Source organism: Tiliqua scincoides, chromosome 3 (genome assembly GCF_035046505.1).
Source record: "Tiliqua scincoides isolate rTilSci1 chromosome 3, rTilSci1.hap2, whole genome shotgun sequence".
In the NCBI taxonomy this organism is placed as follows: Eukaryota; Metazoa; Chordata; class Lepidosauria; order Squamata; family Scincidae; genus Tiliqua; species Tiliqua scincoides.
In genome coordinates this window covers 237,690,886-237,762,123 of record NC_089823.1, presented here as the reverse complement: position 1 = coordinate 237,762,123, position 71,238 = coordinate 237,690,886, and the positions used below count along the sequence as shown (strand labels likewise).

Sequence of the window (71,238 nt, the reverse complement as noted above, 5' to 3'; positions counted from 1 at the left end):
ACAACAACAACAACAACAACAACAACAACAACAACAACAACTTTATTTTTACCCCGCCTTTCTCCCCGAAGGGACTCAAGGCGACTTACAACAGATTAAAAACATAATTTAAAAACAAATAAAAACATATTAACACATCATAAAAAACAGGAGTCAGAATAAAAAATAGGTAAAAAGAGCATAGAGCAGCAGCAAGTCATAAAAGAATCAGGCCTATAAAAAATATTAAAAGATGTTAAAAAGATGTTAAAAAGGCCGAGAACTCAGAAGGCTTGTTTAAACAGAAGGGTCTTCAGGCCTTGCCGGAAGGTCTCAAGAGAGGGAGCCATTCTCAAGTCAAGGGGAAGGGAGTTCCATAGCATTGGTGCCACTACTGAGAAGGCCCTCTTTCTTGCCGCCGCCCCACGTACCTCCCTAGGCGGCGGCACTTGTAAAAAGGCCTTCTCTGATGACCTAAGAGGACGAGCTAGATTGTTCTAACTCTCCCAACACTCAATTTAAGTGGATGTCCCCTTGTTCTGGTGTTATGTGAGAGTGTAAAGAGCATCTCCCTATCCTCTCTGTCCATCCCCTGCATAATTTTGTATGTCTCAATCATGTCCCCCCTCAAGCGTCTCTTTTCTAGGCTGAAGAGGCCCAAACGCCGTAGCCTTTCCTCATAAGGAAGGTGCCCCAGCCCCGTAATCATCTTAGTCGCTCTCTTTTGCACACTTCAATCGCCACATCAATGTTTGTTAGTTTCAAGTGCAATACAAGAAGTAGCTTGAGATTTTGTAAATAAAGACAGAAATAAAAACAGTAGTAAATAATACACAAATATTTTGTTCCAGATGTAGTTTTATTTTTTGCTTGATAGCAATGGTAGCGAGGGCAGGGAGAATTGGAAGACGCTTCTGAGCTGGAATACTGTATCTTGTCATTTACAGTTTGAGTTTCTAGGCAGGAACTTCCTGCTTGATGACATCACTTCCGGCTATGGCATCACAGTGATGTCACTTTCTGTTTGATGATGTCATTTCTGGCGATGACATCACTTCCAGGTTGCTGGCATCACTTCCGGTGGGCCCCAGACAGATTGTCATTCTCAGAACCACTGCTCTACGGGAAACAAACACACATTGTGAATGATGTTCCACATCCCAATGTATGCTCCCCATAACTGAGACATGCCATGGCAAAGGGATCCCCTGGATGAATTATCTCTGCTTGAGCAGGAGAGAGTAGCCAATGTGTGGCAATAAGAAGTTTCTTGGGATCAGGGTCTGTCCACCTGCAAACTGCATGTCTTCAGTCTTGGAGACTTGTTGGTCACCTCCTGGCTTGGTTCTATGGCTCATCAAAATCTCCACACTGCTGTTCTGGGGTGAAGCTCATGGTGTGGATATGTCCCTGCAAACTCATTCTAGTGTCCACTTGTGGCCAGGACCATGGAGAGCTCACTGTGGCGTTGGATGCCAGGTGAACCAGGAAGCAGCAACATCCGAAGTGCTGCGTTAGCTGTGAGTTCAAGTAGTCCTGTGGCAAGCTCCACCTCCTCAAAAGAACCCTGCTGGGGCTTAATGAGCCACATCTGTCCCAAAGGGTTTTGGGGGGGGGGGACTGATGGACGGACTGGGAACCTCTTACTGTCCTTGAACACAGCATGAGGATGCCCTCCTGATGCAGCAGATACTTCTCAGGACAAACCCTCAGGTGCAGGCCAGGCTGCCTTAGAGGATGGAAGCATCTCTTTGCCCTCTGCCTCCTCCCCTGGGAGGGGAGTCTCTGGCAGTTTGGTGACTTTAGAGGTGATTTCTGACTATGGCACCTGCCCAGTGTTCTCTCAACTCCATGCACTTCTGCTTCACATTCTCCATTCTGTCTTATTATAAACCTGCTCCTTAATCCATGGGAGGTCCTGTCTGTGTGATTTGTCTAAGTTGCCACTTGTCCCCACAGTTGATGGAGAGATCACAAACAGCCCCATTGCTATTCCCACCTAGCATGAAGCAAGTTTGATGAAGAAATTCTGCCTGGAAGAAGCTCTTTTATCTGTCAGAGGGAGATTTTTCTTGTCCTCCTGCTGGCCTCTCACGACAATCTGCTAGACCTTCTGTCACTTTACCCTAACATAGAAGCGAGAGGGAAATTGCTTCTTTTCAGCATCAGTGTTTATTTTCATGTCATTGTGCAGATTTATTCAAGGACAGGCTGCTAAAAGTAAGCCAGAAACAATGACAAATGAGTTGTTTTGGCTGACAGTAGGAGGGAAACTTCCAAATAAATTGGTTTTTTAACCCTAAGAATTACGCACAAATCAGGATACCAATTCTTCTCTTTGCTGGAGGTCTTGATGAAAAGCCAGGGATAAGCACAAGAGTGGATCTTTCAACTCCTAGCCATGACTACGCAGGAGGAGGAGGAGAAGGAAGGGAACAAAAGCAACAGATGCTTTTAAAAGGGGATTGGACAGATTTCTGGAGGAAAAGTCCACTACAGGATACAAGCCATGCTGGGTCTGTGCAGCTTCCTGGTTTTAGGAGTGGGCTACCTCAGAATGCCTGATGCAAGGGAGGGCACCAGGATGTAGGTCTCTTGTTGCGTTGGGTGCTCCTGAAGTATCTGGGCCCCTGTGAGATACAGGAAGCTGGACTAGATAGGCCCTTGGCCTGATCGAGCAGGGCTGCTGTTCAAATACTTTGCTGTTAGAAGACCTTCCAGTCAGTGTGCAATCCCCAAATAGCACTGGACTTGAACTGGCAAGGTCTGAATTCAAGTTTCCTACTCAGCTATGAAGCTCAGTGGGTCATTTTAGGCAACTCCCTCTCTCTCAGCCTAAGCTACCTTGGAGGGTTGTTGTGAGGATATATGACCTCAGTCAGAACATTGATCCCTCCAGCCCAGTGTTGTCTGCTCTGACAACAGCAACTTTTCAAGGTGTCCAACTGTGGGATCTTTTTGCCCGGTGATGCCAGGAGTTAGACCTGAGGTTGCCTGAATGCAAAGCTTGGGCTCTGCCTTTGAGCAGGGGAAGGAAGACAAAGACAAGACTGCTGAATCCTTTTCCCTCAGACCATTTCTCAGCTTCAAACATCTCTCCTCAGATAGCTCTTTTATTTACCCAGGAGGATACCATATCCATGTTTCTTCGCAGGTGAAAGAGCAGCTTGGGGAAGGAGAATTAAGCACAGAAAAGTCTCAAGGGCAAAGACTGAAGCAGCTTCACAGGACCTGCTCCTTTTCCACTCAGGGTTGGAGCCTGCCCATTCCTGCTTTAGGTCAAGGACAGTGGAGTGCAATTTACAAGTTTACGGGTTACAAGTCATAGTAGCTATGTGCAAGCTCTTGGTTTTAGAGGCAGGCTGCCTCTGATTGCCAGATGCAGGGGAGGGCATCGGGACGCAGGTTGTGTCTGTTGTCTTGTGTGCTCCCTGGGGCATTTGGTGGGCCATTGCGAAATACAGGAAGCTGGACTGGATGGGCCTTTGGCCTGATCCAGCGGGGCTCTTCTTACGTTCTTATGAGTAGCTACAGGGGAGGTGGTACGGCAAGTACTGCAAGCGCCACAACATGCCGTGTAAGCAACCCCTTTTGCTCGCTGTTGGAGCCGTTCTGGGCAGTGACGGCAAGTGGGAGGGGCTGCTTACATGGCACATTGCAGCTCTTGCAGTACTTACTGTACCACTCCCCTGTAGCTATGCCACTGGTCAAGGTGACATACAGAGAAAAGCATCACAGAACCTTGTCTTGCCTGTTGCTGAAGCCTTTCTCACATATTGGAGTCACTTACTGATGGGAGCAAAGCCACCATACTCATTTCCCAGATGAATGGGAACTCTTGCAATGTTGCAAAAGACGACACTGTTTTTTATAGCCAGAGGAACAGAAACAGAACCCTGCTCAACAGTGATTGGGGGAAATTGCTGCTGTCTTTCCTCAGAGAGAGGAGCCTGGTAAGGTGAGGGGTGAATCTCCTGAAGAGCAATGTCAGGTGATTAAAGATGAAAGGAAGTAATGGCTTCTCAGGAGCCCACAGAAGGAAGCAAGGCCAAATGGGAACCGGCGCTAAGACGCCAAGCGCTCTTCTCATTACTTACCTGCTGCTCAGCGAAAGCACTGAAGTGGCAGGACACGGGAGCGGCAATCGCTGCTTAAAGTGCTCAGACCTCTCCATGACTCATGGCAGTGGAGAGGCTTAAATTGCCAGTTCCACAGCTCTCTCCATTTCTGGCCATGAAACAGAATTTTCCGTGGCTGGGTTTGAACTACCCATTGCTTGCTGACAACTCACAATAAAGTTACAAACATAATGAAACAGCCTTTGAGCAAGAAAGGTTTCTATCCCTTTGGAAAATGTTTCCTGCACTTCAGAGCACTTGGGCACCCCAGAGGGATGGGGCCCTGCTCGTCTAGCCACTAGACGCATCCGTACAAGAAATCTCTTTGGAGCTTTGTTCTGTGAGATAGTGCATGCTGGGGAGCTCAGTCCAGAGGATCAGGCATAAAGAGTTTCTGTACCTCCACAATTGTCCTGGTAAGAATCAGCTCCCTGCACATGCTATTACATCAGGGACGTGCAGTGAGTGGGGAGGCAGGTGAAGCAGTGCCTCCCCGCCAGAGTTCTTCACAAAGCGCTGCCACCATGTGAGGTGCTCAAGTTTGGACCGAGAACAGTTTGGACCGTGTGAACACCTCACATGGTGGCAGTGCTTTTTGAAGGACTCTGATGGGGAGACACGGCCTCACCCGCCTCCCCACCCACCGCACGTCCCTCTATTACGTACACAAAAGTCAAGCACACAACAGCACTGCATCAACTTATGGAAAATCTGACCCTAAGGTTCTGTTTACATCCTAAGACTCCATCTCGGAAGCATCTCCTGCCTGGTCCAGAAGGCTGTCGCAATGGCTTATCCAGCCCAGTCGACTTGAATCACTCTGAAACCCCATCTGCTCAGTGGCACCTTCCTGTAGGAATCCATCCAAGTCCTCTTGCTCATAGACCCAAAGTAGGCACCTCCCTGAGGACCTTTTGGGATTCTGGGCCTTCTCACACTGCCCCATAACATTCCATACACACCCAATTGGCACCCAATGATTAGGATGCGGTAAAAGATGACCCTGGAAACACGGCTTTGTTCTCGCAATATGGTTATAAGGAGCTGCATCATCAAGACAGTCCATTCTGCAGACTGGTAGTTAAGCTGTGCTTTAACTCCTGGAGAAGTGACAGTCCTGTCCACATGCCTAAGTATTGAATGCTTTGGCGATCTCTCAATAAGGACACCCTGCCTTATCTGTATGATGCTGAACTGACAGTGACTAACTAGATAAGTGTTCTTGTGGCTGCATTCCATCAAAACATCAATTCAGTGTGCAGCAGTTGTGAAAAAGGCAAATTTCACGGTAGGGAAGTCTGGGAAAGGGATTGAACCATAAACCCCTTATACAAATCTAAGGTGCAGCCGCTTTTGGAATACATATACAGTTCTGGTTGCTCTGTTTCAGAAATAGTTCTCTGTCTCTCAGACTGAGGTGTCACTTGGGTTTCCATCACTCAGTGCGAGAGCTCATTGTGTCACCCCCATGATGGACCTCCTCCCGCACCAGACCATACAGAATAAATGGCAATATCATACGCACAACCTAAACACAGTGGCATCACTAGGGTGGGTGTCACTCCATTAACTTTATTTATTTATTTTAATATATCACAGTTCAGGTCACCCAACAAACCCATTAACCCACCAGAAACCACAACTGAATAAGAGTTCTAGTATTAGCTTAGAGACATAGAAATGAGAATTGGCTCATACGAACACCTTATTGGTTTCCTGCCATGTCATAATAACACTTCATTGGCTCTTGGAACACTCAGTCTCATTGGTCAGCTTTTAAGTTAAAGAAATCCACTCTTTGTTACATAAGGCAGTTGTGTTCCCCTTTTCTGGCTTTTTGGTTAAAACCTTTGATAGAATACAGATATTTCAACATGATTTGTTTCATTGCATTTTGCATTAAATTATGCATCAAATGTTATATAACAAGATGGTAGCATTCGAAAATACCAAGATTTTCACAATTTTGGCCAGTGTTGACAACACCTCCCGTGCCCCCTAGTGACACCACTGCTCTCAGAATACTGGAGTTTAGGTTCATCCATCAATTCGAATCCATCAATTGACAGGAGAACCAGGACAGAAGAAAGTACAGAATTAACAAAATATAGTGATGGCAGTAGATAGTCTCTAGATCAGAGGTTCCAAAACTGTGGGTGAGGACCCACTGGTGGGTCGGTGGAGGGTCACAAAAGGGTGATGAAAATGCCCATGTCTAAATGCCTTCGCCCTGAAGCTATTCAGCATCAGATACTATGTAGCTGCTAGCTGTCCTGAAAGGAGCTGACCTTCTGCAGTTTGTAAGCATGTGTAAATATACAAAGATAAATGTTTGTAGGTCTTTCTTTCAGGTTATTATTACTAATAAATAAATAAATAAATAAATAAAATATTTCTTTCTAGAGCTCCTTTTTCAAAAGTCTGGTAAACCTAGGTGGGTCCCGATAGAATGTTGTTTTCAAAAGTGGGCCCTGATGCTAAACAGTTTGGGAGCCACTGCTCAAGATGCAATGAATTCACAAAGGGTATGTCAATCAGTGGCCTTCCTCTCTCAGAAATTCCTTTCCATCTCACCACCCCCAATTTCTGACATTTATCAGACATTGGGCATCTATTTACCAGCATATTTTTTTGAAACCTTAAGGTCTAGCCACTTGCTTTTTCTAAAATGAAAGCCAAGGAAGGATGTGGATTTTTTTCATCTGACATCAAATGCCAAGTTGCACAAAGCAATTACCGAACTGTAGGGTACTTCCAGGACACCCTCAGTATTTCAGAATCTTTTAGCACCTGACAACAAAACACTGAACTGACTCTAGAGTGAGAAGGGACAGTAATAAGAACTGCAGCAGCCTTGAGGCAAAGAGACCCAAGCAAGGTAATTGCCAGCTTAACACGAGAAAAAAAAGAACGTTTAGGGTGTCTCTCATTTCCAAAAGAACAACAGAATCAAGACTTCTGGTGTCCTTCCTCTTCAGAGTTATTTTTCTCTTGTTTAACCCCCTGATGATGTTTGTGAAGGATCCTCTCTTTTCTTCTTCCTTGGCCTGATAGTATAGGCTTGGGTAAGGCTCACAGTGCCGGCAAAGTAGCCAACATTGCTATCCAGATAAGAGAACTCATTTCGTTCTGCTGTTTTCCTCCATCCTGAGCGGTTTTTCCCCCCTGAGGTTGTGGTTATCGTTCACTTCCATCCATTGCTGATCTTCTGGTAGCCAACAAAGCACATGGCCACTGGTTTCAGTAGTGTAGCTATGGGGGGGCAAGTATACCAGGCATCGCAATGCACCATGTAAGTGACCCCTCCCACTTGCTGTCAAAGCCATTCTGGGCAGTGACAACAACGCAGCCTGCTTATACCAGGGGTGTCAAACATAAGGCCTGGGGGCCAAATGTGGCCCGTGGAAGCTTTTTATCTGGCCCTCAGGCTCTCAGCTGCTGAGCAGTGCTGACATGTTACTGCTGTAAGGGCAGCCCACATGAAAATTGGGCTTGCCCATATCTTGAAATATGATCAAGATTTGTGTATTTTCTCTTCTGTCATTTGCAGCTAATGAGTTCCTAAGTGAGAAAAAGTGCTAACTTTATGACCTATTTAATGACATCACTTCCTGCCTAATGTTGCCACTTCCAGCCCCCAGCAGGCATCATGAATGCTATTTGGCCTTCAGTATGAAACCAGTTTGACCTTCCTTGCTTATACGGTGCATTATGGTGCCTGCAATACTTCCCCCCTATAGCTACGCTACTGACTAGCTCCTGTCTAGGGGGAAATTCCTTTGCAGAAGAAAAGGGGCCCTAGAAGGGGTCTTGATTCTGTTCCTCTTTCAGAGATATTCTTATCTGCACACTCTCCTTCCAGACACCACTCATTTTCAAGCCTTCTTTTTTTAAGCCTAGGAGGGTTAGAAAGGAATTTGTTTTAAAAAGAAAAAAAATGAAAGCAACCATTCTCAGGTGGAGGAATCACAGTGTACACACCCAGAGCAGCTCCCCCTAAGGTCATGTTTTGCATGAGCTTCTAACTGCAAGCTTTCTTTCCAAGGAGCCCAGTTGATCGCAATCCTGGCTCAAGAGAGGATTTTTGTTTGTTCAAAGCACCCATTGCAGTTTTGGGGGTGCTGTTGGTTTCATCCAGCGGCAACTATATCCTAGGCACTCGAGAAAGAAGAAACACGTAATAGTAGATGAGTGGGCAACCTTCAGTCTCGAAAGACTCTGGTATCGCGCTCTGAAAGGTGGTTCTGGCACAGCGTCTAGTGTGGCTGAAAAGGCCGATTCGGGAGTGACAATCCCTTCCACACTGGGAGCAAGTGCAGTCTGTCCCTGGTCTGCCTCCCTGGCTATGGGCCTTCCTTCTTTGCCTCTTTGTCTCAGACTGTTGGCCAAGTCCAAGCGGGCCGCTCAGAGGCCAGGGTTTCCCACTTGTTGAGGTCCACTCCTAAGGCCTTCAGATCCCTCTTGCAGATGTCCTTGTATCGCAGCTGTGGACTACCTGTAGGGCACTTTCCTTGCATGAGTTCTCCATAGAGGAGATCCTTTGGGATCCGGCCATCGTCCATTCTCATGACATGACTGAGCCAACGCAGGCGTCTTTGTTTCAGCAGTGCAAACATGCTAGGGATTCCAGCTCGTTCCAAGACTGTGTTGTTTGGAACTTTGTCCTGCCAGGTGATGCCGAGGATGCGTCGGAGGCAGCATATGTGGAAAGCGTTCTGTTTCCTCTCCTGTTTTGAGCGAAGTGTCCATGACTCACTGCAGTACAGAAGTGTGCTCAGGACGCAAGCTCTGTAGACCTGGATCTTGGTATGTTCCGTCAGCTTCTTGTTGGACCAGACTCTCTTTGTGAGTCTGGAAAAGGTGGTAGCTGCTTTACCGATGCGCTTGTTTAGCTCGGTATCGAGAGAAAGAGTGTTGGAGATCGTAATACATAGTATGTACATAGTACATAATAGTGCTGGCTGGTGATTAAAACACACATCCACTGTGCAGACCAGCAGTAGATGAACAGGTGGGTCTTTTAGCAGCCATTGCTTTGTTGGGGGATGAGGCAGAACCCAGTGGTAGAACCTGACCCCATGTCGAAAGCAGCAAAAAGGTTTCTGCCAGGTGACTAGCAGCAAATTTGCCAGCAGCATACATTATATTATAAAGTGCACCAAGAAACGCTGACATTTCACTGACATTTCAAAAAACAGCATCTGAAATAATACCTGTCATAATTTGGTAAGCCAGAGAACAGTAGAGTTAATTGAACAGGAGATGCCTGCTTGCTAAGCCCCCCTGTGTGTGTTTGTGTGTGTGGCATCCAAAGAACCACACCAAAGAATTAAGGAATGCCCACAAAGTGTACCTTGAGGGTCTTCACCCTGGAGTGTTGCAAATTTGGACTGCTGCCATTCCTGGGTAAAGTTCTCGTCTTGGAACCTGAGTGCCCGGAGTCCGACCCTTGCCCAGACTTGAGAGTGCCTGGATGAGAGACCACCTGGGGACCACATGTGTGCTGCCTTCAGCTCCAGTGGGATAAAAGTGTCATATTATACACACAGCCCATCGCGGCTGCCCCCAGAATTTCCCCCCACTTAGGAGAAGTGGAAAACTGTACCCAGGCAAAAGGACATGGCCCGTATAGATCTGTATGTGCCAGACTGATGCACTCTGGCTTGCTTTCAGCAGTCATTACTGTCTGAAGGGGATCCCCTGGCATTCAATTTGCAGTTGTGTCAATTCTTTCTAGTATCAGGGATTTGCCCTAAATCTTCTCCTTTGAAGGCTTCTTGAAGATGCCAGCAGGACTAAGCACCATAAGCCTCCAGTCCCCGTCCGTCCGTCCCTGTCCCCCTGGGCACGTTCTCTCAGTCCTTTCTTTACCAGCAGTTAGACTCAGGTCAAAGCAAGCCCCAGAGCTGCAGGTGAACTCAGAAGCTTTAGGCCAGCCTGAATACCTTCCTCTTGACTGCCAACAACATTTGTATCTTTTTAGATTGTGAGCCCTTTTGGGACAGGGAGCCATTTAGTTATTTGATTTTCTCTGTAAACCGTTTTGTGAACTTTTAGTTGAAAAGCGGGATATAAATACTGTTAATAATAATTAATAATAATAACAATATTACTGTTAAATAACGATGATAATTGCGTGAGGGAGCATCTGCTTTGCATACAGAAGGTCCCAGCTTCAGTCCCTGGCATGTCCAAATAGGGCTGGGAAGGACCCTGCAGAGGTGGTTCAGATAATACTCTTGAGCAGCAGCAACACCCAGAAAAGTCCAGAAGTTCTTGTGTTCAGTGCTGTTGGGAGGGCAGGTCCTGAGTGACATCGCAACATTTCCTTATCAAGTCCAGCCTGCACGTGGGAAAACCGTGCAAATCCCCAGCAACTGGCTGGCTCTCAGGAGGTGGGCGACTGTTGCTTCTTGCGCTGCTGCTGGCGGAGTGTCCGCCTGGGGAATGTGAGGCTCTTGCCTGCGGTGTGTCCTGCTAAGTGGGTTCTATGCAGGCTTGCACAACTACAACTAGTGGCATCCACAGGGTTGGTGACACCCAGTATGGCGCAGGGGAGGGTGGCAACAAAGGCAGGAGGAATGGGAGGGGAATGGAGCAGTGACAGCCTGAATAGTTCCCAGAGCCCAGGTCTACCAGGCTTCCTCATGCAGGGCCCAAGTGGAGGAAGAGTCAAGCTTTTCATTACTACAGCCCTAGAAACAGAGCTGCAAAACCCAGAACAGTTTCCAGTGATTTTTCAGCACCGTGCTCCATACTCCTGCAGAAAACCTGTGGACCTTTTGTGGCATGCCAGTGTGCACATCAGTTAAAAAATGGATGATCCAGAGCAGTAGTAGTAGAGGCCCTAGAGGCTGCTGCCTGATTTATAATGGTAAAGGGGTTGCTGATTGGGCAGCAGTGCTCCATATGTACTTTGTAACTCCTGCAGGGTAAAAACTGCGGCAGGAAGTCAGGTTGCTTCTTTGGTCGCCTGAGGGCCTCCCCCAGTCAACTGCGTTACAAATGGGCCCAAGATGTTACTCCAGCTGGAGTGTTTACATGGGTCAGGGTGAATTATTGCTGTGATTAACACACTGCAGTCCAGAGCCTGGGCCAAAAATTGAGTCACCCTCGTAGCAAGCAATCTGCCTTAGCCAGGGAAGAGACGGCCCCACGTACTGGGGGAATGAAGAACTGCCCCCTCCCTCCTGACTTTTCAGCAAGGGCTCAAAACATGTCTGTTTGGTGTTTTGGGGGATGGCTTGATGTGCCTCTGAAATAGTGTTGTGACTTAGCTGTTTCTTTCTGGACCAAATAGTCCCCCCTGTCCCCGTCCCCCCATGGCTTTACTGTGTGTATTTTGTTACGTTGTAGATTTTATTATGGATCGTTGTAAGCAGCCTTAGGCCAGTGGCTTAGCTAGAGGTAGTGCAAAGCACTATGTTTTGCAGGGAGCCTCAGTGCTAGGTGAAAGCAACCCCTCCCCCTCCCCTTTGGAGCCATTCCGGGCAGGGGGCAAAACAGAGGCAAATGCAGGGAGGCAGGGAGTCCTGTCCTCCAGGACTCTCTAGCCAGACAGTTGAGTTGGCTGTTCCTTTCAGTGTAGCTGCCGTCTGTGGATAGTGTGCACCAGTGGCATCACTAGAGGTTTTGCAGGGAGGCTTAGTGTGGCATGCAAGCCACATTCATCTCCTGCCTCTCTGCATTCACCTTTGTTTTGCTCCCCCTGCCTGGAATGGCCCCAAAGGGGCAGCACCCCCTCTAGCTATTCCACCGGTATACACAGATTATTGATTTCTGAAAATGCACCCAGGTTCAGTTATTCGCACAGAAATGGGTACCTAGGCACAACCGTATACTGTCATACATATACCTCCCTCCCTCTGCAGTATGATCTCCCAAATGGCAGCACTGTGACTTTGGGAAGCCTTTTGCTTGATTATCCTCCTGTGTGTTTTGCAAGGATTTCTGTTAGCTTGCCAATAGAACTCTTCTGGAGGTGGTGGTGGTTCACATTTATGAACCACTACCATCCCATTATTTATTGTGGCTTCAAGAAATAGATTAGAAAAGTCAGGCATGATGCCACAGGAGCAAATTAATTGGCAGGAAACATAACAATTAGAAACAATTCCTAATCCACTGGTTAATGGTTGGCAACCTTCAGTCTGGAAAGACTATGGTATAAGCCTACAGCACCTGGTATTCCCAGGTGGTCTCCCATCCAAGTATTAACCAGGCCTGACCCTGTTTAGCTTCCAAGATCAGACAAGCTCAGGCATGGTAGGTGCACTTTTCCCCTATTCTTCAGGTCCTATAGTTGGGTTGGGGTTTGTTGCCAGAGGGCAGAAAAACTGCCCTGTTGCACTGCAGCTCCACGCTTACTTTACCTCTGCAGATCAAATGTGACTTGAATCACAGCGTTCCTCTTGGAATTTGGATGAAATGCTGCCTGCGGGGCTCTGGCAGGCAGTGCGCTGTCCAGACACCTGAGATCTTTTACCTGCCCTTTGTGATCCTCGCAGGAGGTGTGGTCCTGAATGCTATTTCCTTTCTCCACACACTTTCCTCTTCCTTCAAGACTGTTGCACGAGAAGGATGTGTGCTCGGTCTTCACAATGGCAGACCACATCCCCTCGCCCCACATTTCCGCACAAACTGGGAGTAAAGTATTTCTTCTGAAACATTAACCAGCCACTCAGTGGCGTAGCTGGAGGGGGGGAGGAGCACTCAGGCTGGCAGCGAGGCGGGCACGCGGCTCCTCCCTTCGGAGCCATTCCTGGCAGGGGGAGCAAAACGGAGCCTTACAGCTTACAGCCTTACGGCTCCGTTTTGCTCCCCCCGCAGGGAATGGCTCCGAAGGGAGGGGCCGCGTGCCCGCCTCGCTGCCAGCCTCGCGTGCCAGGCCTCGCTGCCGCCTCGCTGCTCCGCCTCCCTCCAGCTACACCACTGCAGCCACTACTCCTGTGTGTATTGTATTGACAGCAGCTAGCCAAGAAAAAAGAACCACTGCAGACCTCTTTCTGGTTTGTTGGTTTACTATATGCAGGGGTGGGTAAGGCTGGGGTGGCCCCTCCACTCACCATACCAATGGCAATGGTGGCACCCAGTGCCCTTTCAGGAAGGGACCAGGAGCATGCTCTGGGGAACCTGTGCAGAGCTTTGTTCCAGGCCCCAGAAACCCGGGGCCTGCATGGAATTGACCACTTTGGTCCTCATTTCTCCTGTAGGAGTTAATCCAACATAACATCATTTTCTCCTAAGTTTTTGTTGTACTTTTTTTTTTTTACTACTTTCAAAGTTACAAATTCTGTTAATATAAGAGGTGTTTTTTTTTGGGGGGGGGGAGCCATTATATTTTCTTAGTGGTGATAAAGAATCAGATCTAGATAAGATGATATCCTTGAAGACATATTTTGCTGAGATACTGGATGGCAAACAGCCACTGGCATGACCTATCATGTACTTACCTGCAGATGGAACTGGATAATTTCCTTCTGACAGGGTATGATATATGGCAGAAAATAATTTTGGGGGGGAGGGGAAACAGCAGCAAGGAAGATCTGGTGGCACCAAACACACCTGCTGGGCTTGTCAATGCAGTTACCAAGCTGTGAGCCAAATGTATTCTTTTGAAATAGGTATTAGGCTGATATGGGAAACAGAGCGCTGTGGCTGGTCAAGCTGCTTGGAGAGAAGGCTGATTAACTACTGGAAGGATGGCTCAGACCTTTTGTATTCAGCTATGAGAGGGACACTGATTGCTCAAAGGGCAGAACACCTGCTTGGCATGCAGAAGGCCCCAGATTCACTCCAGCAACTCCTACTAAAAGGACCTTGGGTAGCAGGTGGTGGGAAAGACCCCTCTCTGCCTGAAACCCTTTAGAATTGTAGTCGATCAATGGTCTAATTCAGTGGAAGGCAGAATAACCTATTAACTGCTTCCACTGCAGAACAGCATCAGATTCAACGGACAAAGATCAACTTTGGGGGAGAAGTAGACTTCATCATTTCTGACCCATGTGGCAACTAGGCACCCACTTTCTAAAGGGCAACTCAGTGATGCATACTGCAAAGCTGAATCAGCCTGTTGCTGAACTATTCTGCGAGCACACTGCCGCACTTGCCAAGGGTGGGCTTAGGATATGTTGTGAAAAACCTGCATAAAACCCTTCTGTAAGTTCAAGGGGAGAAATGTGGCTTGGTGGAGAGTGGCCAAAGGGGAAAGGAGAGGCGCCCCTCACCAGCCACTGCTTCTTGAGCTGCAAATGCCCCCCTTCTGGTGCTGCTGTGCTCACAAGCACCCAGCTGGATCTCATTGCACATCTTTGCAACTAACTTTAGTTCCTATCACCACCATTTAATTTCTGGAGACCTGGGGAAGGAGATGGATATCTGAAGAACTGAATGAACTGGTTTTGTTCTTTTTCAGTTGTGATGGACTGTATGACACACTTGGTCTCAGAAAAGATGTGGAACAAAAAATGTTCTGCCACACAGTGTAGTGTAGCTAGAGGGGGTGTAAAGCACTAAGTTGTGCAAGGAGCCTCACCGTAGCGTGCAAGGGGCCCCTCCTCTTTGGAGCCATTCCAGATGGGGGAGCAAAATGGCATACACCTCTGTTTTTCTCCCCCTACCTGGAATGGCTCCAAAGGGGAGGGGGAGGGTCCTCTTGCACACTGCTGACATTTATGGCTATAAGGGAAAGCTGAATATTACAGTAGTAAACTTTCCTCACCATGGGATAGCATACATAATAATTACAGCTAAATCTGATAAGCTTGAAACGGAAACCTGAACGTCATCACTTGCCAGGGACCAGAAGATTCTGCATTTCAATGGAAGGACTGCTTCTGTGGCATCTTAACTCCCAACCATTCTAGAGGCTGCCTACAACTCTTTTGCCCCCCTAGATCGATTGGCAGGGATCATAAGAAATTGTCCTGCGTTTGCACAGCAAGGTGTCCCTCATCATATTGCACTTTTGTTAATTAAAAGCCAGCTAGGGAATATTCACTGAAAATGCATAAATAACATTTCAAAAAATTCTTGGGAATACAGTTGAGCATATCTCATCCCTCTAATACTGGGCAGAAGCATTTCTGAAACTGGCAGCGTGGTCTATGTGGCTCCTGTGGACCGAAAAAAAAAATACAGAGCCATCATTTAATAAACTGTTAGGGGAAGGAACAGAGTTGATACACCATCTAAAATATTTATAGCAGCCATACCAGCACAATAAATATTTATTTATCCAGTGGTGCTGAAATCTGGGATTCATGAAAAGGTGGCAAACTGAAGACATACAAAAAGCACAGTTTGAAAGGAGACTGTGGAGGTGACCAGGGAGGGCTCCTGGCGGATCCTGGTATGACCAGAGATTCCTAAGACATTGTGGTGGACAAAATTCATGTCCTGGAACTCTCTGCATGTTGTAGACGTAGAGCTGCTCCTTCAATGGCAGGCTAAGAAGCAAATGCTCTTTCTGAAGTCATTAGCTTGCCTAGATCCAATTTGAATGGATGTGGATTCTCTTGGTTTAGTGAAGATTATCTTATTTCACCAGCTAAATCCAAATGTAGCAGTGAAGGAAAACAATGGCTTACAGACATCATTAAACAAGGGGCCATGACTCTGTGCAATTTCAAAATGGCTAAGACACAGTTTAGACTCAGGTGTTACGACTTCAGGTTACAGGTGGAAGGGTGCATATGACCCATAAAAATAGTGCCAAACACAAATTAACATTAAGATAGCATGTCAGGGCTAAGACTTGGCTAAACTCTTCTCTAAAGACTCACTAGCTTTCTACATGCACGGAGTCACTTTTCTCATGGAACAGCACACACACTGAGGCCCCCTCAATATTGTTGTCTGTATAAATTGGCCCTAAGTTTTAAAAAAAAAATGAATTCATATATTTCTTCTGGCCTTAATGAGAATTGCATGCCCCAGATTCAGGTTTTCTGGGATGCAAACCACAGTTTTGACATTGGTAAATTGGATTCCCGTACATGTGCCAGAATAAGGAAGGAATAATACAAGATCTTCGACAGATTATTTATCTGACTGCAGACTGTCTCGTCAAGAGTTACACAAGAGACTGATTCAACCAGTTGGTTGGAAGGAAACCAAAATTCTCTATTATGAGATCAGAGTCCGCAGCAGAACATCTTTGTGAGCAGAACCATTTCAGACTGCAGGCAGTAGAACTGCATGTCTGAATGCCCCATGTCAAAAACAAGACAACATGTAGAAAATCATACCAGGGATAAAGGTTCCAGCCACCAAGTCTCTGACATGCTACTTTTCTATTTGCAAGGAACTTTTTTCTTTACCACGTGAAAAGCATTCAAATCCCAGTCTCTTATCTGAAGCCTGAAGTGGCACAACTGAAGAAGGAAGGACTGGACTATACCACACAACGTGGTTGGCTAACTTCTGAAACAAATTCCACACCTCAGAGGCTTCATTCGTGTCTGTCCCAGAGAGTCTGGCTGGGACTGGGAAGGACAACTCTGCCTTTGAAGAGACACCCAAACTGCACATCCTGCAAGCAACAGCAATGCTGAACTTGGGATAGGGAGGTCCTGCAAGAGGCACCGGAGCCATTCCCAGGGATTTTGACACTCAGGACAATGCTATGCTATCATGACGCTGTGCAGTGTCATGACATCATTAGGGCACATGCACTTCGGTTGCTTCCCCACTCGGGAAGCAGTGGGAGCATGAGGGTGCGCTCCGCGGCCAGCTGGGCAGTTTTGCCCTACCGGTTGCTGAGAGGGCACAAGCATTTTAATTGCTTGCTGAGTGGGAGTGCATGCTCTGGCGCCCCCTCCAGCTGGTACCCAGGGCACGCACCCTGTTTTGCCCCAGGGCTGGTACACCACTGAAAGGCATCACAAGAAGCTGGATTTCGTCTACAATTACCAAGGCCAGGAATGATGAGGCTACTCTATGCAACTTTTGTTTTCCACAACAGGCCTCAATACCCCTTACAGAAGGGAGACTTTGATGCATGACTCTGTCAGGCCCTGGCAAGTCTGAAAGCCCCAGGGAATGAACACAGGCAAAGGCCTTTCTCACAACCAGACTGGGCAATTTATTATTTATGCAGCATCATCAATGCACTTGGCCTTTCCTGCTTGTCGTGAGGAGCTGACGCTCTCAGTGAGGCTTCTGAGAGAAATGGGGCTTCGTTCTCCTCGGCGTTCTCCCCCTCTGGGTCCATCTCGAACTCCTCCATGTCAGACAGTGGCTGCCCGTTGCCCCCAGTGAAGTGCTCGGAAACGGTGCTCCGTGTGGTCCCGCGGGTGCTGTTGGGGGAGTACTTGCGGGATCCCAGCTTCTGAAAGTACCTGCGACACATCACCTCCTTGAACACTTCCCGGAAGCGGGTGGACATCAGGTTGTACAGGATGGGGTTGGCGGCGGAGCTCAGGTAGAAGAAGACTCCGGAGACGATGTGGATAAAGCTGAACATCTGCTGCATCTGGTCCGTCCAGTGGGTGATGAAGCTCCAGACCAGCCGGTCAGTGTGGAAAGGGGCCCAGCAGATCCCAAACACGACCACCAGCACAACTGGGAGGCAAAGACAGGAGACGGCAGTTACACAACAGGCCTTCGACTGGAAGGGTGGACTCAGCAGAATTTGGAAAGCCATTCACACCTCTTGGGAGACACGGGGAATGTCCGGCCTTGGAGTGCAGCAGGTGGGAAAAGCAGCTTTGTCTCCCTCTGCACTATACTAGAACTCAGTGAAACTGACTGTTTCAGGAACAGACTAAAGGAAGTCCCTCCTCTTGCTATAACGTAATTAATGTGGGAATCTGTCTGCCCAAAGGATGTGGGGATGGCCATTAAATGAGAGGCTTTAAAAGGGTCAGGCAGTTCCATGGAGGAAGGGAGGGTTATCCATTCCTTTGAGTCACGATGGCTAAATGGAACCTCCAAGTGCAGAGGAAGTCTACCCTTGAAGAGATGTCCACATTTCCGACTGTCCCCTTGCCTGTGGGGGCGGTCTTTACCCAGCTCCTCTCCGGCAAAGGTGGCGGGAGGAGTCCCAGCTTTCCTCTCTAGTGTGGAACTGGGGTGGGGGCAGGGATCATTCCTGTGCAGCACGGCCCTGGGGGAGATTCCTGCCCCCTTCTCCAGTCCCAGCTGAAGAGGAAGGTCGAGGCTAGCCATTTGGGCAGGCGGCGGCAGCAGTGCTCCAAGTGACACCACCCACTGCCGAAACCATCCTCGTCTTCTCCTCCAGCTCCAAGTTTGGACCCTTAACCATGAACATCACAGTAGGCTATGGAATCTTCTTGTATACCAGTCCCTGCAAATCGACCCCCTCCCCAGTCACAGACCAGGAGGCCTGAACTGGTGCTGTTGTGGCTTATGTGAGAGTCGTGCCCGCTCTGTCCATCATGACAAGGATTGCATTTGTGGGGCTTAGGCCCTGGTTTACATTGCTATATGCCTGGTGAAAGAGGGTGTGCAAGCCTGAGTCTTGTTCCCATGTCCCAGCATAAAGTGGGCCTCTAGCCCAGATTCAAATCACCACTCTGCTTAGAAGTATAATTAAATGAGCGAGGCGGGGGGGGGGGACCTACTGATTGAGAGCACAAGACAGTGGTTGAAGTGCTTTAGGGGGAAACAAAATCTCCGCCAAGAGATCTCGAGAATTATCTGTTTTATTATGTTTAATGTATGCATTTCGATCCTGCAGTGCTCAGTCTCCAGAGGCTAACAAAATCACCATAAAATCCAAAACAATAAAATAGCTTTTAAAAAACCCATTAAAACATTCTAAATATAAACACTTAAGAACTGTAAGCAGTGAGGATGCCAGATCCTGAGACCCTTCAAAAGTTCAAGGTTTAAAAACCAGAGTACAGCAGGGACATGTGGTGGGAGGTGAGGCACAGCCTCCTGACCAGAGTCCTTCAAAAAGTGCCACTGCCATGGCAGTACTTTTTCAAAGGACTCCAGTGGGGAGTCCATACCACCCACCACATGTCCCTGGAGTACAGGTTCATAAAAAGGGATAATTGCAGGCAGAGAAAAGATGCAATCCTGTCTTTCAAAAATGGCTTTGAGTAGCATGGAGTATGAGCATGAAGTCACCAGCAACTCACAATAACAATGCCAGTCTGACACCAATTTATCATCTCTCTGATGCTGACAGAATTGGTGCTCTGATGCTGACAGAGGCTGGTGGTGCCCAAACAAGCCAAGCCAATATTCACGGCCCATAAGCCAGGAGGCTTGGTCTGGCCTCTAGTCACTGGCTGTTTACGTTGAAAGCCCAGCAGTGCTTGGGGTGGAGGTTCATTTCAGGGAGCAAAAATGGGAGGGAAAGGAACTGCCCTGTGTGAATGGGCTCCCAGGAAAGTCTTCTGGCTCAGAGCCAGAGCAGGCTTTGTGTCTCGCCTGCTTTCCTGCAAGCAGCTCCTTACTGTGTGCCTGTTTGCTCCTTGGCTAATAGTAGCTGCTTTTCTCCTTGAGCATCTCAGAGCTCCCAGTTTAAAAAAAAATACAGTAATAACCTCAATTCACAGTCCTCAGTCCGCAATAAAACGAGTAATGTAGTAACTAGCATTTAGATCATACTGTGGGTAAAAGTGTCTGCTTTCAGGCTGATTGATAGAAATGCACCTGCGTTGTTCTCCTTGTCTATAGGGATTTCTCAATTCAGTGGGTTTACAGCGGAAGGACTCATCTCTCTTGCACAGGAGATAAGGCTGCCTACAAATGGAAAATTATTTGAGAATAGAGTCACTCCAGGCATAGTCTGGTGAAAAAAGCAATTTCTTTCATGGTGCAAACCGGTTCTTTGAGTTTGCAGGAAAAGCCGGATGCACACAGGCACTGATGAACTGTTGTGCTTGTGACATCATGATCCCACATTCTCCTACCATTCCCGAATTGGTTTTGCAATCTATAAAAAATGATGCTGCTTTTAAAATAAAATGAAATATAATAACGGAGATGAATCAATTTTCAACTTATTAAGGGTCCAATGCAACTTTCCAGCACTGATGCAGCCCTGCAGGTAGGTCATGTGCTACGTCCTGAGATGGAGGGGCAGTCACAGAGACCTCCTTAAAGTAAGGCAATGTTTCTCCCCTTATCTCGGAGCTGCATTGCAGCTACATCAGTGCTGGAAAGTTGGATAGGATTGGGCCTTAAATGTATAAGCAGCGCTTTAAAAAAAATATTATTTCTGACATCTCTACCAAACCATTCCACAAAAACGGTGGCCATTGCAGATGAAAACATGGGAAGGGTGAGATTGTGAAAAGGGGGGCTTGGGCAGAAGGGCATATAAATGAATAATGTGAAATATGCCACTTTGAAGGAAAGCAGCAAAGAGGACAGCAAGCCTGAAACAGGAAGAGCAGGGCTGAATGTTGATCTGACTAGCAGAACATGTGCAAGTTCCCTGGATGTTGCAAAGTCAAGTTCATCCCTGGGGGAAGATGCATCTGTTGTAAATGCTGCTAAGCACATGACATCCGGCTTGGCCCTCACTTGCAGGAGAACAGAGCCACACAGCACACCTGGGCTAGGATTTCCCATGACATGCTCTCCAGATAGCTCTGTCTGCCAGGGGCAGACCCTCTTTTCTGGTTCTCATCCAGATAAAGCTTTTCTCCTATTTTTGAACTTGTGGGTGAGCTACTCAATATTTATTAGCATGAGTGGCTAGAGTTGTCATTCTTCAGGGTTCGGTTCTGTTCCCTTCCCAGTGGGTCTCTGAAAGCACACCTCCAGTGCACACGCATGGAAATGCAAGCACATGAAATTAAGACAACACAGAAGGGACAGCCAGTTATGCAGCAGCTGCCAGGCCAGACTGGATTTATGGAGAACTTATCGCAGGACTACTGAGATCCATGTGAGGCATAGCAAAGCACCAGGAGGCAGGCTGTTTCTTGGAGATGCAGTGAAGCCAGGATGCTGAAATCGTGCCAGTAGGAGCAAAAACAAATGTGGCACTTTCTCATATTCAAACTCAGGTCTGTGGAGGAGGGTGTGGAGTAGATCACTGGCCTTGTCATAAAAGGCCCAGGAGCTGACTGTGCCAGATGCTCACGGTGGTACGATTGGGGAGGAGTGCCTGAAGAACGAACCACCCTAGGGCTTAGCCCAGCTCAGGTTCTCACCAGATGTTTTCTATAGCAGGCTTCCTGCTCTGAATTCCATCTGCACTGAAGCCCCATCCACACCTGCCTGCTGCAGTCGCTGGCACACTGACACTTTGATGACCAACACTAAATGCTCTTCCACTAATGAAGTAACCAGGCTAGTGACCTTCTGCACCTGGGGAGAATTTAACTGTCTGGCACTGGCTAATCAGAAAGCTGAGTTTCGTCTGGAGGCAGATACTCGATCTGAGCCCCTTCTGGAAGAATCTCTCACTTGCTGCCTTCCTGAATCTGAACCTTTGGCCGCAATTAGCACAGCTGAAAGTGCAGGGCCTTATTATTGATCTGCATTTCTAACCCACCTCATTCTGAACGTTCAACTTGTGGCTTTTTGGAAGCAGTTAGTTACACTGGGAGACTGGACAAAAATCTTGTTACCTTAATTCTAGGAAGTTTGTCTCTGCTGAGAAAAAGAGCGAAAAGTATTTTCTACATGTATTTCCTGTCATTTGACGTATTTTCCCTGGACTGTTGGGGTTAAGCGTTTACAAATCAGCAGAACTCACTGTCACAGAAGAAGACGAACTGGCAGAGATCAGAAATAATGAGGAACGGAAACTGAAACACTCATCAACACAGTGATTAGAATTTTCCTTTAAACACAACCTTAATGCTCGTTTTATAAATGATAACATATATCTTTAAGAAACTGGTGGTGTGCCTTGACAATGCTAGCACCTTGTCAGTGTGCCATGAGATGAAAAGGTTGAAAATTGCTGGGACAGACAGAGAAGGATGACTTGATTTACTGGGACTGCTCTCGGTGGTCTTCAGGACCATCAGCCCTGGTATATTTCTGCAGCACCTGTCAGGGTTCAGTGCACTGCACTGAGGTGATGGACAGATTGCAGGAGGTGGTGCTCAGAGACTATCACTCCAGCCCATGGAAATCATGTGGTGTGCCAAAGGGTACTGAGCTCACATACTCACCTTCTGACCTCACATACTCTTTAACATCTACAGTTATGTATGTCTTCTGCAAACCCTTCCTGGGTACTGCAGACTTATCCTCACTGCTTTCTTGCTGCCACATTCAACTTTCTTTGAAAAATGGCGACCTCCACAAGAACGGAAGTGTCTAGTTCTGGATAAAGCTGACAGATTGAATGGGATTGTTTAAGAAGAAAGGAGGAAACGTAAAGGGGTGCAAGTACCGAGACATAAAGAAAAATGTGCTCTGGCAGTGGAATTGAGAAGACAAAACAGTGGCCATTCATCCAAGCAGTAGCGTAACTAGAGGAGGGGCAAAGCACTAAGTTTTGCAGGCACAAGGGAGGCAAATGCTTCCGTTTGGCTCTTGCTGCCAGGAACAGCTCTGATGGGGAGGGGGAGAAGCCCCTTGCATGGCATGTTCAGGTGCCTGCAAAACTTAGTGCTTTGCACCCCTTCTAGCTATGCTACTGCATCCAAGCATAAAGGGATAATGGTGGAAAGTTACTCAGCAATCAGTGCATGAACTGGTAAAAAATTCAGCAATCAATGCCTTAATTGGATGAAATATTAACTGGCAAAACTCCCTCAATTGATTTTCAGAAGCAACCTTTGTGAAAATTAACTGAGCTGCACATAACTTTAGGTGTGTATCAGGAAACTTTCCCTAACTGAATGTTGCTTTGGGAAGCTGTGAAATCTACCTGTGCATCTACCAGGAATGACTTTGCACCTGGCCTTCGTGGTCCCTAGAAGAGGCTTGAGTTGCTTTCTTAGATCACCCTGCACCAGAAGGCTATTGAAACTTCTGCTCTGGGCTCAACTTACACAACATATTTGTCACCTGCCTCCTTCTGACCCTCTTCTGCTGAAGACGAACATTGTGGTAATCACTGTTGCTTCCTGACTTGGCCTCGAGGACCTCCAGCATCTTCTCCTTCCGCAGCTGCAGACCAATGAGGAGGTACAGGATGCTGATGATGCCCATAGGCAAGAAGAAAAAGACTATGGTTGTGACTTGAATGATGAGGTTGTACATCCAGCGAGACTTCACCAAGGTGCAGGTGGCTGAATCAGGGACCACACCCCAGCCTGGCACGTAGAGGGTCTGTATGCCATGCAGGCTGGTGTTTGGGATGGAGCAGATGATGGACAAGGTCCAGACAGTGATGATGACCCTCTTAGCATGGCTCTTGGTCACCACGTACTTTGCCTTGAGCGGGTGCACCACAGCAATGTAGCGCTCCACGCTGAGCGCGGTCACGTTGAGGATGGAAGCGAAGCACACTGCCTCAAAGAGCAATGTCTTGAAGCAACAGCCCCCAGCCCCCAGGAGGAAAGGGTAGTTGCTCCACATCTCATAGATCTCCAAGGGCATGCCCAACAAGAGCACCAGCAGGTCAGAGACGGCCAAGCTGAACAGATAGTAGTTGGTGGGCGTCCGCATGAAGCGATGTTGGATGATGACCAGGCATGTCAGGGAGTTGCCCACGGCACCAACCACAAAGATCAGGAGGTACGTGGTGCAGATAGGAATGAAGAAGCCTGACCGACGGGGTCCCAAGTATTTCTGTCGGAGCTGCTCTGCAGTCATGTTCAAGACCTCGGAGTCAAAGTAACTCAGTCTTGTCTCCTGGTTGCTGTCATTGCATAAGGCCTGGTAGGCCAGCCTCCCCAGCAGCTCCAGGCTGGACCACTTCAATTCCAGGCCCGAACAGTTGGCAGAGGAGTACATGGTCTCGTGCTGCAAAGAGAGAAGAGCAGGTGAGTGAGTAGGCCTGGGAGTGATGTGGCACAGAAGAAGTCAGGGGTCAGCTTGTAGCTTCCACTGCTGCTTGCTGCGGACGTGCTCTGGCGTCTTTTTCTGATGCTTACCAGCAGCAACTGTTACCCTGCACATCCCTGATCTTGTCTGATCTTGGAAGCTAAGCAGGGTCAGGCCTGGTTAGTACTTGGATGGGAGACCACTTGGGAATACCAGGTGCTGTAGGCTTATACCATAGTCTTTCGAGACTGAAGGTTGCCAACCAACCAGCAGAAAAACAGACATGCACATTAGAACATGCTGTGTTTTTCCTCTTGCCGGTCAAGCCCAGCTGCCCCCAGCCTTCCCTATGCACCTGACAGACATGCTGGTTTGGTAGTCTTGCCCTCCCCGTCATGTTTCAGGCACGGTATTGGTTTGTTTTCCTCTTTTTTCTTTTTGCAGTGCACATGCATTACTCAAATAATTTGACATTCCCCATTTCCGTTCTCAAAAACAAACAAACAAACAAACAAAAGTAGAATTGATTTTTAACACGTTGGCTGTATCAAGGCTGGGGTACTGTTTCATGCTCTGCATGAGGCCATCCCTGAAGGTCACTCAGAAACTTCAACCATAGCAGAGACCACTGCACAAGTCTTGGCTACTGCCAGGAGGTCTGACCATGTCACGCCATGTTCTTTCCACTACACTGGCTACCGCTCTGCTTCCACGTTTCACCACCAGTGGTGTTTCAGCTGACAGGGACATATCCTCCTACTTTCCCCCCAGGAGTCAGGTTTGTGTTATTCTGTTCTCATGGCACTGCTCTGTTATTCTTACTGAGGGTTTTTCATTGATGGTTTCTTAATTACACTGTTTCTGTAATTTGTTGCATTGACTTTGATTGTATCATTGGATTAAGTATTTCTTGTAAGCTGCCTTGGACCTTCCCTTTGGGTGAACAATGGTACAGTCAAAACATTTCAAGTAAATGAATAAGGGAAAAGGTGCAGGCAGTCCTTTCCACTTGCTTCTGCATGGCTAACCAGCCAAGTCAGAGAGGCCATAAAGGGCAAGGAAGCTTCCTTCTGTAAATTGAAAACTTGCCCTAATGAGGAGAATAAAAAGGAGCATAAACTGTGGCAAAAGAAATGTAAGAAGGTGATACGGGAGGCCAAGCGAGACTATGAGGAACATATGGCCAGCAACATTAAGGGGAATAATAAGAGCTTCTTCAAATATGTTAGAAGCAGGAAGCCCGCCAGAGAAGCGGTTGGCCCTCTGGATGGTGAGGGAGGGAAAGGGGAGATAAAAGGAGACTTAGAGATGGCAGAGAAATTGAATGAGTTCTTTGCATCTGTCTTCACAGCAGAAGACCTCGGGCTGATACCGCTGCCCGAACGGCCCCTCCTGACCGAGAAATTAAGTCAGATAGAGGTTAAAAGAGAAGATGTTTCAGACCTCATTGATAAATTAAAGATCAATAAGTTACTGGGCCCTGATGGCATCAACCCAAGAGTTATCAAGGAATTAAAGAATGAAGTTGCAGATCTCTTGACTAAAATATGCAACTTGTCCCTCAAAACGGCCACAGTGCCAGAAGATTGGAGGATAGCAAATGTCACACCAATCTTTTAAAAGGGAAAGAGGGGGGACCTGGGAAACTATAGGCCAGTCAGCCTAATATCTATACTGGATAAGATGGTGGAATGCCTCATCAAAGATAGAATCTCACAACACATAGATGAACAAGCCTTGCTGAGGGAGAATCAGCATGGCTTCTGTAAGGGTAAGTCTTGCCTCACAAATCTTTTAGAATTCTTTGAAAAGGTCAACAGGCATGTGGATGTGGGAGAACCCATGGACATTATATATCTGGACTTTCAGAAGGTGTTCAACATGGTCCCTCACCAAAGGCTACTGAAAAAACTCCACAATCAGAGAATTAGAGGGCAGGTCCTCTCCTGGATTGAGATTGGTTGAAGACCAGGAAACAGAGAGTGGGTGTCAATGGGCAATTTTCACAATGGAGAGAGGTGAAAAGCGGTGTGCCCCAAGGATCTGGAGACAGGGGTGAGCAGTGAGGTGGCTAAGTTTGTAGACGACACCAAACTTTTCCGAGTGGTGAAGACCAGAAGTGATTGTGAGGAGCTCCAGAAGGATCTCTCCAAACTGGCAGAATGGGCAGCAAAATGGCAGATGCGTTTCGATGTAAGTAAGTGTAAAGTCATGCACATTGGGGCAAAAAATCAAAACTTCACATATAGGCTGATGGGTTCTGAGCTGTCAGATCAGGAGAGAGATCTTGGAGTGGTGGTGGACAGGTCAATGAAATTGTCGACCCAATGCGCAGCGGCAGTAAAGAAGGCCAATTCTATGCTTGGGATCATTAGAAAAGGTATTGAGAAGAAAATGGCTAATATTATAATGCCGTTGTACAAATCGATGGTAAGCCCACACCTGGAGTATTGTGTCCAGTTCTGGTCGCTGCATCTCAAAAAGGATATAGTAGAAATGGAAAAGGTGCAAAAGAGGGCAACTAAGATGATTGCTGGGCTGGGGCACCTTCCTTATGAGGAAAGGCTATGGCATTTGGGCCTCTTCAGCCTAGAAAAGAGACGCCTGAGGGGGGACATCACTGAGACATACAAAATTATGCACGGGAAGGATAAAGTTGATAGAGAAATGCTCTTTACACTCTCACATAACACCAGAACCAGAGGACATCCACTAAAATTGAGTATTGGGAGGGTTAGGACAGACAAAAGGAAATATTTCTTTACTCAGCATGTGGTCGGTCTGTGGAACTCCTTGCCAAAGGATGTGGTGACGGCATCTGGCCTGGATGCCTTTAAAAGGGGATTGGACAAGTTTCTGGAGGAAAAATCCATTATGGGGTACAAGCCATGATGTGTATGCACAACCTCCTAATTTTAGAAATGGGCTAGGTCAGAATGCCAGTACAAGGGAGGGCACCAGGATGAGGTCTCTTGTTATCAGGTGTGCTCCCTGGGGGATTTGGTGGGGCTGCTGTGAGATACAGGAAGCTGGACTAGTTGGGCCTATGGCCTGATCCAGTGGGGCTACTCTTATGTTCTCACTCTGCAGTGAACCGGACTCAACCTTCCTTCTGGTCAACAGAGTGGAAAGCTCTGGGGTAACCGGCACATACATGTGACCTCACATTTGCATTAGACAAGGGCCAAAATGTCACCTTCAGTTTTGTGGTCTCATTCACAGGTTGCAAAAGTGGGAGGAACATTTGGATTATTTTCAAGGCCATCATTCTGATGCATTCTGGGGGGAAATGATGGTCAATAGCTGGGAGGCATGCTACAGAGTTTTACCACCAGACCCTGGAAACGGTAACTAGGCAGAAATGTTTCCCCCAAATCCTCCAAATTTGACCAAAAGTTCTCACTAAAATTATTTGTCTGAGTTCTAGTTTGTACAACAATACTCCAATAGCATAGCTAGAGGGGAGGCAGTACAGTAAATACAGCAGGCACCACAGCACGTTGTGTAAGCGACCCCCCCCCCCCCACTCACCACTGGAGCCATTCCAGGCAGCACCTGTACTGCTGCCCAGAATGACTTCAACACTGAGTGGGAGAGGTTGCTTACATGGCGCAGCAACTCCTGTACTTACTGCGCCCCCCCCCCCGGCTGGTCCAAACTATTAAAAAGATGTCTAAGAGCAAGAGTGCTTGTGCATGATGCTGTCACTGCCCCAGATGGCTCAGGTGGCGAGTGGTAAGTGCTGCTTACACAACTTGTTACAGCGCCTCCAATATTCACTGCACTGCCCTCCCCCCTGGCTATGCTACATGCAGGGATGGTGTGACCTGGAATGCTATGTGATGCTGCCTGGGGTCCACCACTGCAACCTCTGTACACACACACACAGAGAAAGCCCCTCACCATGCCCCTTGCATAGTTTCTTCAAATGCAGAAGTGCAGGACTTCGGTTTCATTTAAAGGGAGCATAAGAATGAAGGAGCTCCTTAGTGAAGGAGGGAAGGAGCTACATGATCCACTTTCTGTTTACTTTTAGCAGGCAGAAAGCAGACCAGTGAGGCTTGTGTTCATGGCAGGCTGCAGGGAAGTAGCGGTATCAGCAGTTGGGGTGAAGGGCATCCCAAATCTGCTGACCTCTTGCCGCCCCACGGCAACCTGCATCATCCTGCCTCCCAAATGGACTGCTTTGTGCAATTACAGAGCAATTCCAGCCATTGTCAGCCTTGTCGGCGCAGAAGTAAATCTCATTTACTTCTATGGGATTTATTCTCATCTAAGTGCATCTACTGTAAGATTGTAAAACTACCGTAAACATTTTCATGCTGTTTGTATTTAGGCTTTGAATTCTCAGCTCTGGTACACCCAGAGGCCCCTCCAATGGTTCTAGACAAATCCCTCACAAAAATGTCATGTTCTCAAAGATGTAGATTTCCAGACATGTTGGAGCCATGGGGGGAAATCAGGGTGTTTTTCAGGAAAGAAATGAACATTTGGGGAAAAACTGGAATCTACACAATAGCAACTTTCATATCATACCTAAGCTCAGTGTAATACTTTAAGAGCATTAAATGTGTTATATATGGACTAGCTACTGGATAAAATTATACTGTTTGCTACTCTTATAAAATTTAAACATGTAAATGCCTTTACTTTATTAAAATAATTTTTAAGAAATGCGCCCACAAAGACTGCATGTTGCTGCACCCTCGGGTACCCTGTGCATGTCTTTGTTTTTGCCAATTAGGAAATGGGGGGGGATAATTTGAAAATAGAAACTATGAAGATTGTTGTAAACAAATGGAAAGTTTTATTATCAGGACATAGAAACAGTGCTGCAGTTCAGGCATCACCTTAGTGGCATAGCTAGAGAGGGTGCAAAGCACTAAGTTTTGCAGGCACCTGAACACGTTGTACAAGCGGTCCCTCCCCCTCCTCTTCAGAGCCATTCCTGGGCGCTGGGAGCAAAACAGAGGCAAATGTGTTACCTATATTTAAGAACCTACACCCTGGTTCGAACCTTAGTTACTCCTCCATTTATTGCAGAAGACTTTGTGGACAACAGCTCATCTCACATATGATCAAATGGTTTGCAAAACCACCTGCTGTGGTAGCTTTCAAGGGGTCAGAAAACTCTCCACAGTTCTTACTGCGACAGGCTAACATGGCTGCCTCTCTGGAAGTCGTCCCAGAGCTTTCCAGTGGGCAATGATGTTAAAATTGTTGTGCAGATGTTGTGCGAGTGCCTGAGAAGGCTTCCTGGACTTAAGCCTGCAGATTGATAGATGAGGAAGATCGGCCTGCACTGGTAAAAGTGGGTTGTTGGTGATTTTTCTGTATTCTTTCACTAAAGCCTCTTGTCTCCATAGGGCTGGTGGTGCTACGTGGCTCAAGACGGAACCCTTAAATACATGTATCTAGAGTCTGGTTACAGTTATTAAGGGACAGGCACTCTTCACTTGCTCAGGAGCCCTTTATTTCACAAGTCTCTTCACCAAGTTCCATACCAGTCGCATTTTTTGGAGCTTATGCCTTGCCTGAAAGGAGCGCCCTTTTTTTTGGCTGGCAGTCCTGCATCCCATTGAACTCAAATGCCAGCTGTCACTGGAAATTTGGAGAAGGGTAGGCATTTTGCCCAAGCTCAGAGACAGTACAGTCTGAGCAGTATTGCTACTGTGTGTACACAGTAGGGTTGAGCCTCCCCTGGAAATGGGGGTGCACCACCCCAACCTCCCTGTTTGCCACAACATTTCCAGCAAGGGAGGTGGGCAAGGCAGCAGGGCCTGCACTTTTTCAGATTCCCAGTGCTGAAGGTCCTTTCTTCCCATTTAACTGCCCCTGCTTCCAGCATCCCATCCAACTGGTTGACAACCTCATCCATCACCAATCCAGCAAACACAGACTTGATTTGCATCTTCAGCCAAACATTCTGCCTTCCTATTGACAGCTCCATACCAATATGAATCATTTCGTACAGTCTTTCAGTCTACTAGCAACGCAGCCCTTTCTCAGCCTCCTTGTGACCCAGTTGACAGGCTCCCACTGGGGACAAAATTGCCCTGATTTGCCTGTCTGTCAACATTCATTGGCATGGCCAGCTTTTGAGCCTCTCATTGCATTCTCTAAGAACATCCTTTGAGCTACCTGTGCCTGGTTACCTTGAGGGCTACCATGAGTGCCTGTGCTGCTCCAGTACCAGCCAAGAAAGATGCTGGCTGAGCATCGTGTAAGGGCTGCGGCAGCCCTCCTGCCTGCTCTCTCTTTGTCAGCTGGCCCTTCCTAGCTCAATGTGGACTGGGGGGGGGAACGGACAGACTGATATACAGCACTGCTTACATGCCACCCTGGAAGCTGATGGCCAGACCCTGTTTGTTCCCAGGTATTTAGAGAGAGACTGCCTCTGAACCTGGAGGCTTCTTTGTTACCATGGCTAGCAGCTTCTGATGGGCCAGCCAGATGGGCATGGATCTCATCCTTTACAACAACTTCCTTGCTGGGTCAGGCCAAAGGTCGAGCATCTCCTTTCCTGCAGCTGCTGACCAGATGCTTCCAGGCATTCACAAGCAGGGCAGGAAGGTGCCAGCTTTTCCTTGGCCCCCAACCCAACATTCGTAGCTGATCTACGCTTTGAATGGCAAACACATATCTGGGAATCCCAGGGTGGGAAACGTGCCCTCAAGGAGACTGCAGAAGAAGCTTTTCCACACTTGCAGCACTTGCCCTTAGAATACCAGCCAGCCAGAACATAAGAACAGCCCCACTGGATCAGGCCAGAGGCCCATCTGGTCCAGCTTCCTGTATCTCACAGCGGCCCACCAAATGCCCCAGGGAGCACACCAGATAACAAGAGACCTACAAGGCTTCCTGGGAATTGTAGTTAAGAACATAAGAACAGCCCCACTGGATCAGGCCAGAGGCCCATCTAGTCCAGCTTCCTGTATCTCACAGCGGCCCACCAAATGCCCCAGGGAGCACACCAGATAACAAGAGACCTACAAGGCTTCCTGGGAATTGTAGTTAAGAACATAAGAACAGCCCCACTGGATCAGGCCAGAGGCCCATCTGGTCCAGCTTCCTGTATCTCACAGCGGCCCACCAAATGCCCCAGGGAGCACACCAGATAACAAGAGACCTCATCCTAGTGCCCTCCCTTGCATCTGGCATTCTGACATAGCCCATTTCTAAAATCAGGAGGTTGCGCATACACATCATGGCTTGTACCCCGTAACGGATTTTTCCTCCAGAAACTTGTCCAATCCCCTTTTAAAGGCATCCAGGCTAGTCGCCATCACCACCTCCTGTGGCAAAGAGTTCCACAGACCAACCACATGCTGAGTAAAGAAATATTTTCTTTTGTCTGTTCTAACTCTCCCAACACTCAATTTTAGTGGATGTCCCCTGGTTCTGGTGTTATGTGAGTGTGTAAAGAGCATCTCCCTATCCACTCTGTCCATCCCCTACATAATTTTGTATGTCTCAATCATGTAAGCCATTTAGTTATTTGATTTTTCTCTGTAAACCGCTTTGTGAACTTGTAGTTGAAAAGCTGTATATAAATACTGTTAATAATAATAATAATAATGTCCCCCCTCAGGCATCTCTTTTCTAGGCTGAAGAGGCCCAAACGCCATAGCCTTTCCTCATAAGGAAGGTGCCCCAGCCCCGTAATCATCTTAGTAGCTCTCTTTTGCACCTTTTCCATTTCCACTATGTCTTTTTTGAGATGCGGCGACCAGAACTGGACACAATACTCCAGGTGTAGCCTTACCATCGATTTGTACAACCGCATTATAATATTAGCCATTTTTTTTTCTCAATACCTTTCCTAAAGACCCCAAGCATAGAATTGGCCTTCTTCACTGCCGCCGCACATTGGGTCAACACTTTCATCGACCTGTCCACCACCACCCCAAGATCTCTCTCCTGATCTGACAGCTCAGAACCCATCAGCCTATATGTGGAGTTTTGATTTTTTGCCCCAATGTGCATGACTTTACACTTACTTACATCGAAACGCATCTGCCATTTTGCTGCCCATTCTGCCAGTTTGGAGAGATCCTTCTGGAGCTCCTCACAATCACTTCTGGTCTTCACCACTCGGAAAAGTTTGGTGTTGTCTGCAAACTTAGCCACCTCGCTGCTCAACTCTGTCTTTAGGTCATTTATGAAGAGGTTGAAGAGCACGGGTCCCAGGACAGATCCTTGGGGCACGCCGCTTTTCACCTCTCTCCATTGTGAAAATTGCCCATTGACACCCACTCTCTGTTTCCTGGTCTTCAACCAATCTCAATCCAGGAGAGGACCTGCCCTCTAATTCCCTGACTGTGGAGTTTTTTCAGTAGCCTTTGGTGAGGGACCATGTCGAACACCTTCTGAAAGTCCAGACATATAATGTCCATGGGTTCTCCCACATCCACATGCCTGTTGACCTTTTCAAAGAATTCTATAAGGTTCGTGAGGCAAGACTTACCCTTACAGAAGCCATGCTGATTCTCCCTCAGCAAGGCCTGTTTGTCTTTGTGTTCTGAGATTCTATCTTTGATGAGGCATTCCACCATCTTACCCGGTATGGATGTTAGGCTGACCGGCCTATAGTTTCCCGGGTCCCCCCTCTTTCCCTTTTTAAAGATAGGCATGACATTTGCTATCCTCCAATCTTCTGGCACCGTGGCCGTTTTGAGGGACAAGTTGCATATTTTAATCAAGAGATCAGCAACTTCATTCTTTAATTCCTTGATAACTCTTGGGTTGATGCCATCAGGGCCCGGTGACTTACTGACCTTTAATTTATCAATGAGGTCTGAAACATCTTCCCTTTTAACCTCTATCTGACTTCAAGCGGCTTCCCATGTTCACCAGAAGCTCAGTTTTCCAAGCCCACATTTCCTGCTGAAAATGCTCTTCAGAGCTCCATTAGCAAGGGAAAAGCAATCAGCTATTGTTATTTCACTTCGCCCTCTCTGGTCCTTTAAGGCCTCTGTCCCCATTACTGGTGGGCCCTCATCCTTTGCAATAAAACTGCATTTATTGAGTAAATGTTTGAAAAGCACTCCAGTGCTGAGGAAAGGGAAGAGCCCAGCCTTTCAAGAAAGCTTTTTAAAAAACGTTTGAAAATTGTGGCAGGGAGAGGAGAAAGGAAGAGTCCCCCCCTCCCCCTGAAAAAAAAAATGGCAGGGCATAATTGCAGGGGCAGGAGAAATAGCCTTGCAGGGGTTTGCCCCTCTTAAAAAGTAAGGGTGATGAAACTTCCCAATTTGAGGGGCAGCGTGGGCAGGACCCCAGCTTCTAAAGAGGCAAAATAATTATCATGATGACAGAACATTATAAGTCTGATTCTCAGGTGCTGGGGAGCAAACAAAAGGAGGTGGCTCTTGGCTGGAGGCACCTGGTTAGGTCACCATGGGAAGCAGGAGCTGGACTAAATGGATCACTGGTCTGATTCAGCCAGTGCCAGGAAAGCTACCCTGCTTGGCTGTGCAATCCGCTTCCTTCGAGGAGGTCTGGGCAGCTCCACTGGTCTGCCTCCTTTTTCTTCTCCTCTGCAGCTGTTTTCCTTTCTCTTTCACCTGTCTGGTCAGCTGCATAGTACTGGGATTTCTATCATCTCCATTTGTTTCTGTTGCTTCCCCCCACCCCCACCCCAATTGATAATATTGGAAATAAACCCTCAATAAATTAGCACAGGCTCATTTCAGTGACTCTGTCCTGGCTCCTCTTTTAACTCCTTACATGCCAGACATAGTGAGGAGGTGCACCACAAGCCAATGGCCAAAGATCCCTCCACAGGATTCTCCATCACGTCTGCATTCCACATTCCCACACTCCACACAAGAGTGTCTCTGCGGGGCACTCTTGGAAACTCCCCAGAGGGCTTTGGTTGGCCACTGCAATAAAGTGGATGCTAGACAAGATGGACTTTTGCTCAGATCCAGTCAATGTCTTTGTCCTTTTGATCTCCCTCTCCCCAAAGCCTGGAAAGCATTGGTCAATCCTCCCAAGCAGGTCATGGCATCCAGATATGCTCCTTCCCATTCCTCTTCCTGTACCCCAATCAAGCTAAGAAGACTGATACACATTAGAAGGGCTCAGGGTGTTTCACCCCCTGGGGTCTATGGGGGGCATTCCCTCCCAGATTTCTGAATGATAGAATATTCTGCTTTGAAATGTATGTTTTTTGGTGTTTTTTGGACAGATGTACAGCAATGAAGAAGTCAAAGGGGCTCCAGAGCTGATGCTCGCACACCAGATCAAAGCTGGATCATAGATTCTGTGTTAAAGATGTGAAATGTAGCCTTGGAGGCATGGCTTGGATCAGTCCAATTCTTGATTTACTGGTGTCTGATTGAGCCTTACTGTAGTGTTGTTAAATGGACACATTAATGCCATTCATCTGTCGAGGCTCTAGAGCCTTAGGGCCAAATAAACAGGACTTCAATCACCTCCTTTGGTTTGGCACAACAATGCCTCCCCCCCCATAAATGCCCACCCCACTCAAAGGGCCCCTGATTCAGCCTGGAACTCTACAGGGGAGTAGAGGACACAAACACTCCCCCATCACAATCCCCACCTGAATCACCCCTCCCCACACATGCTAGTTGACCTGCAAAAAAGCTTCAGTTAGCTTCCAGAATAATTTTTTTTCTAGAACAAATCACACAAGAGAGCAATTTGGATCAGGACCATGCCTGGAGGGAGGGTCTACACTCCCTAACCTCCACAGACCAGATCTCCCAGGTTAGCACAACCGTTCAGTTGACCTTGGGAAACCCTTGGGAAAGCCTGACCTACCTCACAGGATTGTTGTGAGGCCAAACAGAGGGAAGGAACCATCTACCTTGAGTTTCTTGGAAGAAGGGTGGTATTAAGATGTGGAATGGAATCTATCTATCAATCTATCTAGGTTGATTCAGAAATAATTCCCACTTGGAAATAAGTCCCTCAACCTGCAGCAGCCTTGCAGATACCTCCAAGGAGACTCAAAGACACTAGACTCTCCCTACTGCTCCTTCCCAACAGATAGAATTCAGTGGAACCCTGCCCCTGAATACAGAAGCTCCATATGGCCACTGTGGCTAATAGCCATTAATACACACCTGTAGCCAGAAAGTCTTGGGATCTACTGGTAGATCTGGAAGGCCTGCAACATTTGTTAACATTTCAGCAACAACCAGGTTTTTCCTCCTAACTGAGGCTACGAAAGTGAAGAAATTCTTGGAGGGAACCAGGTGTGAATTTCTACGTGACAAGACTGTGAGCGAGCTCCGTTCTGGCCCCGCAAGCAGGTGCCTGGACTGAGTGTGTGCTCAGTAGCAAGCTGTGCACCATAATAAGGCAAAATGAATGCACAATCCTCCCCCAGCCCCAGTTGCTGAGCTTTGGGATTGCATCCCACAAGCCTGACAATTGCTGGCCTGCCTGAGCATTACGGGTCCCACCTCCTTCTTAAATGCACCTTCTCATTGTATTCAGTGGCAAGTGTCTAGACTGAGGTTTGCAGCCTTTTTAGGAAAGAGAAGAAGTTATTTGTGACTCACTTGAGTCCTGGTGCTTTTCGTGGAACAGACAGCCCGCTCCTACCTCAACCCCCTCCCACTGATGTAGCTGGGCTTCCAGAGCAGATGCTGTATCCTGTGTGGGAGTGAAGTCCTGGTGGCTTCCTGTGATGAAGTGGCCATTTGTTCCTTTGCCCAGAGGAAAGCCCGTTGCTGTGATGGGTCTATTCAGACCTGGGCCAGCAATTTTGCTAGTCAGAGTGGACCAGAACGGAAGGTGGATCAGGGTTGGGAAGGGGAAGAGGACATCAGTGGAGCTGCCACTGCTGAAACCACCCCCTTCCCAGCCTCAACACACACCCCTCCCTGCCCCAGTCTCCACCCTGTTTTCCTCCCTTCTAAAGTCTTCTAAACATATGGGGTCATCACTGCATCTTGAGGCAGTGAGTTCCACACGAACGATCCAACAGGTGCCAAATACCTTCCCTTCTTTGGGGGGGGGGGTCTAATTTCAGCAGAGGAGTCGAAGATCAAATCTTGCAAAAAAAAAGTCTCCCTCCCACTGTTTTCACACCGTCCTTATTTCTGGGAGCCTCCCTTTGGCCCAGACCCAAGTGAGACTTGACAACAGGGACTAGTGGAGTGGGTTCCTAGCCAGGAATCAGCTGCTTCCCCCATGAACTGGGGCCCCGGCCTGGCGGAAGGGGCTTTAGTCCCTGCTATGGTCCCAGCTGGGATTGAGGCTGCACAGCTGTTTGCCCTGAGAAAAAGTTCACAAGAACATAAGAAGAGCCCCACTGGATCAGGCCATAGGCCCATCTAGTCCAGCTTCCTGTATCTCACAGCGGCCCACCAAATGCCCCAGGGATTCTGGTGCGAGTGTAGGAGAGAGGCTCAAGTGATGTACAAGAGGTGTGTGTGAGGACCAAGCGCAGCCTGGGGCCAGACCTGTCCACCTGCTTTCCTACCTTCGGCCTCTCCTTCTTCACTTCAGCAGCCCAGTGGTGGGTCAGCCACCTGGCACCCAAGGCGGATTCCTCCCAGTCGCCTCCTGCCAGCTGGTCAGCTCTTCCCTCGGGTGGCCCAACTGCTCCCCCCCTCTGCCCAGCCCCCTGTTCCCAGGGCAGGCCCCCCTCTTGCCCAGCCACCTCACTGTCCTGGGCTGGTTCATCAGTGCCAGGACTGCGGTCCAGGCGTGCCTTGCTGGGATAGATGGGGAAAATGAGAGCACCTCTGAGCATGTGCAGAGTCCGGCATTCTGACCCTAAGTGACGCCACCAGCCAGCGCTGCCCCCAAATTCCAGGAGCGGGGTGGGGGGGCCTTCCAGGGCAGACTGCGTGGCTCCTGGCAGGCTTCACAGCCCAATCCTATGCATGTCTACTCAGAAGTAAGTCCCATTAGTTTCAATGGGGCTTACTCCCAGGAAAGTGCGGATAGGATGGGTTGTCAGCCCCGGGACCCCTTGGCTCCGTCTCCCACTGCTCAGCCTGCCCGGCGCCTCCCTGTCCGCAGAGCCCTGGCCCCGATCCTGCGCCCCGGCACTGCCCGCCGCCCTTCCAGGGCGCCTCGACGGCTGGCAGCGCGGCGGGTCCCACCCCTGGCCCGATCCTGCGAGGGCGCCCGAGGCTCACCTGTCCCGGAGCTCAGCCGGCCCGGCGAAGCGAGGCACGTCCCGCCCTGCGCTCCGCTCCGCTCTGCGCCGCTCCGTCCGAGCGCCGGGCGCCGCAGGGAGGCTGGCGCGGCGCTCGCAGGGCTTTGAAGGAGCCGGCAGGGGGCGTGCCCGCCGCCGCGCCTCCCCCGCACCCCCGGCCCCGCCTGCCGGGCAGGAACGCTGCACATGCCCAGGGGCACACTTCTTTTCGCAGAGCCGTTCTCCGCAAAGAGGCAGGAGGGCGCATTGCGCCCGGTGGCGTAGCTGGAGGGGGTGCAAGGCGCTAAGTTTTGCAGGAAGCCTCACCGCGGCGTGCAGGCGGTCCCTGCCCTCTGCTTTGGAACCTGGCACCAGTGGCGTAGCTAGAGGGGGTGCAGAGCACTAAGTTTTGTAGGGAGCCTCACCGCGGTGTGCAAGCGGCAGCTCCCCTTCAGAGCAATTCTGGGGCTCCCACCGCCTGGAATGGCTTCGGAGGGGGAGCGCTTGAACGCCGCAGTGAGGCTCCCTGCAAAACTTAACACTTTGCCCCCCTCTAGCTACGCCACTGCTTGTATCTCCCCTCCAGGCACTGCATGTCCTCCACACCTGGAAACCAGGTTTCCCAGCCACCCAGCCACCCACCAAGCACTGTCTCAACCGCCAGATACGACTTTCTGGAGCTGAGCAGGGAATCCTTGCAGGGAAGCCAGAGCACAAAACGAAGTGCCAAGTAAGTTTCACATGGTTTTGTGGCAGGACTTCTCAGGTCCAACCTGGATGTGACTTTCAGGCTTGCTTTTCTTCCCACTGAATAGAAGGTGGGGGGTCCTCTCTGGTTTGGGAGAATGACAGTTGGGGAGAGGGCAGGATAGCTGCTGCTGTGGTGATTCCTGCCTTTCCTCTTCCCGTGTGTGCAATTTAGCCTGGAAAGAAAACTCCCATTGAACCCAATGCAAGGAATTCCCCCCCCCCCAAGAATAAACAAAATAAGAGGGGGAGAGGATCTGGGTTTTAAAATTATGTCTAGTTTGGCCCTCGATGAGCCATTGGGTAGAATCCTTCTTGCTCACATTTTCTTAGAGCAGTGATTCCCAAACACTGAGCCACGAGAACCAGTCAGGAGAGCCACAGAATCCTCGTGAAAAGCCCTCCACCCTATAGGATTGTAATCCTAATGGGGAGCCAGGGCCAATAGACCTTGACCAGTAGGTCAAGGGAGCCGCCAGTCAACAAAGTTTGGGAACCACTGTCTTTGAGTCAAACTGGATGTGGTGCTAACCTATCTTTAAATTCCCTGCTTGGGGTTCTCCATGGCTTGCTTTCAACCAAATGCATCCACAGGGACCCCAATCTAGATCTGGGCCATAGTATGGGGGGGGGGGAGAGATTTTAACTTTCCTCTGCCACTGTTTTCCTGCTGAAAATCATCCCCCCCAACACACACACAGCCACTAGTAAAGTTCATATGCCTGTTAAACATCACATCTAAGCTGACCCTTGTATTTTTCACAAGTAAGCAGATCAGCAACATTTAAAAATCCAACCTGAGCATCTCTCCAGCTGAGAATATCCCAGGCCTCCATGGGGCTCCTGGTGCTTCCAATCTTGACAGACTGTGACCCATGAATCAGCCATGGATTATGGCCTGCCCAGGTGCTCTTTCTCTCAATACCGAGCTAAACAAGCGCATCGGTAAAGCAGCTACCACGTTTTCCAGACTCACAAAGAGAGTCTGGTCCAACAAGAAGCTGACGGAACATACCAAGATCCAGGTCTACCGAGCTTGCGTCCTGAGTACACTTCTGTACTGCAGTGAGTCATGGACTCTTCGCTCACAACAGGAGAGGAAACTGAATGCTTTCCACATGCACGGCATCACCTGGCAGGACAAAGTTCCAAACAACACAGTCCTGGAACGTGCTGGAATCCCTAGCATGTATTCACTGCTGAAACAGAGACGCCTGCGTTGGCTCGGTCATGTTGTGAGAATGGATGATGGCCGGATCCCAAAGGATTTCCTCTATGGAGAACTCGTGCAAGGAAAGCGCCCTACAGGTAGACCACAGCTGCGATACAAGGACATCTGCAAGAGGGATCTGAAGGCCTTAGGAGTGGACCTCAACAGGTGGGAAACCCTGGCCTCTCAGCGGCCCGCTAGGAGGCAGGCTGTGCAGCATGGCCTTTCCCAGTTTGAAGAGACACTTGGCCAACAGACTGAGGCAAAGAGGCAAAGAAGGAAGGCCCACAGCCAGGGAGACAGACCAGGGACAGACTGCACTTGTTCCCAGTGTGGAAGGGATTGTCACTCCCGAATCGGCCTTTTCAGCCACACTAGACGCTGTTCCAGAACCACCATTCAGAGCACAATACCATCGTCTTTTGAGACTTAAGGTTGCCAACACTTAGGTGCTTGATAACACCTGCCTGCAGTGGCTTAGCTAGAGGTGGTGCAAAGCACTAAGTTTTGCAGGCGCCTGAATGCTACCTCCCATTCGGAACCATTCTGGGCGATGGGAGCAAAACAGAGGCGCATTCGTTTTGCTCCCCCTGCCCGGAGTGGCTCTGAAGGGAAGAGGGCGGGGCCACTTGCATGGAGTGTTCAGGTACCTGCAGAACTTAGTGCTTTGCACCCTCGAGCTTCACCACTGCCTGCCTGCTCCTTGTTTCTGCAGTCCCAGGCAGGTGTGCAAAGCAGAGAGTGAGAGATGGTGCGTGGTGAGCTGCACCACCACCTGTCAGGCTGGCTGCCTCACAGACAAGCAGGTTTGCAGGCCAGAAAGTGGCATCAGGAAGACTCTCCGTACCTCACACTGTTGGTGAAGGCTCCAGCTGCTCCAGTGCTCCTAGGCTCCTGTGTGTGGAGGCAAATATTCCTTGCAAGGGAAAGATCCAGGCACCTCTGTGGACCAATGCAAGGCAAATATTTGCCATGCCACTTGGCGGGTGAACAGTGTGCAACACTGTGCTCCTTCAGCCTCTGTGGTGGCAACAGGTTTTTTCTGAGTAGCATCCAAGCAGGGAACAAAGCAGCTTCTGTGGGTGTTTCAGAGAGGTGGGGCGAGGCGAGGCGAGGCTTGTCCAGGATCCCTTTGCAAAGTGCAGGATGTGAGCTATCAGGCTGAGCCCACAAGTGCTCCTGCCAGCAGTTGGTTGGGCAGTCACTCATGATACTTGTGCCCTGCTCTTCCTCTTCCAAAGAGCTCCAGGCAGCACACCCAGGCCCTCGAAAGCCTCACAGCCACACTACGAGGTGTCTTCAGCTGAGTCAGTCACTAACCAAGGAACCCAGGAAGCCCTTAAGATCAGAAAGGATTTGAGCCCTGATCTTCTCACTCTTAATCCCACATTGGAGCTCCTGCACCACACCAGAAAGCTAAGCAGTCTCCAGAGGCATCTTCAGAGGCTGTGTGCCATTGAGCACTGTTTTGGGGGGGGGGGGGAAGAGGACCACAGACATGCTCTATTACCTTCAAGACCCACTTGTGGGCTTCCCAAAAGTCTCTGGCTGCTAGAGCCAGGGTAAGGAGTTGCATGGAGCATGGTCTGATCCAGATAGACTCTGGTTTTCCATTCTTAAATGATTCACCACCTCTGCTAGTTCAGAATATAGTCTCCATCTTGAGAGGCCTCTGAATACCCATTGCTGGGGGGGGGACAGAAGGAGGGGGCTGTTCCTTCATTCCCTCCCTGTGGACTTTCTAATCAGCCACTGCAGAAAGGAGGATGCTGGCCTAGAGATGGACTTTTGGACTGATGACCCATCAGGGATGCCCTGTGATGGAGCACCTGCTCTACATGGCTAAGATCTCAGGGAGTGGGAAAAAGGACTCTGCCTGAAACCCTGGTGGCCTCTGCCAGTCTGGATAGACGAGCAGTTTTCAACTGGTGTGCCACAGCACATTTATGTGCTGCAAAAGGTCCGCACAGCAGTAGAAAATTGCCAGAAATCTGTGATTTCCAGGATCTGTGACTCTGTTTATAGGGCAACTGTCTGTAATGACAAATGGTCTGTCCCTCAACCTTTGCAGCTCTGCCAGCAGAGGAAGAGGGACAGACAATTTGTTCCTACAGCCAGCTGCCCTCGAAATAGAGCCACCGAACCTGGAAGAGTCTCCTGGAAGCTGGAAGTGACATCACAAGAGACGAAGACCATAGAGGTCAGTGCCATTAGTTGAAAAATGATGACAACCACTAAACAATGCTGAGCCAGGCAGGCCAATGGACTGCCTTGGTGAGGCACCACTGAATGCTCAATAAAGCTCATGATGGAGCTTTTTAGAGTATCTCCAACCAATGCTTTCCAACTGAATCAGTTTGTACACTCAGTTGCCCATCGCCTGGAATGGCTCCAAAGGGGAGAGGGGAGGCTACTTGCAGGCCACAGTGAGGCCCTGCAACACTTTGCATCCCCTCTAGCTGCTCTAGTGCTCTCCAGCACTTTGCATCCCCTTTAGCTATGCCTCAGCCTCTACTCCTCTCCTTAAAATTCATGAATCAGTGAAGCCTGAAACAAATGGGCAGTTTGAGCCATTAACCTTTACTCCTCCCCTCTCTTAGCCCAGCCTTCATGCCTCCAACAGAACATACCAAGATCCAGGTCTACAGAGCTTGCGTCCTGAGTACACTTCTGTACTGCAGCGAGTCATGGACTCTTCGCTCACAACAGGAGAGGAAACTGAGCGCTTTCCACATGCGCTGCCTCCGACGCATCCTCGGCATCACCAGGCAGGACAAAGTTCCAAACAACACAGTCCTGGAACGTGCTGGAATCCCTAGCATGTATTCACTGCTGAAACAGAGACGCCTGCATTGGCTTGGTCATGTCATGAGAATGGATGATGGCCGGATCCCAAAGGATCTCCTCTATGGAGAACTCGTGCAAGGAAAGCGCCCTACAGGTAGACCACAGCTGCGTTACAAGGACATCTGCAAGAGGGATCTGAAGGCCTTAGATGGGAAACCCTGGCCTCTGAGCGGCCCGCTTGGAGGCAGGCTGTGCAGCATGGCCTTTCCCAGTTTGATGAGACACTTGGCCAACAGACTGAGGCTAAGAGGCAAAGAAGGAAGGCTCATAGCCAGGGAGACAGAGCAGGGACAGACTGCACTTGCTCCCAGTGTGGAAGGGATTGTCACTCCCGGATTGGCCTTTTCAGCCACACTAGACGCTGTTCCAGAACCACCTTTCAGAGCGCGATACCAGAGTCTTTCAAGACTGAAGGTTGCCAACATGCCTCCAACTGAATAACAGTCACAGCCTGAATAAATATCAGCCCAAATAAATTCTTATTTAGAAATCTTTTTGTGTCTCTGTTTACCCAACAATCTTCAGAAACCTTGTGGGCTGAAAGCCAACAGGAATAAGGTTGTCTTTAAAGGCCACTCGGTAATGATTAACAGGCACAGTGGTACCTGTGATCAGCTGTTTGAGTGATGTCTTAGGCACTGGTTGGCAGCCATCTGGGCAAGTTGATTTGAGGGGCAATTTGCCCTCAGTCATCGCCTTGTGTTGGTTGCTGGCTTTTGACCTGCAAAATGACTTCGGCTCCCATGGGCCCTTGTCCCGCCCTCTCTGAACCAGCTAATTGTCGTTAAGCCTAAGAAAAGACTAAGAGCACAATCCTATACATATTTACTCAGAAATAAAAACCATTGTATTCACTGGGGCTTACTCCCAGGTATGTATCTATAGGATTGCAGCCTAAAACTTTTTAGGTAAGGGAAGAAATTAGTTGTGACTCAATTGAGTCCTGGTGCTTCCTGTGGAACTGACAGCCCAATCCTATCTGAACCCCCCTCCTGCTGATGCAGCCATGCTGTCTGAACATACGCGGTATCTTTTGGGTGGGGGCAGTCTTGAAGGTCTCCCCCAGTTAAGTGACCATTTGTTCCCTTGCCCGGAGGGAAGCCCCTGTTTCTGTGATGGATCTATTGCCAGCGATTTTGCTAGCTCAGGTGGACCTGGGAAAGTGAATCAGGGTTGAGAAGAGGAACGGGACATCAGTGGAGCTGCCACCACTGTTCCCTCCCCCTTCCCAAACTCAACACACACCCTACCCTGCACCAGGCTCCATCCTGTTCCCCCCCCCCCCCACCGGCATCAGGACTTCTCCATAGGCCACCAACACACGCTGTTTGTGGTGATGGCCCAGCTGCACAGAACGGCTGGTTACATTTTATGACTGCTGTAAAACCTGCTGGAACTCTGGTCTGTCTTAACACCGGGCTGCCTTTGCCTGCACTGACTGGCAGCAGCTCTCCTGGTTTTCCAGCTGAGAAAGTCCTTTCGCAGCCATGTCCAGAGATGCTGTGAGTGGATTTGAACCTGGGACCTTTTCCATGCAGAGCTGGAGCTCTAACCCTGAGCAGTGGCTCTGCAGCTGGGCTGGGCTCCTGGCGCCCTTTGGGGTTGAAAGTGTTGACCTAAACAGGCAGCCTCCTCAAGGCGAGCAGAGGTCTTGTGACTGAAAGCTCTATTTGGGCTGTTGGCTGGCTGCATGTCTGAGCTGGTCCGTTCTCCGCTGCTCTTGCTTATTTTTAATGGTTTCGTATTTGCTGTGATCACATTTTTATGACTTTATTGTTTTTTGAAGAGGTTTCATTATGAGCTGCCTCAATTGCTCCAGCGAGGAAAAACAGGGTGCTCCTGCTTCACAATAACTCCCCTGCAAATTCAAACGTTAACCTCAGTTGTTGCCCGTGGTCTGCCTGACCGCCAAGCTCCAGGGCAGCTGAAGGGTGCTGTCAGGTGTCTCCTCCCCCCATGCTTAGATGTTGCTGCAGTGGGTGGCGTCAGGGTTGACCCTGGCCAAAGGCTTATGCTCGTCAGAGGGACCACCCAGCTGTGAACCCTCAGCACCAGTGGCAGAGCTAGCACCCAATTGGGGTGTGGGTGCAAGCATTATGGGGAGCACAGTGTGGGTTTTTCTCCAGGCACCCAGCAGTGTTGCTCCCATGTCTGCTCTTGAAAGTCACAGAAGGAGATACCCCCCTCCCCAATAGTTAAAACCTTGCAACCAGCACTCAGTAGCAACAGACTGGATATTTTTAGCCTGGGGGGGGGATCTCATCATGCAGGCAACTGGAGAGTCTTCAGGCAGTAGTGTAGCTCCGGGGGGGGTGCGGTATGTATTGCAGATGCTGCAACGCATCATGTAAGTGGCATCCGCAATATGTTCTGTGCTGCCTTCTGTGGCTGTGCTACTGCCTGCAGTAGCAGGGACTGAGCAGGATTCTGAGGGGATGGGGAGGTGGATTGTCTGCTCCCCAGAACTTAGATGCTCCTGCTGTCCTAACTATGCACATAGATATAGACTCACAAACAGAAATATAATCCCAAGGAATGCCAGAAATAATAATAACACCACCACCAACAACAGGTATTTATATACCGCCTTTCTTGGTCTTTATTCAAGACTTTATTCAAGGCGGTTTACATAGGCAGGCTTTATTTAAATCCCTTATTAAATAGGGATTTTTACAATTGAAAGAAGGCTCTATCTTTCAAGAGCCACAACAAATTCAGATGTTTCGTTCTGATCTGGCCTCCATCCTGGCCTCCATCCTCCCACGCTCAGAGCAGATGGAATAGCTCGGCTTCAGCTTGCCAGCTGCTTCAAGGTCGCACGGTGCCGGTGGCCTCGAACTGGCGACCTTGTGGATGTTATCTTCAGGCAAACGGAGGCTCTACCCTCTAGACCAGACCTCCTGCCCGAGGCTGCCCAAGGCTGCAGTATAGTGACCTGTCCACTCCTTCAGAGGGTTGCTTGCGGTAGTCCAGGCTGCAGCAAAAGTGACAAAGAGTTTTGTGGCATGCGAAGAACCGACAAAGGGATTGTCGCAGTCCCGGATTCCAGTGGACCGTTAGATGCAGAGAGCGCTCTCCTCATTTGGCATGTCTTGAGAAAAAGGGAAAAAAACAAGTGAAACGGGAGAGAGTGAAATTGCCAGGAAACGTGTGGTGAAGAATACTGCCTGTCTAACTAAGCAATGTTAATTTAACACCTGGCCACCGCCAGCTCCAATTACATCTGAAACTCAGAGCATCAAATCTGCCAATAAATTCTAGTTTGGGAACTTCATGCCAGAGAGTCTTGGAAGTATTTTGGCGATGAATGGTGACTGTCAGGCCAGTGGCAGGGTGCGCTGGGAAATGTTCTCCCACTCATTCCTGAATTCCATGTTTGACTTCTGTGGCTCTCCAGTATGGAGAGTGCCCTGTTTGCCTGGTTGACCATCTTTTCCCAGTATGGCTGTGGCTGTGAATGGATGGATGGATAAGATTCCAACTGAAGGCAATAATTCCTGTGCTTGAGGAAGTGGCTCTCATTCACAAAAGCATTGCCATTATATATGGGTTAAGATGCTCCAAGAGTCTGTTTTTGCTCCAACAGGCTACGGGTCAAACTCCATGTCCACCAATGGTTTCTAAGAGGTGTTCTGAACATCAGGGGTGCCTCATCACCTGTCACAAAAAGTAACTGTGGAGTCCTGATCCTCATCAGGATCAGGACACTGGGGGGGGGGGGAGGAAACTTTACACATAGAAACACTGAGTTGGAAAGGACCTATAAGGTCATTGTGCCCCTTTCCTGTCAATCAGGCTGTCCATAACAATAACATCTCTGACAGGTGGCTCTCTAGCCTCCCCTTAAAGACCTCCAGCAATGGAGAGTCTCCCACCTTCCACAGTTCCACACCTTCCACAGTTCCACAGCTGAATGCTTCATACTGTCAGGGAGGTCTTCCAAATGTTTATTTGAAATCTGCTTTGTAATTTAATTAAACCCATTTGTCCTGGTCCTAGTCTCCCAAGCATCTGAGAACAAATCTCCTCCATCTTCCACAGGACAGCTCTCCAGAACTTTGCAGTTAGTTATCATGTTTCTTCTTTACAGTCTCTTCTCCAAACTAAACATGCCCAACTCCTTCAATCTGTCCTTGTAGTATAGGGTCAGCAACCTTTTCGGCAAAGAGGCCAGACGTTCAGCAATGACATTATCGTGTCACCACCAAACATCTGGGTTGCCAAGCTCCCAGATGTGGCTGTGTGGAGCATGGCTTGGGAAGTGAAGCCTCCTACCTATTTGCTCACGGAGTCCTGGTGCCACACAATGATGACCTTGGGTGGTGGGCTGGATCCGGCCCACAGCCATAGCTTGCCAACCCCTGTTGTAGGACCTGGCCTCCAGTCCCCTCATCATCCTAGTCGCCCTCTTCTGGACCTACTCCAGTTTGTCGTTATCTCCATCTGAGACTGTAAAGCATTCCCATTAGGACTGTAAAGCATTTCCCATTAGGGCTACAATCCTATACATTCTATAGAGTGGCTGGTTTCTTGCAAGGATTCTGCTGCTCCTCTGGCTGGTTTCCATGGCTCCAGAGGGAGGCACAGCTCACAGTTTGGGAACCACTACTTTAGGGAGGTAGGGAGTGCACACCATATCCTGCATAAATGCCAGAGATAGCCCTGGTGACAGGAACCTGTTTTCTGGGAGCTGGAAGGGGGAAGAACAAGGGCGGGAGTAGGTTGGCCCTTAGGATGGATAGAGCAGGAGTGTTCAAACATTTGGCAGGAGGGCCACATCATCTCTCTGACAATGTGTCGGGGGGTGGGGGTGGCCAGGAAAAAAATTTAATTTACTTTTCAAATTTGAATAAATTTACATAAATGATTATATTAGAGATGGAACTTATATGAATGAATTAAGGTCTTGCAATAGTTCAAGGCCTATAAAAGGCCTTTCCTTTGTTGCCGTTGCGGCATCACAGATGTGAAACAGCAAGCAATGGACGGAGCCCTCGTCCCACAGCTCATGTGAGAGGTCGAACTGCTGCCATGCTGAGAGCAGTTGCATCAGGCCAGTGCAGGCTCCAGCAAGTCTCCGGAGGGCCAGAGGCTCATTGGAGACTGGAGGCTCCCTGAGGGCCGGATTGGGAGTCCTCGAGTGCCGCAAGTGGCCCCAGGGCTGGGGTTTGGGCACCCCTGGGATAGAGGATGGAAAAGGGGAGCCTGAACAAGTCACATTTTTCTCAGCTGACCTATGTGAATGAATGAATGAATGAATGAATGAATGAATGAATGAACTTTTATTAGGCATAGATAGAGAAATCATAAAAGCAAACATAATTGGTCCTAGTCCCGTTTATCAAAAACGGAGTCAAGATACTAAATTACTAAAAAACATTTACAGTTCAACATAAAATATCGACATTTTTGACAAATTACATTAAGAAGGCTTGGAAATCACCAAAAGTAAAAATTTAGAAATTCCCTCTAGCACATCTGGTGCGCAGTCATTCAGGAGACACTTCAGTTTTGCCTCATCCGAAAGCCCATTCATTTTGCCGAGAAGTGGAGTCATGTAAGTGTGGCGGGATCTAGTGTGCCAAGGACAATAAAAAAGAATGTGTATGATTGATTCAACATTTCCCAAATTACAAGGGCAGAGGCGTTCTTTATATGGTATTTGCCTATATCTGCCTTCTGTGACCTTGGATGGAAAAACATTGAATCTTGCCAAAGAGATTGCACGACGTTCAGAGGGGTTGATCAGAATACTCAGATAAGGAGCCATTTGCCCATACTTTAGCGGAATAGAGAAATTAAGAGGGGAGCAAATTCTAGAAGCAAGTTCAAAGAGGTTTTGTGCCTCAATGTCTAGCATTCTTTGCTTTACCCTTTGATAAACTTCAGGGAATGGATAGAAACTTAAAAAATCCAATGAAAAACCTATTGATTCGATTTTTGATTTAATTTGGCTATACCATTTAGAAGAACCAGACTCAGATAGCATTCTGGATAGGAGACTGCCTGGTTTCACGTTATAATGTAATTGGAGCCAATAGCGTATGGTTAAAAGCCATGCTCTTGATACTAAGAGTGATTGTCCGGTCTCCAAACATAATGCAGAGTATGGTACAGATTTAGGTAAACCCAGGATAGCCCTCAAAAAATGTTGCTTGGATACTCTCAAGGGTGTGATTTATAGAGCTAATCCAGATAGGGCACCCGTACAGGAGCTGTGCCAATACCTTGGCATTAAATACCTTGAGAGCAGCTGGTATACAACGATTGCCCTGACTAAAAAAGAATCGATTGGTGCTCTGCAAAGTGACATGGGCCAAGTTGGTAACCAATTTTTGATGAGTATCCCAGCAAAGATTGTAATGGAAGTGAATTCCAAGGTATTTAAAGCTTTTGACCTGTTCCAGTTTCTTCCCTCCGATAGACCAAGTACCTGGGCTCCATGATTTTGAAAAGACCATAACTTTGGTTTTCTGAGAGTTCAGTTCAAGTTTGTTACATTTCAGATAGTCAGAAGTTCTATTTAAAAGTCGCTTAAGTCCAATAGGTGGCTGACCTATGTTACAAAGTCCTTTTGAGAGGGGGGATGACAGACAGTTCTCTTTTTTGCTGTTTGCAAAGCAGTCGTTTGTCAGAGCCCAGTCAGGTGAACTCCACATAGTTTAGAGCAATTTATCCTTTGAGGTCGGGAATGGTTTTGCAGCCCTCCTTGAGGAATGTTCCTGTACGCTGGTTGTGACCTCAGGTGTGTCACTCTGAGCAAGAGCACAGAACAATCATCTCCACCCTTTATGTCTCTATCTTTGGCTGTCGTCTTTTGAGGCATGTTTCTTCCCTGGCTTTTTGTGGCCATTGACTCCATGGTGTTCTGTAAATGGAACACAAACAGGTTAGCTTGTCAAGGGAGGGCACCAGGATGCAGGTCTCTTGTAATCAGGTGTGCTCCCTGGGGCATTTGGTGGGCCGCTGTGAGATACAGGAAGCTGGACTAGATGGGCCTGTGGCCTGATCCGGTGGGGCTGTTCTTATGTTCTTAACTACAATTCCCAGGAGGCCTTGCAGGTCTCGTTATCTGGTGTGCTCCCTGGGGCATTTGGTGGGCCGCTGTGAGATACAGGAAGCTGGACTAGATGGGCCTATGGCCTGATCCAGTGGGGCTGTTCTTATGTAGCTTGAAGCAGAGAAGAATGTTCGCACTCTCCATCAGTGGCTGCTGTTCATGCAGTCTCTGCAGAGACTCCAAGCTCAGAAGCAATGCCAGTTGCTGGAGTGGGGGGGATGGACAGACGGGGGGGGGGGCGGGACAAGCAAAAGTGATGGGTGGCTGTTGCCTTTTTGTGGCCCTGTGGATTTCCCAGAATAATCTGAGTGGGCACTTTTGGAACAGGAAAGACGTACTAGACGGACTTTGGACTACAAGTGCCCTGGGTAGTATGCCAAAGGGGGCTCATGGCTGCCCCTAAGGCTCCACCCTTTTTACTGGTGGCTTCACACCCTTCTCATAAGAACATAAGAACAGCCCCACTGGATCAGGCCATTGGCCCATCTAGCCCAGCTTCCTGAATCTCACAGCGGCCCACCAAATGCTCCAGGGAGCACACCAGATAACAAGAGACCTGCAAGGCTTCCTGGGAATTGTAGTTAAGAACATAAGAACAGCCCCACTGGATCAGGCCATAGGCCCATCTAGTCCAGCTTCCTGTACCTCACAGCGACCCACCAAATGCCCCAGGGAGCACACCAGATAACAAGAGACCTGCAAGGCTTCCTGGGAATTGTAGTTAAGAACATAAGAACAGCCCCACTGGATCAGGCCATAGGCCCATCTAGTCCAGCTTCCTGTATCTCACAGCGGCCCACCAAATGCCCCAGGGAGCACACCAGATAACAAGAGACCTCATCCTGGTGCCCTCCCTTGCATCTGGCATTCTGACATAGCTGACATTCTCCTTCAAGGGGAGAAGGAATGGGGGGGCACAAAGCTGCCACAGCAAGCACTGCCTCCTCTGGGGAGAACCCAGAAGTGACTGCCTTGCACCAGTTGCAGAGGAGGGAGGGAATGCTTGCTGTGGCAGCTTCATGCACCCGCCTATTCCTTCTGCCCTTGAAGGAGAAGGGTGTGAAGTTGCTGCAGTGATCGCTCCCTCCTCTGGGGAGAATTCAGAAGTGACATCATATGACATCATGCCGTCACTGCCCCAGGTGCCACCTGGGCAGTGCATTACACCTCTGCTCATATTCATATCACTGTTGTAAGCTGTCACTTGGTCAGTAGGGGTCTGAATGGAATTTAGGGAAACAGAAGGGTGGTACAATCCTTCTTACTTGCTAGGGAAAAACAAATGAATAGCTTAGCAATAGTCACTTGTACATTATGCTAAGTTACTACTTGCTAAGTGACTGTCTTTATTCACTCAGGGACATCATTCAAGGTGCACAAGAGTTTGTTCAACAGCACTGGCTCAATGGAGTGCATGTTGTGATCATTTCTTCCACTGCCAAAAAGTGAAGCTGTGGCTTTGCTGAACTCTCCTGCCAAGAATTATCTGGTGGGTGTAGAGGTTGCAAAGGAATAAGCAGGTTAGTGGAGGTCCATGATGAGAGGCAAATGAGGGAGAGGAAAAAGAGCAAGTAAGCTCCAGTTAAGAATCTGGACTGGCCCTTGTTCTCGAAGAATGCAAAGCGTCCTGAACAGAATTCAGGGGTAGCGAAGGATCATCTCAGCACAGCAGCCTGACGTGTAAACAGGGATGGCCAAGACAGAGTAGTGATCTTGTGAGCGTGACCTGAGCTGCAGAGTGTTTCTGCTTCAATCAGGTGTCTGCTGTTTCTGCTTTACACAGCAATTACCAAGAAGCAAATGATACTATAAGGAGAAAGCAGCACTTTCTCTGCAGGGGGAATGGGAACGTGGCTGGTGCATTTTGGGGACTGAGCGATTTATATTTCTTAGGTTGCCCTAAAGAGCAAGAGGACATGAGGAAGAGATACTCTTCATAAGCCTGACAGCTGGATTTATTGCAGTCCTCTTTCCAGGACAGCTGGAGATTCTTTCGGTGGAGCTTATTCCAAACCCCACTCACCAGGTTCAGTCAACATCATAATTGAATTTAGAATCAAATTTGAATTAAATCTGCAGCTTTCCTTCTGGTGAAACACCAGCAGCATTCTGAGGCTCGTTGAGAGTCTTGATAAGATTAAGACAGTTTCTCTGGGAGGGATCTTTACCTTCTCATTTCCCGTAGGGTGGACTAGAGTATTTCATGACAGAGTGATCTGCATGGTTACGAAACACAGAGTGATGGGGGGGCGCGACCACTTTTGGAGAAACTTTCCCAAAGTTTCATTTCCTCTCATCTGATTATTAAAAATGCATGTGCAGAAAGTAGTGGCAAACAGGGACATGTGGTGGGTGGGAAGGCAGGTGAGGCAGTGCCAAAGCATGTGGGTTGTGAGTGCTTGCCCACCTCCCATAGCAGCAGCGCTTCTCAAATGACTCTGGCAAGGACGCTCTGCCTCACCTGCCTCCCCACCCCCACTGCACATCCCTGGTGGCAAAATATGTGCCTTTGGTAAAGTTTCTACGATCACATTTGAAATTGAAGGGTAGTAAATGCAGCCAAAAGAAGATACATCCATGCCACTCTTGCCAAATGTCTGGCATTCTTCACGGCCACCAGATATGGCAATGGCCACTGCCAAGGGGGCTTTAACAAATCCCATTTTGTACCATAGTTCTGCTGACCAATGTTTGTAAGAGGCGGAGGTTTAAAAAAGAAATGGTTCCACAGCTGATTACCGACATTTACCTATAACTGAAGGGCTGCAACCCAAGTGGATTCCCAAGTCTAGATCCTCACCATAAAAAGTGTGTCAAAGTTTCATTTTTAATTACAGTCGCAGGGGGAATATCTTGCAAACAATTCCAGTGCCCCAATTCCCAAAACAGTTATCTTTGCCCTCCTGGTACATAAAAGTGGGTGACCCCAACACTCTGCAAAAAAATGCTGAAAATAACTTTCATCTCTCCACTTTGCACAGAAAAAACTTTTGAAGATGTGGTGGGGGCAGGTTTTTTTTTTTTTTTTACCTCCACATCTTACAGATGTTGCTCGACACTACTATGGTACAAAAGGGAAGGATAAGACAGATTCATGGAGGAGGAGAGGTTTCTCCAAAGTGATTAACCAGGGTGGCTGTGTGCAACCTCGATGCCCTGAATCCCAGGTGCTGAGGAGCACCAGGGGAGAGGGCTCCTCCCAGTGGCATAACTAGAGGGGGTGCAAACCACTAAGTTTTACGGGCCCCTGAACATGCCATACAAGCAGCCCCTCCCCTTTGGAGCCATTCCGGGAGGTGGGAGCAAAATGGAAGCATTCAGTTCTTGTCTGGGTCTTCTCTGGCATTCTCCTCCATTTTGCTCCCACCTCCCGGAATGACTCCAAAAGGAAAGGGGAGGAGCCTCTTGCATGGCACTTTCAGGTGCCTGCAAAACATAGTTCTTTGCACCTCCTCTAGCCAGTGGCATAGCTAAGGAGGTGCAGGGGGTAGCATTTGCACCGGGCATCAAGCTTTAGGAGGGCAACAAGCTGAGCTTGACAATAGTGACCAAAATTGTGAAAATCTTGGTACGTATGGATAATACCATCATGTTATACATCATTGGAAAGGTAATTTAATGCTGAATGCAATGAAGTAAACTGCACTGGAATATCTATATTCTATCAAAAGTTATGGCCAATTAACTAGAAAATGAAAAGCCTTATGGAACAAAAAGTAGATTTTCTGAACTCAAAACTGACCTATGAGACTGATTGTTCTGAGAGCCAATGACATGTTATCATGATACAGCATGAAACCAATATGAGTCAGCTCACATTTCCATACATCATAATATAGTTACCCCTGCTAACTGGGTAAAAAGGCACTTTACTCAAGCGGTGTCCCTCTTATATTTAGCAGGGAAGAATAACCATTCCTCTTCACCCCAGCACAGTGTCTTGAACCAGTCAGGGGCACACTTTTTATTTATTTACTTAATTAATTTTGATTTTGTCTGGCAGGGAGCAGGAGGCAGGTTCCCCCCCCCCCATTTTCACCATTAAAAAAGCTCAGGCATGACGTCACTTCCAGTTGTGACGTCACTTCCGGGGCAAAATTTTGAGCTTGGCGCCAGGCTACAAGATCATTAGCTGCAGCACTGCCTCTAGCTACACCACTGGCTGCTCCCTCCAGTCTCTGCTCCTGGAGTTTCCAAAGGCATGTGCTCAGTCGCCACTGGAATTAGCAGGATGTTGGACCAGGTGGGCCTTATCCAGCTGCAGGATTCTTCTTACATTATTATGAACAAGCTGTGGGTACCTTTGCCAGAAGGACACTGTTCACCCAGATGTTGCTCCAGTCCTTAAAATGGGCATTATATAATGCAAGCATTAATCCTTTATATTATTCCTTTCCTTCCTGCGGCCCAGGTCTGGATTCCTGCAGTCACCTACCCACACGGGTGGAAGTTGCAGGTGTTACCAGGAGCAGTCACAGTAAGGCAGTAAGTATGTCCCAGGACCATCTATTTCCGGACCAGATCAGATGGAAAGCTCTTCAACCTCTCCAGACTGAGGGCAAAGTCCAAAGTCCAGCTGAAATGTCTGCGTGACTTCCTCTTTGCCAACGATGCAGCTGTCACTACCCACTCTGCCAAAGATCTCCAGCAGCTCATGGATCGTTTTAGCAAGGCCTGCCAAGATTTTGGACTGACAATCAGCCTGAAGAAGACACAGGTCATGGTTCTGGATGTGGACTCACCTCCCTGCATTACAATCTCTGCGCATGAACTGGAGGTTGTCCATGACTTTGTGTACCTTGGCTCAACGATCTCCGACACTCTTTCTCTCGCTACCGAGCTAAACAAGCGCATCGGTAAAGCAGCTACCACGTTTTCCAGACTCACAAAGAGAGTCTGGTCCAACAAGAAGCTGACGGAACATACCAAGATCCAGGTCTACAGAGCTTGCGTCCTGAGTACACTTCTGTACTGCAGCGAGTCATGGACTCTTCGCTCACAACAGGAGAGGAAACTGAACGCTTTCCACATGCACTGCCTCCAACGCATTCTTGGCATCACCTGGCAGGACAAAGTTCCAAACAACACAGTCCTGGAACGTGCTGGAATCCCTAGCATGTATGCACTGCTGAAACAGAGATGCCTGCGTTGGCTCGGTCATGTTGTGAGAATGGATGATGGCCGGATCCCAAAGGATCTCCTCTATGGAGAACTCGTGCAAGGAAAGCGCCCTACAGGTAGACCACAGCTGCGTTACAAGGACATCTGCAAGAGGGATCTGAAGGCCTTAGGAGTGGACCTCAACAAGTGGGAAACCCTGGCCTCTGAGCAGCCCGCTTGGAGGCAGGCTGTACAGCATGGCCTTTCCCAGTTTGAAGAGACACTTGGCCAACAGTCTGAGGCAAAGAGGCAAAGAAGGAAGGCCCATAGCCAGGGAGACAGACCAGGGACAGACTGCAATTGCTCCCGGCGTGGAAGGGATTGTCATTCCCGAATCGGCCTTTTCAGCCACACTAGATGCTGTTCCAGAACCACCTTTCAGAGCGTGATACCAGAGTCTTTCGAGACTGAAGTTTGCCAAATTCTATGTCCCAGGAATGGGGAAGGGGAACTGACATTCCTTCAGAGACTCCTGGGAACTCTTGATGTTCAGTGCTGGAAGTTACCCTCTGCCTGAACTAGGACTAAGCCAGGTTCCTAGAAAGTGGCATTTTCCTTCAGCATCTGGAGCATTTCCAGTGGCTGGCCTGGCAAAGAACCATTGAGAGGTTGCTAGTATGAAGCCACCTGGAGGAACAGCTATCCAAGAATGTACATCCTGGCCCCTCTGTAGATCATTGAAGATCTGTCAACAGCTATAACAGATGACTTAATGCTCTGCGCAGCTAAATGCTGGCTAATTAGCTATCTGAAAGGTCATACTTGTATTCCCTTCTGTTTAATGTAGCAATACGGCATTTAATTATCGGTGAAACATTAGGTTAATTACACAGCAATTTATGATGAGAGCCACAGATGCGTGAATAGCAGGCGGAGTCTCGGGCATAACACAGATGTGGTGTCAACAGTGGCATTGCTAGAGGGAGTGCAGAGCACTAAGTTTTTCAGGGAGCCTCATCACAGTGTGCAAGCAGCCCTCTCCCCTCCCCTTCGGAGCCCCCTGGACAGTGGGAAGTTACAGGGAGTTAGGTAGGATTGGGCTGTAAGAGAGACTATTTGAGGATTAGTTATTAGGGACTGTTCATCCCTAAACATAAAAAACAGTACCTCAAGCAACACACACACACTTTCAAACATCATCTCCCCCAAAGGCATAAATAGGGACAAAACAAGGCAGCTATTTATCTGAGACAGGAAGCAGAAAATAAGAGCTGTCCCTGGAGCACAGGATATGCCCTTTAGCTCTCTCTGGTTCTAGCCCTCAGCCAGTAGGTGCAGCTAAACTCTGTCCCCTCACCCACCAGGTGACATTCCTGCCATGTGCTCCTGGGCTCCATTGTTTGTGGCTCTCCATCCCTTGAGGTTAGTCTTGAGGCTAAAGGGTGTGCCAAAAAAGGAAAAGATTATTTTGGTGTTTTTTTCCCATTTCATTTCATTTAAATCTGGAGATTCACATGCGAAATGGGAGAGGAGAGAAATCTAACAAATGGTGGTTTACCTGTATAACTGGAGCATATGACTGTGCTGAGGAGTGCAAACCATGGTGGGATGTGACATCTGCACCAGCCCTCTGCTTTCCATGCCTCTCAAAGTTTAGCCTTTTGAAGCTGGATTGAGTGGTCTCCTTAAGGAAAGCAAAAGTCCCTGATGAAATCACCCCTTTATTAATAATTCATTTTTCCACAGTCACTTGCTAGCTTACTGCAGATTTTCAGGTCTGCTCTACATGCTATTTTTATCAAGTGGAATCTACTCGATAGAGTTTTTGATCTGGGCCTTTGGTCAAGCCTCCTGGGCTCCCTGGGGTCTCTTTCAGGGTGGGGAGAAAGGTTATAAATGTCTCTGTAAACCAGCTTTATTATGCCTTTAAATCAGCCCAGTGGGTGACCACAGTTAAAGTTCAGGCTATTTTTTATTCCTGTAAAACTGGGCAAGAATGCTCTATATATCTTGAGTGTAATAGAGAACAAACAAATAAAACCTTCAGCCCTAACCTAACCAAACAACACCGTCAAAGATGCTGAGATGTGTTAGGGAAAGTTTTAGAGAAACTTTATTAATACTAGCAGAGGGGCTTGGCCTTGTTACTGTGGGGAGGAAGGACCCTAGCCCCTCGTTAGTGTGGACCATGCTCTGCAGGGAGAAGGTCCAACATTCAAATAAGATAGCTGGGTGTGAGATTGCAGCAATTATCTGCACCGGCAGATGATCCTGTAATGACCATGTAGTCTGGTACTGAGCTCAAAATGATACCCCAGAAGTGATGTGACAACCAGAAGTGACATCATGCCCAGGCTTTAAACATGTGAAAATTAGGGGGAAACCCACCTCCTCCCACAAGCAACTAACCATCTACTTGCTCTGTTGTCTCTCCCCCCCCCCAGTCACTTGCATAGCTAAGGCATTTGCTACCCGCGGGTCAAAGAATATTTTGTAGCCCCCCTTCTATGACAAAATCAAATTTAATTAATGAAGTAAATAAAAAGTGTGCCCCTTATTTGTTAGAGACACTGTGCTGGGGTGAAGAGGGATGGTTATTCTCCCCCTGCTAAATATAAGAGAAGCACCACTTGAAAAAGTGCCTCTTTACCCAGTTAGCAGGGGTGACTGTCTTATGATACATGGAAATGAGAGCTGACTGGTATTAACACATTAGGTTCCATGCTGTATCATAACAACATCCCATTGGCTCTCAGAACAATCAGGCTCATAGGAAAGTTTTGAGTTAAGAAAATCCACTTTTTGTTCCATAAAGCAGTTGTGTTTTCAATTTCTGGTTAATTGGCCATAACCTTTGATAGAATACAAGTATTTCAATGCAATTTGTTTCCTTGCATTCTGCATTAAATTATCTTTCCAATGATATATAACATAATGGTATTATTTGTACATAGCAAGGTTTTCACAGTTTTGGCTACAAGTGTCAAGCTCAGCTTGTTGCCCCTCTAAAATTTATTACCTGGTGCAGTTATTACCCTCTGCACCCCCCTAGCTATGCCACTGATTATCTGGAACCTTCACAATTGCCAAGCCTTTGTGAGCCAGCTAGAAGAACACCAGGGAGCCATGATTTAGATGTCACAACCTCATCAGTATAACTCCTTGTTCTGTGAAGGTACAAAAGTCAGCCAGTGAGAAGTATCCCCAGGAAAGCAGGTTTCAGTGGTATCAGAGGAAAATTAACCATTGACACATAGCTAGAACTTCTAAAGGAGAAAAGACTGAGCAAGTGAGATTGTAAAGGCACAATCTGAGCGTGGGAGGATGGAGTGCGACCAGATCAAGGGTGCGAATGTGCGACCAGATCAAGAAAGAAACATCTGAATGTTGTGGTTTCTTGAAAGATAGAAACCTTCTTTCAAATTGTAAAATTGCCTGCCTATGTAAACCGCCTTGAATAAAGTCTAAGGAGAAATCTGAGGACCAAGAAAGGCGGTATAGAAATACCTGTTGTTGTTGTTGTTGTTGTTGTTGTTGTTGTTGTCGTTGTTGTCATCGTCTCCTCTTTCGGTAGAGCGGCTAGTCTAGTAGATCAGGGGAACACTGTGAACAGAATATACCCAGGTTTCAGCAAAGCATTTGACAAAGTTTTCCCACAACAATCTGGTTGATAAAATGGAACCTGTTTCTCAAACTGTGGGTCGGGACACACTAGGTGGGTTGCAAGCCAATTTCAGGTGGGTCCCTATTCATTTCAGTATTTTATTTTTAATATATTAGACTTGATACTACAAGTATGTTACTACATTTTGGGAAGTGTTAAAGACCTGTACTTTTAATAAGCTACTATGTAAATTATTTTAACAATGATAGTAAATGGGACTTACTCCTGGGTAAGTGTGGGTAGGATTGCAGCCTAGGATTGTTAAAAATGGTTCTGCTTGATGATGTCACTTCCGGTCATGACAGGACTTCTAGTGGGTCCTGACAGATTCTCATTCTAAAAAGTGGGTCCCAGTGCTAAACTTCTGAGAACCACTGGACTAGATTATATTACTGCTGGTGGGTTGAAAGCTGATTGAGCAAGTGTTACTTACAAGTGCTACTTAATGGTTGCACAACAAGCTGGGGAGAGGTACTGGAGAGGAGTGCTGTGGGCCCTGGGCTGTTCAACATGTTTATAAATGACCCAGAAGAGAGGATAGAGGGGGTGCTTATCAAATTTGCAGATGACACAAAGCAGGGGGTCAAGCCAGAGACTGCTGATACTCTAGAAAGCAGAATCAGGATTCAAAACTATCTTGACAGGTTCAGTCATTGGGCACATATAAACCAGAAGTTCAACGGAGACAAACAGAATGCACACAGATATGAAAAATCAGAGTCAAAACTACAGGATGGGGGAAACCCAGTTTGGCAGTAGTATGTGTGAAAAAGATCTAGATCTTAGGTTTTAATCCTGGTGAGACCTTGCAGTGCCAGAACTAGTGTTCTGGCAGTGCAAGATCTTTTACAGTGGTGCAAAAGCCTTCTGTTGCACCTTGCTGGGCCACAGCCACAAATGGTGAGAGGCAGGGCACAACTTGTAGTGACTCTAGGAGGCTGGTAAGATGGGGGTGGGGGCAGGCCGTGGGTGGGGAAGTGGGAATAATGGGGTGTGCTAGGCAAGGAGGGTGTGATCCAATGGCAGTCCCACATGGCAGATCTTATCCCTCTTTCTTCTTTCTGCCCCATCTCCTGGCTGTCCACAGACCTGTATCAGCTATATTGAGTTGGCATCCTTCAGTCTCGGAAGACTATGGTGTCACGCTCTGAATGGTGGTTCTGGAACAGAGTGTCCTCTCCAGTGCGCGAAGCCTGGGTAAAGTAGGTATGGAGGGTAGGCTGTTACCCATGCAGCAAATCCCCCCTCTCCACGTTGCTGGAATGGTCCAATGGAAAGGCAGAGGCCAATACGGTTGGTTCCAGCAGCGTCGCAGGAGTTGCCAGAATGTGACTGTGTTCAGCCATGAACTGCCTCAGGGACTCTGGCTCTGAATTTTGCCTCGAGGTTGACTCCTGAAGCCTTTTCCATAACTGGATGCAGCCACAAGGCAGTGGAGGTTTGGGATCAGAGTTTTCCTTCTCTCCAGATGAGCTGCCTTCCCAGGCTGACGAGTCCCATCCACCCGGTGGCTGTTCAGTCGCCTCTTACGACAAGTACAGCCAAACTGAGGGCCTATTCTTATCCCCAGCCCCCAGGGGAATCAGCTATATAGTTAACAGTTAACAGAGGAAAAGAGCTGAAAGGCAAAGGAAATAATCCCTCCACTCTATGCTGCATTAGTCAGACCTCACTTTGACTACCGCATTCAGTTCTGGGCACCACATTTTGAGCATATTGATAAGCTGGTGAGTGCTCAGAGGAGGTGAACTATGATGAGCAAGTGAGATCGTGAAGGCACACATGAGGGGAATGGAGACCAATTCCTATGAGCAACAGATAAAAGTGCTGGGTATGTTAAGCCCAGAGAATAGAAGATAGAGCTGTGATTTCCCTCTTCAAATATCTGAAGGGCTGTCACAGGGAAGGCGCAGACTTGTATTCTGTGATTCTGGGGCTGAAAGCCATGGGTTGAAACTGCAGGGAAGTACGTTTAGGCTAGACAGGAGGAAGAATTTCCTAACTGTAAGAGATGACTGGCACTGGAATGGTCTGTCTTGTAGCGGGTTATCCAACAGAGGTTTTAAGACAGAGACTGGATGTTCACCTGCCAGGGATGCTTGAACAGTTGCCTGGACCAAGCAGGGGACAGAGACTAGATGATCTCCAAGGTACCATCCAACTTTCTGTGAGTGTCACGGCCCTGACTTGACCTTGACACCATCATGAAGGGAAAAAGGTCAGTGGACTCAGGAGGACCAAGAGCTCTGATTGCAGAAGTATGAGATTGGGTCCCTGGTTCTGTGTCCAGCACCCAGGGGTCACTAAGCCAGAAACTGAGATTCCCCACTGGCTGCTACCCTGGAGCAGGTTACCAACAAGAGGCCGGCCCCCTCACCCCCAGGGGCTTCATGCTTCTCATAGCCAGTGCACAACACAGGCAAACACCTAGCAGGCAAAGAAATGCTGTGCTTCAGACCCTGGGACTGCACCTTTGAGGCCTGCCATTTCTCAGCAAGGGGAAGGAGCAGGGGGCAGTCTTGTGGGGGGTGCGAAAGAGAAAAAGTGAGCACCAAGCCCAGGAGTCTCTTTCCAGTGACTTGTCCATGGTCCTGAAAGACTGGACTCTGACTTCCCTGGCTTGCTGACACCTTTCTTCCTGCCCACCCATGGGCACTACCTTGCCAAGATTGGGCTTCCAGCATTCTGGTCAATGTGTGTACATTTAAGTGGTCAATCCTTGTCGCTGAAATCATGTGAAGATGTTGTGGCTTCAGACTGTCCAGTCCTTTCTCAACCCAGGATCATCCACAATCTGCATTCCTGCGCAGGCAAAACCCAACACCTCTCTTTTCAGAAATGAAATAACCCTCCCTAGTGGGGAGTTTCCTCTATGTGCTCTTATCAACGTTCGGGGTTGGGCAGGGACTGGCCTGTTGGTGAGGTCAAATAGAGAGAGGCAAGATCTGGGGGTTTATATGGAATGGAGAAGAGATGGAGAATCTGGAAATATGGAAAGGGGAAAACGTTTTGGAGATCTGGGGAAGGATACACTCTCAAGCACTGAGAGATCAGGGCCACATCTCTCCTGCCCCTGATTTTATATCGCCCCTGGACGAGAGTCTGTTCAACAGCTGTACCTTCTGCAAGCTACAGCCCTACTTGGTTGTGAGTTCCTAGGATGGTGTGGATCAGTGGCGTATATACGGAGGGGGGGCCAAGTATTGTGGGTGCTGCAGCACCTGCAGCCATCAAAGCCATTCCGGGCAGTGACAACAATGCTGTGTGTTGCTGTCACTGCCCAGAATGGCTCAGATAGTGAGGGGGTGGGGAGAGTTGGTTACACAGCGTGTTGCAGCACCTGCAATACTTGCCACACCAACCCCCCCCCCATAGCTCTGCTACTGATATGGATTACAGGTGGGGGACACAGAGAAGTCTGTGGATTGGAGTCAGCTGCTTTTCGCCTGAAAATGGTTTTGGTGTTTCACTGCAGCTGCCTGAGACAGCTGGAGCTCTGGAGGATGGTAGGCCCAGCGGCCTGGCAGTGAATGGAGAGGCACGCACACTCCAGAAGCAACAGAATTGCAATGAGAAACTTTTACGGCTGGTGGGAAATGTTTGAACAGATGAGGTTCCAAAGCTGCAAATCAGCACCAGCAGTTTTGGCTGGGCAGAAGTGGCAGACTCAGCTGGATCCTCCATGTTGAAATCTACCCAGCAACTACTGCAGGTATAGTCTGCCCATTTGTCAGTCATTGCACAAAGGCAACCCAGGAGGTGCTGCCCCTCTGTTGCAGGTGATGCTTTGATTCCACTCTCAGTTTGCTGTGCACACCAGAGAAGAACACACAGCTGTTAAAGGTACAGAAACTCTCCCAGAAAATGTTGGGGGGGATAGCTCAGTGGAGATTGCATGCTGTACAAGCAGAAAATCCAAGGTTCAGTTCCTGAAATCCCCATCTATACTTACATCTCCAAGTGTAGGATCTCTGGTAGCAGAGCTGGGAAAGGTTTGTCTGCCAGAGACCTTGAAGAGAAGCAGTCAGAACAGATGATACTGCCCTGAATGGGCCAAAGGACTGGCTCATAGGAAGGCAGCTTCATCTGAGATTAGTCAGTTTCATCTACAAATAATTCCCATCTTTGCAGGCGGAGTGCTTCCCTTTTGTGCTGTCTATCTTGCAACAAAGTCCTATCCAGGCCTTATGGTGGTGGATCTCCCATAAGTCCTGGGCTGACAGCATGAAAGCTGCACCACCATTCTTCAGGCTGAGCACACCAGCACAAATGCTCGGAGGTGCCACCAACCCACAGAACCCCTGCTATCCTCTGCTGTCACAGATGAGTCAGTAGTAAGTTTTGCAGGGGACCTCCCCATGGCACGCAAGCAGACCCTCCCCCTCCCCTTTGGAGCCATTCTGGGTGGGGGAACAAAACAAAGGCACAAGCCTCCATTTCACTCCCCCTGCCCAAAATGGCTCAGAAGGGGAAGGGGAGGGTCCGCTTGCACACTGCAAGCTCCCTGCAAAACTTACTGCTTTGCAGTCCCTTGAGCTACACTACTGGTTTGTTGGTTTGTCCATGAGAGCTACTAAGAGGAGGCAGTTTCTGGTAACTGGGAGTCTCTAGAGCAGTTGGAATAAGATGCCCATCAGTGAAAGGTCTCTACCACAGACACTTCATAGTAGAAAAAGCGACAGCATCAGAATTTCTGCCTCCATGGAGCTGTCAAAGGCAGAGCCTTGATTCACAAAAGCAAAAGGGCAACAACCCTGCCAAACAAACTGAAACAGCCTAAAACTGGATAGGTGGCATTCCCTTGAAACCAGACATTTCAAGTACTGATTCTCTCACTGGGGGACTTATTAACTTTCCCACTATTAAGCCCAGTTTGCACTCAGAGATGCTGTGGGCTTAGGTGGTTCAAGGGCTGAGATCAAGCATTGGATTAAGCTTCTCTCTGTGATACACAAGTTTGTGCTGTACTGGCTGCTGCACTGTCTTTATAGGATTGGACTGTTAGTCTCCATTCCTAAACTTCAGGCCTCTGCAAAGTTCTCTAAGAACTTTTGAATGGGTCAACTCCATTTTTCCCCCTGACTTGCAAATAGATGCAATTCACATTTCAAATAAAGGGATGAGCACAGAGTTCATCTAACAAAAGCTGGAGGCAAACAGTGGCTTCTTCTGAAAGGGTTGCCCTGTGCTGTCCTATGGGGGCAAATCCTGTCAATTTCACAGCAGGGAGATTTTCCATGAGAAAAGAGTGAGAAAGGTGAATTATTGGGGTTTGTTTCAGAATTAACAGACTGTCTCCGCATCGGACTTATGCAGTCTTGTTTGCTGCATGGCAACAGAGTGTACGGGGCAATCCTATGCCAACATTGTGCCAATGTCGCTGCACCTTCAGTGCAACTTTAGTAGGACATCTCTCATATCTCAGGTCCACCCAGCACAAATGGGGAGGGGAAAATGAGACCAAGCAACTCCACATTGGAGCCAGTAGTGAGTGGAGCCAGGAAGCAGTGATGGCGATGTTAAGGTTGAAAGGAACCTTGGGTGTGTCCCAGGGTAGAGCAGGGTGCACAAAAACCAGCAGACACAGCAGAGTCTTTGAATTTGCTGCTGTATATTAGAGCAAGAAGTTGCACACACAAAGTAGTCAAAAACAGTCCAGGTCATACATGTAGAGTACAGCAGTCCAGCATTACCTTATCCAAGTCAGTATCCACAAAACACAGTCCGTCTGTCAGTCCAAGGTCATTTACAGCATATACACACAGTTATCCAATCATCAAACTCTCCAGCAGCAGTATCACAGTTTACACCTACTGCCCTGGTGGAGCTGCAGACTGAGGTTTAAGTAGTCTGAGCACCCAATCAGTCTGCTCAGTTAACTAGTGTGTGGCAGGCTCAGATGCAGTGTAATTATGCTAACTCAGCTGCCTGCAACTTTCCTTGAACCAACTTGTTAGCTTTGTCTTTGGCTTTGCCTGAGCAGAGAACTAACAGGCATCTTGCCTGGATGCCTTTAAGAGGGGATTGGACAAATTTCTGGAGGAAAAGTTCATTACGGATTACAAGTCATAGTAGGTATGTGCAAGCTCTTGGTTTTAGAGGCAGGCTGCTTCTGATTGCCAGATGCAGGGGGGGGGGGGGCCTGGGACACAGTTTGTGTCTGTTGTCTTGTGTGCTCCCTGGGGCATTTGGTGGGTCACTGTGAGGTACAGGAAGTTGGACTAGATGGGCCTTTGGCCTGATCCAGCAGGGCTCTTCTTATGTTCTTATGTTTGTTTTCATTTGTTTTGGCCACAGGCCATTGCAATAAAGCATCAGAGAAGCAAACAATATTAAAAACAAGGTGAAAATAATGGTATGCTGATAACATCAGCACAAGACCCTAATAACTGAATTAATAGTCTAATGCATGGTCGCTAGATAACACGCAGGTGGTGCTTTGCAGCTATCATGGTGAAATCAGTTGCTTTCTATCTGGCTTCTCTCTTCCCATTTGCAAGCTGATATCGTCCAATGTTTGCAGGTGCAACTCATCTTCAGTAGCTGACAAAGAAAGTTCAGCTGGGAACCTACAAGAGAAGGCAGTGAAACAAGGCAATGTATAGTGTCCGCAGTCTTCAGTGTTTTTCTTCTGATGGAACACTGAGGCACTCTATGGTATCTGCCTCTTCTGGTTTCTGCAGTTCTGTTTCTAGGGCAATTGTCTGTAGTAACGAATTATCTGTCCCTCTTCCTCTACTGATAGAGCCAATTTGTTACTACAGACAGTTACCCTAGAAACAGAGCTGCAGAACTCAGAAGCTGGAAGTGCATCTCAAGAAGCAAAAACCATAGAGAAGACCATAGAAGTCAGTGTGCCATCGAAGAAAAATGCTGAAAATTGCTGGGTTAGGCCATAGAAGGGGAGTTTAAGCAGCCTTGAAAGACAGCTTGCAGTGATTGTGCAATTAAAGATGCTTGTGTAATTACATTATTGGTTAATCACACAGGAGTGCAGCCTGAGCGAGTATATAATGCACAGTTGCTGCCTGGGACAATGTCAGTCTTGTAAAGGGAGCAGCAACAGCAAAAACAATGACACTTTAACTGTACTGAGCTGATTGTCTGCGTCACGGCTGTGGGTGCTCTGGGACACTGCCGGAGCCCACTCGCTCTTGCCAAGGCTGATCTTGCCAAGGTGGCGCAGGATGCAAGTGGGCCCCTAGGGAGACCCAGAAGGAGCAAAATGGGAATGAATGCCACATAATGAGCTGTCATTCAACAGAAAATTGGCCCAGAAATACTGTAAAGTGATGCCCAAGCCAATGAGGGGACACGAGCCAGGATATAAGAAAATATATCCAGGCAGGCCCACGGGAGGCAACAGTGAGGCTGGCATTATGACTCCCATTACACTGAGCTTGTCAGTCTGTTCCACTTCTGTCTATCTTCTTGTTATATAAGAACGTAAGAGGAGCCCCCGGGTCAGGCCAAAGGCCCACCTAGTCCAGCTTCCTGTGCCTCTGGGAGCGGTGGCGTAGCTGGAGGGGGGCGGCGTACTCAGGCTGGCGGGGAGGCTCAGTGGGGCCGGCAAGCAGCCCCTCCCTTTGGAGCCATTCCCAGCGGGGGGGAGCAAAATGGAGCCATAGGTGCTTCTCCCCTGATCTTGAGAGGGTCTCCTCTCTTCCACTTGAGCAAACAGGACTGCTGAACAGGTAGTCTTCACCTGTGAGGTGAGGCAGGTGTGAGGTGACACCAGTGAGGCAGACCTGTGAGGGGAGGCAGAGCCTGCCCTCTGTGAGAAGCGCTGCCACTTGTGAGGGGAGGCAGGTGTGAGGCAAGGAGAGGCAGATGTGTGAGGTGAGGCAGAGCCTCCTCACTGAAAAGTGCTGCCACTTGTGAGGTGAGGCAGACATGTGAGGTGAGGCAGAGCCTCCCCACTGAAAAGCACTGCCACTTGGGGGAGGCAGGTGTGAGGTGAGGTGAGGTGGGTGAGGCAGACGTGTGAGGTGAGGCAGAGCCTCCCTCTGTGAAAAGCGCAGCCACTTCTGAGGTGAGGCAGGTGTGTGGGGTGAGGCAGAGCCTCCCCCTGTGAGAAGCACTGCCACTTGTGAGGGGAGGCAGGTGTGGGGTGAGATACGTGAGGCAAATGTGAGGGGAGGCAGGTGAGGCAGATGTGTGAGGGGAGGCAGAGCCTCCCCCCTGTGAGCAGCACTGCTACTTCTGAGGTGAGGCAGGTGTGAGGTTAGGTGAGGCAGAGCCTCTCCCTGTGAGAAGCACTGCCACTTGTGGGGGGGCAGGTGTGAGGTGAGGCAGAACCTCCCCACTGAAAAGCGCTGCCACTTCTGAGGTGAGGCAGGTGTGAGGCGAGGGGAGGCAGACGAGGCAGAGGTGTGAGGCTAGGCCAGCCCTCCAGCTGTGGGGCAGCCATGGGGCGCCCCCTCTGGGGGGTGGCAGAAAAGTTACCCAGAGGGCGGCGCCACCCTCCAGGGGCTTTCCCGCCGCGTGCCCACAGAGAGGGCCAGCCAGCCGACCTGCGCCGCGCATGGACGCCTCAAACTGTGACCCCACCAGTGGGAGCAGCCCGAGACAGTGGCGTAGCTGGCGGGGGTGGTCCGACCTACGTACCACCCTTGGGGGGGTAACACCACAAATGCCCCAACATCGCTAACATCATGAAGGTTAGGAGTAACCCCATCATGCCATATACCGTGGGATGCGGAATTTCCAGTGGAATGCAGTGCAAAAAACCAGATTGAAACATCACCTTTCCATCAAAAGTTATGGCCAAAAAACCAGAAATCAAAAAATGCATGGCACCCTATGGAAAATGAAACAGCCATATCACGCGTTTACGCGCGAGTAGGCGAACTTGCCATAGTTCTTCGGAAAGGGCAGGCCAACAATAGGAATCCAAGGACACCAGAATGGTTCCTATCCAATGAAATCAGCCCCCCCAAAAACACCCAAGAAGAAAGTCCCTCCCCCCAAGCAGATGAATGTATTGAGCCCTATGGAAAGTGAAAGTAAGCCACCTGGTCACGTTTACTTGAGAGAAAGCAAATGTGCCTTGGCTCCTGGTCAAGTCAGGCAAAGAGGAATGCAAGGCTGGCTGCCTGGTCCCAATCTGATGAAAGTGGACTCAACAAATGCTCCAGAAGGCAGCACCCCCCCCCCCAAGAATAAAATAGAAGCTTGAGTTGGTATGGTGGGCACAGGAGAGGGCTGAAAATCTCACTGCTTTATCTGTGTGTGTGTGTGTGGAGGGAGGGTATTATTGCAGGCAGGCTACAGAGAAAATTCACTTGCTGAAACAGGGCTGGCTTCCCCATATTTATCTGTTTTTCTTTAATTTAATTATTTATAATTATTTTATTTTGCTTGATGATGTCACTTCCAGCCATGACATCACTTCCAATGGTTCATGGACAGATTGTCATTCTAAAAAGTGGGTCCCAATGTAAAAGTTTGAGAACCACTGCCTTAACCCAAAACAGGCCAATGAGACATCTGGGGTGGGGGGGTGACACCCTAGTGACCAAAATTCTGGAAATCGTGGCTTTTAGGAATAATACCATCATGCGATATACATTTGATGCAGAATTTCATCCATTGCTTGTGGGAAAATATTCACTGCATTTATTTTTCTGGCCATTATTATTATTCATTCCATGTCATGACTATTACTATCTCTGTCCCACCTACCTCACAGGATTGTTGTGCAGACAAAATAAGAGGAGGAACCAGGTACACCACCCTGAGCTGCTTAGAGGAAGGGTGGTATAAAAAGCAAATTAAATTAAACAATATAATTAATAATATTAATTAGGTCAAACGAGGCGACAAAAATTTATGGACCCCGGGTGTCAAATGACCTAGCTACGCCTCTGGCCCGAGACACCCGCGGAGCCAGCTGGCGCTGGAGGACCAGGTGCGCGCAGGCGCTCTTCAGGCGGGGGCGGGCGCGCGGGCAACACATGCTCCGCCACCGCGGGCAGCTTGTCCTCCTGGTGGGGGAGCCGTGAGCGCAGCGCTTTGCCCGCCCATCCCGAGGGTGGAATGCCAAGCAGGACGGAGCTCCAGCAGGGCAGCCTGGGCTGGGTGGCTTAGCTGAGCGCGGCAAAGCACAAGTGCTGTCGGGAGCCTCAGCACAGCCTGCAAAGCACCAACTCTTGCAGGGAGCTTCAGTGCAGCAAGTCTGGTGGCTGAGAGAAAGGGTGCCAGTCCTGGAGGGGTGCAAAGCCTCCCCTCACAAGTGGCTGCGCCTTTCACAGCGGGGAGGCTCTGCCTCACCCCACAAGTCTGCCTCCCCCCACACCTGCCTCCCCTCACAAGTGGCTGCGCCTTTCACAGTGGGGAGGCTCTGCCTCACCCCACACCTGCTTGACCCCTCCCTTGCCTCACCGCACACCTGCCTCCCCTCACAAGTGCCCCCGCCTGCCCCTTCTGAGCGCCGCCACGCGCCCTTCTCTCGGTGGCGTAGCTGGCGGGGGGCGGAGCACTCCTTTTGGAGCCATTCCCGGCGGGGGGAGCAAAACGGAGCCCTAGGGCCTGAGTGCTCCACCCCCTCCAGCTACGCCACTGCCTTCTCTGCCTCGGGGCAGCGCTGCTGCTCTCAGCCGCACCAGGACGGAGCGCCCGCCCCGCCGCTTGAAGAGCGCCTGCGCGCGCCTCGTCCTGCAGCGCCAGCCGGCTCCGCGGGGGTCTCGGCCGCTCCCAAGGGCGGGGGTCGCGGTTCGAGGCGTCCACGCGCTGCGCAGGTCGGCTGGCCGGCCCTCGCTGCAGCACGCGGCGGGAAGGCCCCCGGGGGTGGCGCTGCCCTCCGGGTCGCTCTTTGGGGAGGGGGCTCGCCCCGCCCCAAGGCTGCCTCGTCTGCCTCCCTTCACACCTGCCTCCCCCCACATCTGCTTCCCCTCACAAGTGGCAGCGCTTCTCACAGGGGGGAGGCTCTCCCTCACCTGACCTCACACCTGCCTCCCCTGACAAATGGCGGGGGTCGCGCTTCGAGGCGTCCACGCGCTGCGCAGGTCGGCCCTGGCTGCAGCACGCGGCGGGAAGGCCCCCGGGGGTGGCGCTGCCATCCGGGTCGCTCTTTTGGGAGGGGCTCGCCCCACAGGCGCGGCTCTGCCTCACCTCACATGTCTGCCTCACCTGCCTCCCCCCACACCTGCCTCCCCTAACAAGTGACTGCGCCTTTCACCCCACACCTAGGTGCCCACTTTTAGGTCAGGGAAGGCTCTGAGGACACTATTGGGCCAGCAGACATCTTTTAAGGATCTGCCCTTATGTCAATGTGTTTTGACTGTCTGCAAACGTGCCCTTTTGTGCTGCAGTTTCGTTTTATTCAAGAGCAGTTTTGCTTTTTTGCTGGTGCTGATTTAATTGTGCAGGCTGCCTTAAGTGTACTTTAAGACAGAAAGGGGCCATAGGAGTTAGATGAACCTATCAGTAATGTCTGCACCAGCACTCCCCTTGTGACGGAACCTCAACTTCTACAAATCAATGGTAAGGCCACACCTGGAGTATTGTGTCCAGTTCTGGTCGCCACATCTCAAAAAGGACATAGTGGAAATGGAAAAGGTGCAAAAGAGAGTGACTAAGATGATTACGGGGCTGGGGCACCTTCCTTATGAGGAAAGGCTGCGGCGTTTGGGCCTCTTCAGCCTAGAAAAGAGGCGCCTGAGGGGGGACATGATTGAGACATGCAAAATTATGCATGGGAAGGATAGAGTGGATAGGGAGGTGCTCTTTACACTCTCACATAACACCAGAACCAGGGGACATCCACTCAAATTTAGTGTTGGGAGAGTTAGGACAAAATAAAATATTTCTTTACTCAGCGTGTGGCTGGTCTGTGGAACTCCTTGCCACAGGATATGGTGATGGTATCTGGCCTAGATGCCTTTAAAAGGGGATTGGACACGTTTCTGGTGGAAAAAACCATTACGGGTTACAAGCCATGATGCAACCTCCTGATTTTAGAAATGGGCTATGTCAGAATGCCAGATGCAAGGGAGGGCACCAGGATGAGGTCTCTTGTTATCTGGTGCACTCCCTGGGGCATTTGGTGGGCCGCTGTGAGATATAGGAAGCTGGACTAGATGGGCCTATGGCCTGATCCAGTGGGGCTGTTCTTATGTTCTAACTTCCCACTGCTTAGAAGAGGAGCAGAGCAACAGGTAGTCTTCTTAAGTTTCATGGTGGTGGTTGTTCCACTGATTCCCAGGGCAAGCTGACTGCAGCCTGATTTTAAATGTGGACTAATTCACTTCCACAAATGAGCAGCATCTTTTTTTCTTCACCTCAAAAGGTGAGGAACTGACAGACGTCACATCTGGCAGAGAGTTTGGGCAGTGGCATAGCTAGAGGGGGTGCAAAGCACTAAGTTCTGCAGCGAGTCTCACCGCATTGTGCAAGGGACCCCTGCCCCTCCCCTTCAGAGTCAGGTGTACGCCTCCATTTTCCTCCTCCTGTCTGAAATGGCTGGGGGGGGGGCATTTGTACGCCATCGTGAAGCTCCTTGCAAAACTTAGTGCTTTTCACCCCCTCTAGCTGTGCCACTGAGTTTGTGCTCCTCAGCAGGACTGCAAATGTGCAGGAAAGCAACCAGGACTGGCCCATAGAAACACCTGTTGCCCATAATAGCGGCCATTGGCCAACACTGCTGGTTTTAATTCCTGTGCTGGCACTGGGCATGAAATGCCATTTGCCAGTATTGCTCCAAAGAAGTCACTCAGAAACACAACTGGCTGGGAGAGGCAAGAGGTGGCAATGGGAGAGCCTTCGCAGCCAGGACTCACTGCTTCTCTGGTTTGTGATGTTACTTCCAACTTCGGGGAGACTCTTTCAGGTTCTGTGTCTGTTTCTAGGGCAACTGTCTGAAGTAATGAATTGTCTCTCCCTTTGCTGGTTCATCCACTGAAACGAAGTAAGCAGAGCTGGTGGAAGAAGGGGACAATTTGTTCCTACAGACCACTGGTTCCCAACCCGTTGTCCAGGGACCACAGTTGAGTGGTCCGCGAGACCCTGAGAAGTGGTCTGCGAGGTCTCTGGAAAACAAATTGCTTTTGATCACTTCCAGTGTCTTTCTGAGCGAGCAGTCCCCCATGGACCGCCAGAGAGGGTGGAGAATGGACCACCTGCAGCTGGCAGCAAAAGCAGCAAACCTCAAATCTTCTCTATAAATAATAAATCCTTTCTAATCTGAGGCAGCCCGCGTTATCCATGGGTTTGGTCCCTGCGGATTTCTTCATCCAGCAGACCCGGAAGCTGTGGTGCTGCGTGCTGGTCAACCTGGAGCCTCTGGATGTGAGGGGAGCTGTGCTCCTCTTGCCTCTGGAGGCTCTACTGAAGTCCGCAGAGGCCGTGCTCATCTGCCTACGGCCTCTGCGGGCTTCAGAAGAATCTCCAGACAGATCCCAGTAGGCTTCAGGCTGGGGGGCTGAAAACAGCAGGTTTTGAATACCTGCAGTTTTCCTTATCTGCAAAGGTTCTGGGAATGGAACGCCCATGGATCCGGAGGGCTGCAAATTATAA

General features: G+C 48.9%; 1 protein-coding gene and 1 pseudogene across 1 annotated transcript; one reads left to right on the top strand and one right to left on the bottom strand.

The window, feature by feature from the left end:
* Window positions 1-12,809: 12,809 nt before the first annotated feature.
* Window positions 12,810-66,249, bottom strand: NMUR1 (neuromedin U receptor 1). Its single transcript, XM_066621577.1, has 7 exons — window positions 66,169-66,249; window positions 64,816-64,924; window positions 37,097-37,478; window positions 36,433-36,667; window positions 23,039-23,954; window positions 17,243-17,660; window positions 12,810-12,858 (listed from the first exon to the last, which is right to left on the bottom strand). The coding sequence occupies exons 1-7, from the start codon at window positions 66,247-66,249 to the stop codon at window positions 12,810-12,812; spliced, it is 2,190 nt and encodes a 729-aa protein (XP_066477674.1).
* LOC136646241 (5S ribosomal RNA) lies at window positions 24,084-24,203 on the top strand (annotated as a pseudogene).
* Window positions 66,250-71,238: the final 4,989 nt, after the last annotated feature.

What these genes read in the sequence shown, in the direction of transcription:
- NMUR1 (XM_066621577.1), bottom strand. Translation starts at nt 66,249, where the DNA reads ATGCGCGGCGCAGGTCGGCTGGCTGGCCCTCTCTGTGGGCACGCGGCG. An exon ending in AGGGTGGCGCCGCCCTCTGG is followed by an intron (nt 64,925 to 66,168) that starts GTAACTTTTCTG and finishes GGGTCTCCCTAG; the next exon opens with GGGCCCACTTGCATCCTGCG. An exon ending in CCGGCTGAGCTCCGGGACAG is followed by an intron (nt 36,668 to 37,096) that starts GTGAGCCTCGGG and finishes CATCTATCCCAG; the next exon opens with CAAGGCACGCCTGGACCGCA.